Source organism: Phalangium opilio, unplaced genomic scaffold (assembly GCF_054372755.1).
Source record: "Phalangium opilio isolate 3A_F unplaced genomic scaffold, DU_Popi_V2 ptg000079l_1, whole genome shotgun sequence".
NCBI lineage: Eukaryota > Metazoa > Arthropoda > Arachnida > Opiliones > Phalangiidae > Phalangium > Phalangium opilio.
Window position 1 is genome coordinate 7966709 of NW_028324187.1, and position 54641 is coordinate 8021349.

A 54641-nucleotide genomic window follows, 5' to 3' on the forward strand; every position below is an offset into this window, starting at 1 on the left:
TTTCATCTGTTCGAGTTTGAACAAAAAATTTATGAACACAGATGGCACAGTAGTCTCTTCAATTTGGTCTCGCATTGGCAATACCGACCCTATAAGCCTCAACTACGGACCCTTACTTTTGCATTATAGCCTATAAGAGCAATTAACAGTTGCACAATTCAACGCATGATCAAGTCTCCACTTTGCTCTATACGTTAAATGATTGCATATTTTATGGTTGGTTATAACGAAGATAGATATTCAAAAGTGCAACATTAAAGATCAGAAATAATGATCAAAATCAGTCAATTCAACGCTGAGTAACTGAGTTAGCAACATTATCACACACAGCGAGCCCAAGAAGTTTATTTACGGATTTGAATCCCATGCAGTACATTTCCTCAGGCCGCCTTTGATAATGGTACCCATCAATATCAGAGTTACGAAATGCGGAACTATATATGTGTTACCCAACGTTTTCTACTGAGTATACTACACAAACATCACGGTTCCCTAAGTATATTTTAAAGTTAAAACGAAATAAAAACCCCGAAAAAGGTCTTGAAGCAATATGGGAAGAACTCAGCGCTACCGCTCCCTATAAATCGATCCAAATAGGTAATGGAAATAGCCAATTTTTCTCGAACCCCAAGACTAAAATTCTCTCGAGGTAAAACTCTGTAAAACTGAATGAGTTCATAACTTGAGGTAGGCCTTGGTTCTTACATAACGCCATTATATGCTCCATAAGTACGCTTCAACCGAAAGTCTGTCTTAATACAGAAGTAACAGAAACCATTGTTGGATAAGAAGGCAACCTGACCCTAAATTGTGTTTATGGTGTGATAGTTTAAACTAGGGTTAGTTTTAGGTTAGGCTTAGCTTAGGTTTAGACTAAGCTAAGCTCGGGTTTATGTTAGGCTTAGTTCGGGGTTTTTTAGGTTAGGCTTAGCTCTGTTTTCTTTACATTAGGCTTAGCTCGAGTTTAGATCTACAGTATATTTATATTATAAATGTAGTTTACTTTAAGTGATTGGTTTCCATGGTGTTAACCTTTGGTATTTTTTCGAATTTGGGATTTGGCATCTAGTGAATCAGTGAATCTTCTCCCTGGTTCTTTGGCAATGATTCGAAAGCTCAATAAACCAATTTGGGAAGGACGGAACGGTTCGGAATAGAACTTACAATATAGAATTCTAACCAATCCCCACTAAAAGGTATATAGTGTACGTTGTATCTTCCAAACAGTTACTATAAGACTAAGAGTTGCAGTTCATTTGTTACACACACTCACTATAGCCTTGAATAAAAGAGATTTCTGGTATAGTATAGAGATTTCACAATCGGAGATTCTGAACTTAAAGTAGAACTGCAACTATTAAACTACGTAAGAGAACAAAAGTAATTTATAGGAAAATCGCTTACGAAATTTTAGATTTACAATATTTTTGGTTGCATTTATACTTTACTCACTAGCTATGGATAAAAGTTTGGGATACGTTACCATGACAACAAGCAGCTACATCCTTGCACTCAAGTATTTTAAAACAGTGTGGATTAGCTATACGAGTTCTTTCACTTCTGTCCGCCATTTTCCAAGATGGAGGCGGACTCTAAATAACTTCCTAAGTAATTAGGCCTACCTTCTACATAGGATTAACGTTCCTGCAAAGTTTCATCTTGTTAGATAAAGCGGTTCAGCCTTGGCGTTGATTATAAGTCAGTCAATCAAAACTAAAAGCACCTCGAATAGCTAAGTCACAATGTATTTCAAAGGCAAGGATACATTACATCTTTTTCGATCTTAGGGTGAATTTAAAAGAAGGTAAAGATGTCAGCGGAGGTGAATGATATCTCATCGAGCCCCCCCCTCCTCGCCCTTCCCCCCATCCCATTTTCTTAACCAAAAAAGAATGTTTCTGTTAAGATCAATCGCGTCTTACCGCTCCCCGCCCGTTTTTCCAAGAAAAAGTATCATCGGATAAAAAAAGCAATTTTACACTGGGATTGAGATGGGGAGATTGGATCATGCATGTAAGGTACGGTCTGAACGACGTGCTATGATTAGATACCCACAAATATCCCCTCACCATGCACATGCATTCTCAATCCCTGGTTGGGTGGGTATAGCTGCGGCTAAATCTCGAATCGTATTTAATACGATTGGCAAAGGCCTATATATAATATAATATAATACGTTCTGCACTTTCGTGGGTGCAATAGAGGCTAATGGTGTGTTCACCAACTTGTTTTCTTGATGGGTATGTTTACAGACAAAGACGCGATACGAAGCTTCATCCCCAAATTTATTTGTTGTGCAGGACTGGTAACATTGAAATCTATCTAAGGCCATTTCTTTCATGCACATACCGTTGTTGTAACAATCAAGCAGACGATATTATGGCCCCTCCCCCCATTTGAAAAGAGTCCAGTTAGTTAAGTTTAAGCACTGATTTCGTGATTTCGACTATCATAAGCAAGGTTTTGAACTGACTAAACAGAAAGGAAAAGACAAACGCACTAAAGAAATTTTTTTTCTCTTAACAGCCAAGGCCTAGGGTATAAGACCACTCTACGCTTGCGCTATCCTTTCTCATTCACTTTAGACTCATCTAGCTCTCTCTTTCTCTTTAACGCTATCTGGGTGCATTCATCCATTTGCGAAGAAGGGGTTCTATCCCGGTTATCCTTCCGTTTACTCTCTCGTCTCTCTCTCTCTACTACCCATTCTCATTTCGCATGGCCTTCTTTAATGGTATTTCTCCCTTGATCAACGTTTAAAAAAGAAGAGCGTTTTATCGATCATTTTTATCCCTTAGGCAACACCCCTACCAGCATTTCCTTTCATTTCTTCCCTTTTTTGCATAAGTAACTCAAAGGGATAGTAGCGTTTAGTTTAGAAACTGTACAATAAATTTGAAAAATTCGTGTAAATTGAGCAGTTGTCTGTACAATAATAATGGTATGTGCTAGTAAGGTGATCGTTAGGATACTATGGGGCCGCGTTTGTTGTGGCCATGCATTTACGAGTGCATAATTTAACTTCTTTGGTATTTTTGTTGGTTTGTAGTGGGCATCTAGACTCTGTTTTTCCAAATTTTGGAAGCTAAACATCAAAGAACTAGGTGAATTTTAGCAAAAACCGTTGAAACTTAATCCTTTTGGGTAATTTTTTGGGGTTATTTTGACTCAAGAATATTTTTTTTTAACATTTAGAGACCTAAATATAAAAGAAACGTTTGTAATTTTACCAAAATACAGATTAAAATTTTAACACTTGGCTCATTTCTGTGGACAGTGCATGTCCCTTGATAGCATTACAGGCAGTACAATGGAATGCATATTCAAATAAATATTTGGAGCATGGGCCCACACAAATGCTATATGTTTGTGGGGCCCTTGGGTCAGTGCCCATCTAGGCTCAATGGATAACACGGCCATGGATTGCTAGTATCTACATTAATATTGTAGATAACACATTTCCAATATTTCTACGCGTTGATTTCTCCTAAAAAAACTTTGGCCTTTTTGGAAATACAGCTTTATAGGCCTAGTTCTTCTTAGAAATATAAATAAAATAACCCCTTACATAAAGAAAGATAAATATATATCTTGGAACCTATTTCTAATTCTATTTTCTGGGTAAGCTTTGAGCAGAAGCCATTGTCAGTTTCGGCGAAGAGTTAGCTAGCTATAAGGCCCTTACAAAAAAAGGAAAAAAGCAGGCCATCGTTATTGGCGAAGCGGTTAAGCAGTGGACAATCTCGAATAAGAAGAAAATGGAAAAGGAGAGAGGCCTGGACACCAGATTATCGAAAGAAAGCAGATTGCGGTAATAGCACCCCCCCTTGCCCCCCTCCCCCTCGCACACCCCCATGCACAAAAAAGAAAAGGAAATAGAACAAGTTGGTTAAGATAAGATATAAACCCCCGAACAAGCAAGATTAAACCTGAAGAAAAAAATTAACATATTTTTGATTCTAGTTCCCTCTGAGTTAACAAAGAAAATATTTACCGTATTAGTGGTATACTTCGCCTATGAATACTAGCATAAGTTTATAAGATATGTTCCATAAGTATGACTTCGTATTGCTAGGGACTTACAGTTCGAGATAACTAGTTCGAGAATTGAAGTTCTACACTCGGTGGTTAATTTTGCAGGACTCCATTCGGAGTCTGATTATGTTTACTATAGTAGGACCATAAGTTTATAAGTTATGTTCCTTTCATAAGTATGACACTACCTATACTTCGCAATGCTAGAGACTTACACCTCGAGCTAGTTGAATTAGAACGATAAGCGAGAATTACACTCGGTGGTTAATTTTGCAGGACTTCCATCTAGGTCCTATTTAGTCTGCATTACTAAGCCTTTGACAGCGCATGCACCAGGCGTATGTCGCTTTACCTCGAATCTCTGACCTACGTCACTTCATTCATGACAAGCTCCAGTTTGTAACCAGAATTTACAAACTCAAGGTGAACATATCTTATAAACTTATTATAGGAGAGTACTTGGGAAAACCCGAAAGTATTACATTTACAATCATAAGGTTGGTGTAGGTCGTTGCCTTTGATTAGACAAATAACCCTTAAAACCTTAGATAATTGAGGGATTTAAAAAAAAACTAAAGTAAGAAAAGAATATTCTGTTCAGCTGCAGGGAGCGGATCATGGTAGAAAGATCGCTTTCAGTGTGTTCTCCATATCTGGAGCTTATACTTCATCCCCTATCACCCCCAGCTCTTCCTTTTCTGGTCTCGTTTCAGGAAAAGGTCTTTTCTCTTTAGTAGGAACGGCTCAATTATGTTTCATCAATCTTATTTCGCTAGAATGACCTCCCACGACCCCCCCACAACCCTGATACATGTACATTGTATAATATGCCAGCCAGAAGCAAATTAATATTTAATATAAAAATGCTGAGAGTTTAATTCCCTTTTATAACTATAGACAATAACAAATAATAATTTAGAAAGTGAACTAGGTACATGGGGATAGTTTACCACCTAATGACCTACACCAACCCTTGATCTCTTTCTCATTACTACCTTTTTTGACTTTAGACCAATCCACTTAAACAATATCTTTTTTAATCTCTAAAAATAAAAGACGAAATTATTTTGCTAATTCTATTTGTTCATTGCTTTAGAAATTATATTTTAATTTGCTTCAGGGTGGAGATTAAGCGTTTGGTAACTTACAATTAATTCACTTTATATTATAGCGGGAGAAGTGATATAACTAAGTATAAGAGTTCAGCGAAATGGAATAACCTTAGGTATCATAAATTAAGTTGCCGATATTCAAAAGCTTTGTCATAAATCTAGAGAACGCATTTTCATTCATTCAGAATCGCGCTCGTATATACAGAAATGCTTTCAATGGAAAGTCCATCCAAGACTGTACGTACCCTTCCTTGCTTTGGATTTCAAATGGAATTGTACTGAGAGCGTACGTGGCTTAGCTCTTCGGGCTCATGATCCTCCTAAAAGCTAAGACTTGCTTATCTAACAACTGACGTAAGATTTCAATGGTATCTTTAAAAATAACTCCGCGTTTCTGTAATCAAATAGCTAAACCATCCTCCTTTAACCTTTGGCATCTTGAGAAATGGTCAAATATTTCTTAAAATTCTTAGAGTAGGGTAGCTATCATATTTATTAATAAAATTCATTAATTTTGAATATTCTGGTTGAAAAGGCAAGAATTATAATTCACTGCATTCCAATCCTGGATTCTTAATTTACCTATGCTACTCAAAACATTGCAGTAATGTTTTTTCTTGGTTCAGTCAGACTCAGCGTCAACCACAAGTTAAAACTCTACTTGCTGTTTTTTCTATATGTCTTTAGTCAAAATATGAAAAATTAGTGAAATAAATCAGTCCTAATTAATCCAATTAAAACCAACATTAGTCTAATAATTAAAATTATTAGGATGATCAAACCAGTGGCTTTCCCCGTGCACAGTCCCTTGCCCATAGAGCTGCTTCACCCGTTCTATTCAACCATTGGTGCTGGTCGTAGAGTATGTATGTACTTACAAAAGGCCAGGGAAAAGGGGCTTTTAATTAATGACGATACGAGCAAAGATAATTTGAATTGCTAATTGCAAAGAGAGAGAGAGAGAGACCTGAGGGAAGGGGGAGGTTTACCTTCATGTCCTATAACTTTTAATTGCTATTTTAGAAACACGTTAACGTTCTACAAAACTGTCTAGTTAGGCTTGTATAAAAAACGGTTTGTTGACACTAACCATAGATATATTATAAACTTCTAAATTTTAAAGACCTTATGTAAGTACAGAAAAGGTTTTATGCTTATAATATTATATTCTTTTAAAAGGATAGTAGCTTTTAATATCAAGTTTTGTTAGTTTAAAATGTTGAATACGGTGTTTCTCCTAACACTTTGGTGTTAGACTGGAAAGCCCCCCACCAGGCGCAATAACCCAATGCTATTCTCCATAGCCCCTGTAGAACTGTTTCACACGCTATACACCAATTTGAAAAATAAAGATGTCTAACATTTGCGTTGCGATTTTTAACAAAACAGAATTGAACTGAACTGATCCCTTATCAACTAGACATATGGCACTACTAATTTAATTTCATATACAACCGCCTGTAACTCCCTTACACATCAGAATGTATCTAAAATATATTAATTAGTTCAGGAAAATCACCCAACTAATACAAAAACATTTTTTTTTACAAACCCCGGATCATTTTGAAGACCAATGACCTTTCCACGGCTACCCTGGTATCGTTAAAAATGTACTAAGCATCAAGTTGATTAAAACTGGCTGCTATGGAAACGGGGCGGCCTTATAAACCGTTACAAAAGCTTTTAGTATTTCGACGTGTACGATAAGACTTGTGAAAAATGCAAAGTCTTAAAAAATGTCGCCAAAGAGTTGGAAGTATAGTATAGTACGAGGGTGGAATATATTAGCCCCGAGGAAGCTTTTGAGGAACTACTTTCTATCTCTCCTCCGCTGACTCGATCTCTTTACTTCTGGAAAGGGATCCGAGTTGACAACGACACTTGATTATAGCGGCCCGTTGCCCGCAGTGACCTTCTTAAAACTTTTTCGGGGTAGATGCGCCGAGTGCGCTTCTACCCCAATCGATACTTGGGAGATTCGACCTCTCGGGATTTGACCTCTCTCTCTCTCTCTCTCTCTCTCTCTCTCTCTCTCTCTCTCTCTCGCAACGAAGAGCATTGGACCGAGCGCGAGCTACCGAGAGGGTATACAGGATGGTTTAGCTATTGATAAGAATATAATACTTACCAAATCATTTTATAATTCATCAAAATTGAGGCCTATTAATTATAATATTCGAGATCCAGAAAAATTTAGCAAAAAACTTCATTTATTTCTTTGTACAATGCGCAATCAATCAACCAATTTAACATCCACGAGAGACAAGTTATTTCTTTTCCAAAATTAAAACATTACGTTGTGATAAATAAATTAATATTAAAAATATTCGACTGTCGCCATCTTGAGGGGTCGAATAAACGCGAGTGAGTTGTTTCAAAGGGTGGAGGAGGTAAGGGGGCATGTATTACAACAATGGCGCCTGCGCAGTTTATTTATTTATTTATTCAATTTAATTCCCTTGCGAATAAAACCCCTTTTAAAAGAAGGTATTTATTTTCATATTTTGTTTGGTTTGATAAAAAACGGTTAATGTTTAATTACATTTGTTTAAGTAGTATTTTGTTTTTTTTTTGTTTTTTAGTATAGCTTGTTTTAACACGTTCCCCTCTCTCTGTAACCATTTTCCTTAGTGTCTAAACATTAAAAATTTTCTTACAATCTTAATTTTTAACTGCAGCCACTCAACCGCTTAAATTTAATGATTCTAATTAAAATATAAGTTTAAATTTAATCTCTGTGACTCAACTTAATTTTTGAAAGAAGAGCTAGTCTTTGAAATAAGTTGAAAAAGATATATTTGTTTTTATTTTAAGGCGTGTTTGTTTAAATTGGGCTGTTTATTTATTTATTTGTGCGATATTTTATAAATTCGGCTGTAATTAATTTGATATTTAGTGTAATTAAATTAAATTAAATTAGAATAAATATAAAAGTTAAATTATAGTTAATACTGAATTAACTATAAAACTTTTATATTATAATAAAAGTAGGTACCTAAATTCAAACTACGTATTTTATACCTTTAAAAATTGAGGGTTTATTGTCCTATTGATCTGAAGCTACATGGCCGGCCGGTTTTAGTCTTTATGGTTTACTGCTAAATACGTGGTGTTATATTATATCATATAACTTTCAAATAGTCTATAATTAAACGTTTTAAATATAGGATTACATTAGGTTTACCTGCATATTGATTTAATGTAAATAAGCGGTAGAGTGGCTGAAAACGTGTGAAAAAATTAAATGTTTCACTTCTTCAATCTATACAATATCATCATAGGTACAATTCTCTAACTGGTTTTTATTTATTTTTTATTTTATTTCGATTCCATTTCTACAAGAGAGAGTGGACAACGACGATTCTAAACTTTTTAATTTTTTTTATTTACTTAATTTTTGTGACATTAAAAAACGTTTTTGGTATTTTTTTTCATTTCCAATATAAAAACACGTGTGCGAAAAATTCGATTCGGGGGAAATTTGGATTAAATATCAAAGGCTTATTTGGGATCGTTTATTATTTAACTAATTAAAATTGTTTCTTAGGGTGAAACGCGTGATTGGTTGGTTAAAACTTCAGCTCATACTAATATTTGGATTGGGATTGGAGGGAGGGAGGGGGGATTTAGGGGGCGGGGTTTACGAGAAAAGACGTTTTTCAATTTATCGAAATATCCGTGGGATTGTTTACCTCCGTTTATTTATTTATTTGTTTAATTAATACCGTTTTGTTTATCAGTATGTCAAAATCACAGCTATTTTTTTTTTATATCTCGGATTAAGGTCCTTTTAATTAATTTAAGTTCGTGACTTAATTTAATTATCTTTGATAATAATTTATTATAAAAAAAAACAGAAGAAAAGAAAAAAACAGTCTTTAATCGTCACTTAATTATAATAATTATATTAATCTAAGCGGAAGTTTCATAATTACCTCCGTCGAAGTACGTTTCTTTCACGCCCTGCCAATAGGAAACGTTGTCATCTCGTGTCACGTGGTATAGCGCAATACTCGGCAAATACTTCTAAGGAGGTTAATAATGTAACTTCCAAATGGGGCTTTTTAATTTAAAATTTAAATCATCATGTTCTGACATCACGTGACTCTCTCAGCCCAAGGCCAGAGAGCTTTTTCTGTGACTAGCGTTGCTAGAGCCGTTATTATTAACGTGAGGATTTTCGGAACCAGTTACCGAGTGATTATTCGCGACATTCGAGAAGGAAGAATCTGATTTCGAATGCAAGTATTGTCTAGTGGCTCTCCGATGGTTCCGATGTTGGTGATGAGGCCTTTGTTCAAAAATCGACTGTTGCTGAAGCTGAGGATTATTGGGGTTCCGATTGGAGCCACCGCCGCCAGAAGCCGCGGAGGACAAGTGCTGAACTGACGGTGACTTAGTCTGTTGATAGGAAATGGGTACCACGTCCGGTTGAATTTGGGACGATGGCACTTGTTGCTGAATAACGTTCAACGGGGCTTGAGGTTGCATTAAATGTTGTTGTTGCAGTTGCAACGCGTTTTTGGGCACGTAAAGAGAATTTTTCTCAACGGTAACGGACGGTTGTCCGTAAATACTACTGGGACGCGTTGGATCAGTCATGCCGCTCGAGTAATTACCTCCTCCGTTACGAGGGGTTCCGTGCGAAGGTGTACCCGTGTTTGATCCGAGAGAGTTTGACGACAAGGCCTGCGTAGAGCAAGAATGGGAACGATGGTATTCGCGCATGCTCCGTAAACTGGACGTGGCGTTACCGCTACCACCGCTGGTCGTATTGGTATTATTTCCACTTCCGGAGCTTCCTCCTCCTCCACTTCCGCCGCTGCCGTTCCCGCTGTCGTTCCTGCTTATCGGGGAATCGGGCCGGATGAAACTAAATTCGGAAGTGACATTTGTCGCGGCACTCTTGCTTTGACGCATTTCCGGGCTTGGAGCTATCTCGGGGGCAGATAAAACGTGTTGGGCGTACAGAGAGCGTTGCGTCAAGGCCGGTGAGACTTGTAATGACCGCGGAGAAGGCCGGTATAATTGTCCACCGTTACCGTGTCCTCCGCCTGTGCTAAACCCGCCGAAACTGAACCCGGTACCGTACCCGAAACCGCTAGCGGATATACCGGTTGCTGACGAGGCCGTACCGCAACCCATTCCGATCCCTTTACCGAGCGACGCTAATGACGTGTGGGAACCCGAGGCGCATTGAGGAGCCAAACGTGGCCCCATGGCGTTGCGAGGCCTAAGGCACAGTTCGGAATCGTAGCCCATATCCAATTCGGTATCATTCGATATCACGATGTCCGTTAGAACTGGGAACGCATTGAAAAAACCTATTAAACCTTCGTGTCAATTTTCAAGACGACAACCATTGCAATTTTAGGGGAACTGAGGGGGGGGGGGTGCGTAAAACAACTGGCCTACCAGATATTCTCTGAGATCTCTTTCCCAGATGAGGTGTAGGTTGGTGTTCCGTACTTGATCGAAGACTTCCGGAAAAGTCCTTCGCGCTGGTCGAATGCAAAATGGATCTCTCAACGTGACTATCTGATAACGTATGCTGTAACGTCATGGCTTGCCTGAATCAGTCGACAAAAAACAACGGGGGTAAAAACTGGATCAGTTTACCAGTCATGAAGATTATAAGGAATGAATGAATAATGAAACCAAGGCGCTACAAGAAACATATCGTGCAAATATGAAACTCAAAGGAAACAAATTGTGCCAAAAAGAGAAATGAGCCAAATATAACCAAACTTTGCAATAATGGAAGCATAACATGCCAGTAAAGAAAACCAAATGAAACCAAAGCCTCATGCCAAAACACGAAAACCAATAAAACCAAAGTTTTATGACCATAAAAAGTGCAAAAACATTCGTGAAATAATGAAAATCAATGGAAAACAGCAAATAAATGGAATTAGCCAGAAATAAATTAGAAGGCGTGCAAAACTGACTACACAAAGTGATAAAGAATTAGTTAAAAAGAGTTTTAAGGAAGGGAGATGTTTTAGCGATGTCCCAAAAAGCAGCTGGCGTTTATGTGTTAATCCCGCATGATGAAGACGTGGAACTTTGATAACTGTACCGATACCTTCTGAGAAGACCTGTCTCCGAAATCTGAGGAATTAAGGTGTGAGCTTTCCTGAGAGCTTCCCGTCGTCCTTTGCTACGACTTATGGCATCACGTAACGCAAACATCCAATCGTCCAAACCCTTGGGTGACCACAATAACAACTGACCATCTTGACCAACTTTGATGGCTATGACGCCGTCTCTCTTTTTGTCCACCCATTGGAGACCTTCCACGTCAACTAAATTCACCTAAACACAAGCATCGAAAGGTTCAAACAAGGTTCAAGAGCCATAAACGTTGCGTAGAATGTACCGCTAAATTTGATAGGAATTCTACAATTCCTCCACATTTTCAATTGTTTGCAAATAAAATTGTAATAAAAAACATTGTAAACCTTAGTTTAATATTTCCCCCAGGTATTGAAGCCATGGTCCTAAAATATGGGTCATAACTACTACTATTTGTAAAAGCAGCATCTATAAACAAACATTCAAAAGTTTCAAAGTACAATGGGCGTAGAGAAATGTCTGGGCAATACCAGTAAACAAACATATATTAAAATCCGCGACTGTTTGCAAAATTTCTTGAGGGGAACACAGAAAGAAATAGTCAACCCTTGCAATATAGAAAGAACTGCCAATCATAAGTGAGTTCTTTAGCCCTAAGGCCAAAATACACTTTATATATAGGCTTGTGGATTGGGAGAAGCTGCGTTGGGATTGGTTGCGAGATGAGAAAAGTCGAGAGAAAAAAAGTTTTCCACGTTTCCTGGTGAGGTAGAAAATTGCGTTGGTAATTTCATATATTTTCGCGGGTCTCCCCCCCCCCATCCTATATAGCCTCAACGAACCTAGCTAGAGAGGGGAAAAAACTGTTCTCTAAAATAGGACCTTCGGAGAAAAAATGCAGCCGCGTCGCTAAGCAACCCAAAAGATCCAAAAAAATACAATTTTAAACCTTAGGATATTGAAGGCTTTAGGGTGTATTGGTTTGAAGGAAATGGGTGATGGTTTAATAATGGTACTTCGAAATATTGTTATTGATAAAAATTAATTAAAAGTAGTGGAAATAGTTTAAAAATCGTCTGCTACGACACGCGTATGGAAATATAACCCTTTTTTTTCTTAATATAGGACAAAACATCCGATGTATGAACCCAATGACGTTAGATGGGGCTTTGAAGTTACCAGTCAACCAATAAATTTGGATGGCCCGTATTGTTTGAAGCCATATCTTAATTTACCTCTTTATTGTCCATCCACATACAAGAAGGTTGTCACACACCGGACACTATATTGATAACTTATAACGCTTTAACCGCACGGCGTTCATTTACTGACCCTGAAGGATTAAGTTACCAACCCAATTCTAATAGCTTTCACAACAATCACATTCGCAGGGGTTTTAAAACTACCGTGCTCACCTTGTTACATTTTTTTAAAGCAATCCTTACGCCTTAGCTAAACTCCTCATCCTCTTCCTCTTTCAGCAGGCGAATTCTAAACTTAAAGAGGACGACAGCCTCGGAACAGACAAGTTATTTTTTAAGAACGGAAGCCTCGAGGCCCTCTCCCAAAAATATTATGGAAGCATATATATATCTTAAAAGGAACCCTATAAAAGTTGACTGCCCAAATCAAGCGAATGTTTTCATAGATGGCTAGTGCTAAACTATACAGCATGGTTTAGCTATTAGAGGATGAAAATATACTTTCACTTTAATATTATGAAAGACGTAAGTTTAACAGACACTTTTGAAAGGGGCGGGGCGGTGTAGTATCGTCTGCTTGATTTAGGGTTAGGAAGGAACATTGATAGGACGGTATGCTCATTCCAAAGACTTTGGAAAGGGCTTCAAAGTTACCAGTCCTGCACCAAATTTATTTAGTATTGTTCGAAGCCATAGCCATTACTTAAAGCATAGCGCGGCTCCTGTGGATCCCCTACAAGGGGACTTTCCTCCTGAGCTCCGGGTTTGGCTTGGCAAAGGCTAGTGAGCGGGATTTATACATGCACGTATAAATCCCGCCCACAAATGCCTCTAGCTTCGCCAAGCCAAAACTGGATTTCGCAAGGAAAGTCAACTTGTAGGGGATCCACAGGAGCCGCGCTATGCTTTAATTTATGTCTTTGTGGTCACCACACCAGACTCGATTATATAAAAACGTCTTGGTTTGGACCAAGGCCGAAAAAACAAACGATATGTGTGAGGTTTATCAATTGACTGAAGTATCAGATATTGAAATTTTTTCTAGTTATTTTTATACACTCAATCCTTAATCAATATTTAATTCAATCAACTGATTTTACTGTTAATCGACCTAGTCCCTCTAAATTAATTGAAAAAATTACATATCTACGCTTTTTCAAGAACAATTACATTTTCCGAAAACATTTTATCGTGAAATTAATTTATCATGTTGAGGATACAGTATTGAATATTTGAAATGTTCTACTGGATGTCTAAAAAAAGCAAGCGAACTTTGGCATAACTCGAATGGAAAATGTAAATATTTGATCGTGGATGCCAAACAAGGGTGTTGCGCGAATTTATACATTTAATTTCGTATATCGAAATGCTACATTTCTATTGTCGCCTCTTTGATGGTAAAGTTGCACTGGAACTTCCTTTTCCGTACTTAAGAATTTCTTGGTCATAACTCAGTCTATGGTAATATTGGCTGAGTGTGTTGCGACGGCTCAGATGACCCATACACTGAAACCACTGGTGATTATAAAATGCCATATATTTTGAAAATAGAGGAAGGGAGGGGGTGTCGGAGTTAAATGTGACCTTCTTGGCATAACTAGTAATGAATGATTTGTTTAACCATATTATTTCCGCGGGAAATGAATATAACAAGTCTGAGAAGTATTTCTGTTTATGTGATCTTTACCCTTTACCACACAGGATAAACTTTGTTGCTTTGTCTTAAGTAGACGACATTCACTCTAAACGACATTCTTATCAACAACTTAAAACAGATTTAAACTTCTTTTGGTGCAAACTTGAAAATTTGTCAAGCCAGCAACAATTAAAACTATGTCGGTCAAGATGCTCACAAGTTAGTGAGCATCGACACGAAATCCCTTCAAAATAATTAACTTCATGATAAAATGTTTTCGGAAAATGTAATTGTTCTTGAAAAAGCGTAGATATGTAATTTTTTCAATTAATTTAGAGGGACTAGGTCGATTAACAGTAAAATCAGTTGATTGAATTAAATATTGATTAAGGATTGAGTGTATAAAAATAACTAGAAAAAATTTCAATATCTGATACTTCAGTCAATTGATAAACCTCACACATATCGTTTGTTTTTTCGGCCTTGGTCCAAACCAAGACGTTTTTATATAATATCTGTCGCTTCAGTCTTAATGTAATTAAATTTTGAGTAATTATGTTTTCTTTACCGCTTATTATTATGTCCAATTACGATGGTCAAAACATGCATCTAGCAGGGCCCGAACGTTGCACCTTCCGCGTGTTAGGCGGACGAGATAACCACTACACTACACATACCTGGTAATACTGAGATTCCTAAGAGATCTAGCTTATTATTATGTCCAATCACGATGGTCAAAACATGTATCTACCAGGGCTCGAACCCGGGACCTTCCGCATGTAAAGCGGACGTGATAACCACTACACCATAGTTACTTGGTTATTCTGAGTTTTCGAAGAGATCTAGCTTATTATCGTGTCCAATAACGATAGTCAAGTCATGTATCTACCAGGGCTCGAACCTGGGACCTTCCGAGTGTAAAGCGGACGTGATAACCACTACACCATAGTTACTTGGTTATTTTGAGTTTTCGAAGAGCTCTAGCATTATTATTATGTCCAATCACGATGGTCGAAACAAGTACTTCTGTAATTAACTAAAATTAACATACTTAGACTTAATTGTTTCTGATTAAACTAGCCGATCGCACACCCTGAATACTTAGTTGTTAAATTAAGAGTATTCCGAAAAGTATCTTCGCTCTAGTTTTTCAGTTAGAGGTGGTTAAATATCACGAAAAACCCCATGTTAATCTCCATAGGAAAATTGGTAAAAGCATGTGAATTTTGCTTTAACGTTACAAAAGAGTATCAAGTCATATCTACAAGGGCCTACCGGCCCTGTAGAATCTTCTATTTTACTCCTCGGTTTTTATAAAGGGTCTACTGGGGAGTTATTAGCGCTACTCAAATAGCTAAGCAACACACTGTCAACTCAAGACCGTCCGCGTCACGCTTCGACTGACGAAGGGAAAGTAGTCTGTACCATTTTATATCTCTTTTTTGCTCTCTCTAAAGCAGCGCGGTTAACATTTGACATCTTTCCCCGCAAAATGTCACGCCTTTTTGAACTCTGCTTGTGACATTTTACACACGGCACGCGGCACTGCCTTACAGAAGCCAAATATAAAAAAAAATTAAAGTGAAAATGCAACCGACAGTAATAAATACATCAAGAGCAATTCACGTGTCAAAGAACCACCGTCACGTGACACCTATAGCTTTGAAAAAGGCCGGGAGATTAAATATATAATGACCTTGATATGGTGGGATATTGAAAGATGAAGCTAAAGTCTAGGCCTTGGTCAAAAAACATATCACCATACTGAAACTACCCCTTTAAAGCGGGTATTTTAGAACGTGACTCGCTGATTGGTTGGTTAACTTAAATATTCAATAGTTCTCTGTAGAAAGAAAGAAAGGCTTTCTTTGCTTAAGAGCTAAGCCTAATTTTCTAAAGTAATAAAAAAAAATTCAAATATTCTTTATCGACATTTTTTTTTTAAACGGGGGTTGGCTTTTCCCAGCTTCCGAATTTTCTCGCTGTTTTTTTTTTTCCCCTTCTTTCATTTAAGACTTTAGTTTACGTTTCATCGCGCCTTTGGTGATGGTCCTGATTTTATATTAAAAATTTTCCCCTCAATTTGAATTTTAATCCAGCTAACCAACCACCCAGAAGGCACAAAGACAAAAAAGTAAAATATTGAAGATTTTCTTATTGTTATTTTTAGAACCACTCCCCTAAAATTAGCAGCTTGCAATTAAATTAAAACAACAAAATAATAACAAATAAAATTATTTTAAAATACAGTTTAAAAACTCAAAAAAGGCTCAATACCTTTAAAGATGTGTTATCACTCATTTACCAAAAAAAAAAAAACAGCAGTAAATTACTAATATTTAACGTAATCTAAAGCGAGTACGCGTAAGTAACCCGGTGTGTCTATCCCCTCGTGGTAGACACCTGACACAAATAACCCTTTTAACACAATAGAAAATAAAAGTACAACAAAAAAATTATTATAAAACACCTTGAAGGCAATACATTTTTCTGTCCTCAAAAAAATTTATAATCTCACTTAATATTGAAGTATATAGTTTAAAATTTAGAGCGTCGTAATAATAAAAAACCGGGAAACCGAAACCCGTTATACTCGAATTCTTAGCTTAGAGCCGGCAGTTTTATTTTCAACAGTTAACCACCATAAATGGGCATTCAATATTTCTAACCATTTATTAATGTCAGAGTGGTTAAATTCTGGCTTTTGATACCACAAGGTGTCAAATAATTTTTAGTATAAGTTGAAATGCAACCACAGATTTAAAGATCCATAATTATACATTAAGAACGCGTAAAATTCGGGTTGCATATCTACTTTAAATAAATTATTATGATGGTGCTTAAGGGATGAAAATAATAATAAAAAAATTAACCCCTTGGTAGTTTTAAAAATTAATTAAACTTAAACAATCCATCAAGTTATAATCTGGGTCATCACGGAAAAATTCTTTACCTTAATTGTAAGCTAATTACTAAATTATTAAAATGTACCCAAACTGCATTTTTATATAATTATTATTGTAGAATGAGAGGCAGGTTTGAAAGGTATAAGAAAGATTCCTTCCCTCATTCGTTAAATAATTGAGAGATTTCAGTTTTCTGCGTAGTACGTCACACCATCCTAAGTCCTACTACGGGTTTTGGTAGCCATATTGGTGGGTTTCAGCTTTCCTTGAGCCCACCAATATGGTGGTGTAAATTATCTCACGTATCTTAGCTCCTCCTCCAAACGAATAACGAAAGCTCTCTATTCTTTAAAAGATAAATGCCCCATTCTAATCAATGGTAAGCTTACAGAGATACTGACTTGGTTGAGAGTTAAGTTAAAGTAAAATTAGGTCAAAGCTATGGGCTTTCCTATCAGAAAATTGAATGTTCTCTTTTATACTTGAAAGAGTTCGACGCGATAAAACTCGGACAAATGTATAGCGGACGACAAATTCTCTCTCTTTTTCTGGAAAAGAGTGGGTTGGAGTGTCCATGGACTTCTCTACACTAAAAGGACTAGAGCTGCGTTATTGAAATTCTGAGTGTATTGAGCCGGTAGAAGTGAAGTTCACGACCATTTTTAGTCTATGGTTTCGATATAATGTCAATAACATTATCCGGGGCGCCACCTACACAATCTAGAAACTTACTCTATAGTAAAGTTGCCAACTGCCAAGCCTTATACCAGAGATAGTCGCTCTTATGAATGAAGATATAGCACAAAAAAGTGCTAGCTAGCTAGCTCCTAAGAAGTAGAATTTTATATATATATATGTATGTATATATATATATATCTCCAAGGTGTTTTCTATCTATCTTTGCCTACAGTGCAATTTTTTTTTTATTTTTGGATACGTCTAAGTATTGATTTATCAGGGTTCGGACCAAATTTTTATATTGAAACTCCCCAAAGTTTCAAGATTATCCCTGGCTAAATTCCGCCAATATCCCAAACCATTTTAAGAATACTTCATGAGCACACCTGCAGCCCAAATTTAGCATTGCACGACACGAAGCATGGTTTGAATTAATGTCCAACGAAATCTCCGACTTTTTACTAAAACACTTTAAACCCCTGGACTTATCCAGGTTGTGTACGAACCCTGTATATGAACCTCTTCTTTTACTGACCCTCTTTTTGACTTCAAATAACCCTTTCTCCTCTCTGTCTCTGCGGCATTTCCTAGCAATTTAACGGAGTAGAATTGCCGCAAAAGTAAAATAACCAATTTGCAGAATGTTATTGGTAAAAAAAATAGAAGTTATTTTCCAAAATACAGCTACAGATAAAATAGCATTAGTAGGTCAAATTTCAGGGCCTTTATAACGCTCCCTAGGGAATATGGAAATTTCCCTGAAAATATCATAGAATAAAAAAAAAAGAAACAAACTTTTAAATAACTACTTAAAAGAAAACAAATATTTTAACCCTGAAATATTCGTGGAATATTTGAAACCAAAAATAAGAATAATAACAAAAAAAAAACTTTCTGCGTGTGCAAATTCAGTTTCTTTTCTTTAGTTCTAAAATACACCCCTGATTTCCCAGTAAAACAATAAAGAAAGAAAAAAATGGAAAGTTTAAACTCGCGTTCTTATCCCAGGGACCCTATTTTAGTTAGCCTCGCTTTTCAAAAATAGGCAGTTTCTAGGAAAGGAGAATCGAGGTAAAAATACACTATTTATTAGTTCATCCCAAACAGAGCCTTCCGTAAGTGTTAGGCTAATCTTTTAAGAAAAAGGAGTACACTTTATTACAATACACGGTCTTGAAGTAGATCACAAGAAGTACAAATACGTAATATTAAAAACGTAAGTGTGGTAGCGTAAATCCAAACCCCCTCCCCCCAAAAGCAAACGTCATACCCTTCTATCTCTTAGCTCAGTGTAATCCCCCCTACTAGGCACGTGCAGAGTCCCCTCTTACTAGAGCGCGCGCCTAGAGGGGGATACACAGTCTACACCCCTTCTAGGCGCGTGCAGTATCCCCCCTTACTAGAGCGCTCGCCTAGAGGGGGAGGTATCCACAGTCTACACCCCCTTTCAAACGATACTAGTCTATAACAAACCTCGTGCTAAAAAAGGGAGTTGATTACTTCAGGTAATCCACTTTCATTTTCAGTATACTTTAAAACAGGAATGTATATTGCAAACTTGGCATGAAAAATAACTATAGTGAAGCAGTTTCTCACACCAGATGTTACAAACGATAAAGAAAAAACAACGGAAAAGGCGCCCCCTACCGAGAAAAAAATTTCCTTTAAAATATTCTCTCGCGAAATAATATAAAAACGTCAGAAAAAAAGGCATATATATACTTTTCTTTGAAAACATTATAATAGCCTTGGCAGGCGCCAAGGCACAAGGTGTAGTCGCAAAATTTGTATATTTTTTTGGAAAATACAGAATACAGAAAACAGAAAACGAAGGCGTATTAAAGTAAATAGTATAAGAGCAAAACAACAACTCAATTTGTTAATGCAAAGACGAAGTTACATAGGGCTTCCAATCCACCAAGATTATTTATTATCGAACGTTCTCAGTTCTTATATGGGTTCCTTTTAAAGCTATATAAGATTCCAATAAATATTTTTTACGCAGCAATTTCGGCAAGTAATTACAAGCCATTCCAATCATGATTTTCATTTCATAACGAGATCCTAAATATTAACGAATTTCGGCAAACAAAAAAACCCAAAACCGAAACGAGATTAAACAAGTATTACATACGTACATACGTTTCATTTTCATTTAGAACGAAGTGAGAAGAGGATAGGGCTAAGCTAAGCTAAGCCTTGGTCCCAAATTCTTAAGCCTTGGTAAGAGAAAACTAAAAGAAAGAAATAAGAAAATACCCCAGAGAAAAAGAAAAGAATAAAGAGGGTAATAAAAACTACGCGATTTACTAATAATACTTTTTTTGGCTCTCACCCAATATGAAGAAGCTAAAACTCGCAGTCTTGGTATGGGTATAAAATACCTTAGTAAACAGGTTTAAATGCGTTCATACTAAGATTGAACTCTAAGGAAGTATGAAAAAAATTCGCATTAAAACGAAAGAAAATGAACGGTCTTCGGGAAATGAAATGATCACTAAAGTGATAATGAAAAGAAAAACCACCAGTTCAACTCTCTGAAACTTATCATTCCCTACCAAGAAGCGATATCTAGTTTACTAGGGAGAAGGTATAAATTCGCGCCACATTTAGAACTAGCTTTATCTCCAGTCCAAACAAACGTAGGTCCGGAGTTAATCCCCGCCTCTAAATTACAACTAGCATCTCACTGGTTTTTGAAACCTCACGTCAGCGCGACGCGAATGACCAGAAAATTACTTGTATTTTCCGACTGAGGAGAGGCAGCGAAATAGCCCGGCCTCCTTTTACGTCCCCCCTTGTATTTTGAAAGGGGGACTGGGACTATGGCACGCGCGAATACTTAGGCATCTTATACCTTCTCCCTAATAAATTATAGATATCACTTCTTGTCCCTACCATATAACGCAAAAATTTCTATAATAAACAACCAGTTTCACCATCCCTTTATTTCAGTAAAAAAAGAAGAGGGAAAAATGTCGGAAAAGGAAGAAAGAGGCATCACATTCTTGGCATTTTCTTTTTCAATCAATTACTGAATTAGAAAAACTGAACAAAAAACAGCCCAAGAAAGAGAAGAGAAGAGGAGAGGAGAAGGATAGGAACTCGTATGACGATTAAGCTGAAATGAGAGTAAAGCAGCCTTGAAAATTAAATCTCCCTTCTTATTTTTCCTTGCAAAAAAGTACCCTTCGTACAAAGGCTTAGCTTCTTACTACTACAAGATCACCAAGGCTTAATAGAAACCTTTATAAATTAGAATAAGATAGAGGAGCCGAGCTAGTCCTCACGCGACGCGACGAACTAAATACGATTACGTCATTCTCTCTCTCGAATTGCGTTCGAGCTTGAAGGAGTGAGTGAGAGAGAGATACTCAACGACTCAATTAAGCAAGAAATTCTTTAGGAGTGAATTAACAATTAGGGATAGAGTTAGTAAGTTGGTATGGTTCGAAATTTATTTTCATTTTCAAATAAGAGTCAAAAGACTCGAGGGTTTGTTGGGTTTTTGGTTCAAAAGTCAATCAAGTAGGTTTGGGGATTTGATAATAAATTTGACTTTCAATCTCCCCTTCTGACCTGTGGTAGCTAGACATGGTGTTTCAAAAAGGGTAATATAGAGTGATACTGAGGAGCTACGGGAAGGTGACGTCAATATTGGTATAGTCTAAATTGTATGGCCTGAAAAGGGCGGAAAATTTCCCTACTAAGCGTCAGACCCTCAGTTGGCCAATTAGGAGCCTTCCACTCTGTGAAGTTTGCCGCCAATTTGGTGGAAAGGGGAGGAACCATTTTAAGCCACACCTCTATGGCAGCTCCACATGGTCACCAAAAACCGAGGTAAGCGATAGGAGGGTGTGACGCCACGAGAGGGTTTGTTGTAGCAGACTATTACAGGACAGCGAGACGGTTGGTTCTATGAGAAAGTCGAAAATACAACTTCTACAATATTTATCATTCTGCCACAAGGAGTACAGATAAACAAATAAAGATTGGAGTGCTTTACGCATAACCCCCTAATTAAGTTACCTTTGTCTTTCAATTTCTTACTACACTTGTTTAGGGGTGGTCCCTTCTGTCAGAATGTCACAGAAGTTGCTATAACTACTGAATGAAATTCCAAAATGAATAAAACCAGGGAAGGTTGATATCCCCATAGCACAACCTCTTCAAAAGAGTGGAAAGACATGGTTAAACTCAGGCAAGGGGTTTTTGCAGAAATCTACCGAGTGTAACGAACGTTACTTATGAGCGGTGGTTGGTAGCCTCGGAAAGTTAAGTACATAATTCTGGGACTTTTCTAGTTCAGGGTCGCGCGAGTAACGCCGGGAAGGGAACCAGACTAATATTCTTTTAGTAGCGACATAATTCCCTGAAAACGGGCGCGTCTCTTAAACCCCCCCCCCGGGTCTACACTTCAAAGCAGCAACGTGCTACTGGTGGTTTTCTACTGCTGGTCCATATCATTTTATAGGTCTAGTTAGTTGTCTGTTCCTACCGCGGAACTCATAATGTCTTATGAGTACGAGCAAAGAGTTATGTTAACGTTTTTCGAAGAAGTGAAAAATTAATGATATAATTTAATATTGGATTTTTTTTCTTATATTGCATGAATGTTCCTAATATTTTACGAATTTTTTACTAAATATTTTACGATTTTTTCCTAAATATTTTACAATTTTTCCTAAACATTTTACGATTTTTCCTAAATATTTTACGATTATTTTTTTATATAAAATTTTACGAATTCCCCATGAGTTTTGAAACCTTGAAAGAACATAACCCCGAAACTTTATAAAAAATTATAACCTAACACTTCCATCAAAATAACCTCTCTAAAATTGACCATCTACCCCAAACTTCCCTAGCAAAATATGAAAGCGCTCAACACGTGGCAATCCCAAATCCCAGACGCATATAAATAAATAAAAAAAATAAGAAATAAAAATAAAAATGAATTACATAATACAGGGGAGGGGGTAACCACTACCACCAACAACCACGTACTGGTATTTCTTCCAATAGTGACGATGGCGTAAAAAGGTGGCACAAAGATACTTCCGGAATTACCCCAAGGCGGGGGCGGCGTTGCGTCGTCCATCACAAAACGGTAGCGTTTGAAACCCAATCCATTTGCTAAATTGAATTTTTCCAAACCCAAAGAGTTACGGTTGCCTACAAAAGGTTTAAGATGCGATGTATACTCCCACTCAATCCAAATTATCGAACGCTATTCTAAGCTTCCCCCCTTTAACTAAAGTAAAATGATTTTTGTTGAAAAAACACTGTTTTCTTTCCAAGTTTTGGGGCTTTTCTCGAGGGAAATCTTATCAAAATTTTTGAATAAGGAAATTGGATACTTTGTATTTGGGCGTGCCTCGAATCAAATTACAAGTTCAATCTATTATTATTTTTCTGAGCTACGAGTAGCTAGGGGAAATTTCATAAATTACTTCATATAGTTTCGCCAGATTTTTGTAAGACCCCTTCTAAAGCTAGCTAAGTCTTTGGGTCCACATACCGTCCAATAAATGTTCCGTCTAAACCTTATACCAGCCCCTCCTCCATTTGATAAAGGGCCTATTCTTCACAGGTATGGAGTGAAAATTTCAAGTTTGAAACATAGATGGCGCCACAATCTCATTTATTTTGCCTCGCACGGAAGAAAGGCCCTTACGGAAGTCCCATACTTTTGCATTATCGACTTATACTCGTAATATCTATCCCTTTTAAACGAGTTTAAAATTAATTACAGTTTAACACGCTACAGATCACTTAATTTTAGGGAGAGGTACGCGTCTCTAAATCTCTGTTGAATCGTTAAGAAATCCAAGTTATTAAAAGACCTTTATTAAATTCAATGGGGATTCGGCGAATTGCTAATTTAAATTGAAAGAGATTCCCAGAATGAATAATTAAAATAAATCAACAAAGAAAAATATGAATTACAAATAGATAAAGGAAGGTTAAATTGCGCAGAGAATAATACTAATTGCTAATTGTATTTGAACACAAAACGTTCTAGGCAAGTTAAACGGATAAACACATCGTTCCCTGAAGGCCAAGACAGAATGAAGGGCTTCTACTGAAATATACAGGGTGTAAAACTTGGCACGTTTATGTAATTTTTGTCTTATATCAAGGTCTATTAGAGAAAACGGAAAATAACTAATTAAAAATTGATTTATTTATTTCTGCTCAAAGTACTTTAGACATTATCCTCTCGGTGTTACACCCTGTATCGACAATTTTCAAGGTATATTCCCCAAATAGTTGTTGCTAAAAGATCCTCCCCCTCCCCCGTGGCTCCCGAAATCAACAATGGAGGAGCAGTATGCAGTTGGCCCCTCCTTAATTGTTGAGCACAATTCTCATGGGCAAAAGAGACGAACAGCAGCCCTTGTTTTCCTCTAATTAACCCGGGGGAAACAAGTTTCAGGAGCAGTTTGCACTGAAGCGAAAGCTACACTCGGAGTAATATCAAACGTTAATTTTCCATAGGTAAAAGAAAAAAACCCAGGTGCAAGGTAAGATTGTCACATTAAAACACGTATTTTTAGGAAAGTAACAGCAAAACAAGCTATATAATAAATATGCCAAACAAATTGGACAATTTTCGATAACCTTTTGACCTTTATGGAAAATCCTAACGCAATAAACACGCTAGAGTACTGACTGATTCATCCAAATAAATATGCCAAACAAACTGGACAATTTTCAATAACCTTTTGACCTTTTAGGAAAAAAAATCAACACTGAATGGGCTATTTCGATACAAACCGCCAGCTGAATTGATACAACCTTGAATATACCCTAAAGATTTAAGTATAAAAAGGAGGTACGAAAGTTAATCAGAACCACGCACCAACTTTTCTATAAAAGACACAGATTATATTTGCTCTTCAAACGGATTAATTTTTAGAGAGAGGAAAACCTCAATTTCGCTGACGGTACCAGAAAATATATTGAAAGCCAAAGTTAAAGCTGAAGCAGTAAAGCTTTGTACCAAGGGGTATTAAAGAGTACTTCAACTTTTTCAGGAACACACTTTTTTCCCACGGTTAAGCACTCAACAGAGACTCTAGACTGACTTATATAACTCATCGAATAAAATCATAAGCCCCCCTACATATAGTTAGCTGCAACACCCCCCCCCCCAACCCATTGACTATAGTCAACATAATCTAAAGGCAAAGGCGGATGAAGACGCAATGTTAAAGAAAGTAGTGATGGGTTTTTAAGAACACTTTCAAATCCTCTTTCCCTTTCAACATCATTTTGTGAAAATAAGAAAAATAAAATGGATTTATAGACTTTTCCATTAATTCCAACAGAGAAGAAAAATCACAAAAGTAGGTTTTGGAAAATCCCTAACTTATTTAAGGTTAAGAATATCATCTTGTCTACGAATTATTAGGCCTAACTGATCTTTCCATCCTCCAGACGAGACTAATAAACTGAGAGAGGGGTAGAGATCTCCACACAATATATACACTGTTGAGCAGCTTGAAAACCAAACAGAGACATACAGGGTGGCTTAGCTATTAGAATACCTCCAATAGCTACGTACAATAACGCAGTTATTCATCTTTCCAATCCTGAAAATTGCTTCTACCGAAATATCTATTCTAACCCAACCCTGAATAAGCAAGCAAAGACCAGCGGGGAAACCTATAGTATACTGGTAAGCATTTGGAAAAACCTTGGGTATTATATTTTGGAAAAAAATGATGTGTGCTGGGATCGAAATGGGGAGTTTTGGAGTTAGAGACAGACAGACCTATACCTTTTTCTAAAACCGACATCACCCCCAACCCAAGACTCAAAAAATGAGGAAACCGAAATTTGAACGGAAGAATGAATGGATGGGGATGAAGGAAAAAGGAAGCGCAAGAGCAGTAACCACCTATCTCGCTAAAAGTAGAATTTTCAACCATTAAGTCCCTGCCATTTTACAAAAACAATTAAAACCCAACCTTCATGTTAACCCCCTTTCAATTTCCTGGACTTATCCAGCCACATACGAACAGTGTCATTGTATTTTCCACTGTCTAAAGTTCATTGTATGGTGCATGCACTTTCCCCCACTCAGTAAAAAAAAAAGAAGTCAGATTTAAAATCAGTCAAAGTCAGCCAATAACATCTTTTTGAAATGAAACCAAACCGATTCCTTGACAGTTTTCACGGAACACATACCATGATACCATACACCGGTTAAAGCGGGGATGATTTACCGTATTTTTCATCTACATCTATCCATCCATTCCCCCAATCGTTCTAGGCCCAAAAAGAAGAAAAAGATTACGCCCTTACTTGGTCTCGTATCGTATCGTTCACCATACCATACCCACTAAAGAATTCATTCGCTAGTACCCCATTAACAAAGTGGAGCGTAGGAAGGCGTCAAAAATAATATAACAAATGTACCTTTCACAACATTGAACATCAGACCACGAAATGTATTATAGAATAGCTGGGGCGAGTTTTTGTAACAGGGTGAATGAAAAATGAAATGTTCCCGCGCGTTTTACGTTTTGACGACGTCGACCAGCCAGGAAGAAAAGATGGAATTGTATCTAATGGACTTTATAATTCTAAAGTGGACCAGAAAATGAACTTGCACTTTCGTGACCAAGAAGTGATATCTAGTTTACTAGGGAGAAAGTATAAGATGCCTAAGTACTGGCGCGCCATAGTCCCAGTCCCCCCTTCAAAATACAAGGGGGGGCGTAAAAGGAGACTGGGGCTATTTCGCAGCCTCTCCTCAGTCGGAAAATACAAGTAATTTTCCCGTCATTCGCGTCGCGCAGACTCGCGCTGACGTGAGTTTTCAAGAACCAATCAGATGCTGGTTGTAATTTAGAGGCAACGGGGATTAACTCCGGACCTACTACGTTTGGACTGGAGATAAAGCTGCTAGAAATGTGGATGAATGAATTTATTCCTTCGCCCTAATAAACTATAGATATCGCTTCTTGTCGCGACCCTATAAACCGTGGAATATTCTTTCAGCTTTTCTATCCCCTATAAGGTTCATATAAAGTCCATGATTGTATCTTAAACCATGGGGTGGCTTGGGTACTATACTACCCCAGCGCAGTAAAATCAATAAAACATTATGGTGGTCCCGAGGTGTTAGAGAGAGCTAGGGGTGCGTGATTCTTGGTGGCGTCTTAAACGACCTGGACGTACCAACCGCCCATTCTGCAGCAGGTACGCAAGAAACCATTCCTCTAACTCTCTTCCCTCTCCTTTTGTTTCCAAAAATAATTTATTCCATAACTTGATAGGATTTTCTTAGCCTAGGGGAGGGGGTCACGCATTAATAAACCAAAACTAATACAGGTAAAGGTAAATTTTTATCGAAATCACGTGAAAATTCAAGTAGTTGGTGATGAATTAGTTATAAACGCGATACTTTGGTAAACAAATTTCGAAACTGACAGTTTTCCCAGACTTTCAAACACCTAATAACGAAAATTTTGTATAATTTTCCCTAATTTCTAGACACCTAATAACGAAATTTACATATTGGCCCCCGTCCCACCAGTGACTTTAGAGGACTTATTTTGAAGTAGGTCATATTAAAACTGTATTTAAGAGAATATTTGGTTTAAGAGATATATGGCGACATTTTGCTTCTAAAGTGCATGACTATAATAAAACATTTCATAAACGTAGGTATTTTCATTTCATTGGAGCCGGCATTGAAGACATTAATTTCACAGCTCGTGAAATTCTACACTCTGGTACAGAATGGATGACCCGGGCCTTGAATTAAGGGTGGGTGTACTGTCTGCAAGGGCGTAGCAAAGAGCGGGCGCGAATTAAAGGTAATGCATTTTTTGGCGCCATAACGGGGAAGGAGAGCCCCGACTCCAACCAGAAAAAAAGTACACGAGGATCACGCTCTTCTTTCATTTCCCATCTTCATCATGGCACGCGCAAAACCTCTTCGTGCAAAGAAGAAGTAGTTAAGCCTCGCCCTTGAAAGATGGCATGCACGTTATACGTTATGTTTCTCTATTCCACCCTCCTAGACCTTAGCCTAAACCCAGAGTCGCGATGCGTTACATTGTACTATCCCAAATAACGAAAAGGTACGCCATCCCCAAGACGAAGACGACGACCTCAATGATCCGGAACCAAGGGTCTTGTCTTGTTCTTGCCACTCTCGCAACCCTATAATACCCCTCAATAAGTATATAAGCATAGAAAGAGTATTTGCTACGAGAGAAACAGCTGCCTTTCCCTTCGAGACATTACATTTTGCAGCGCCATTTTAAAAGATGGCGGCGGATTAGAAAAATCTTTAACAATCCTTACCTACTACTTAAGTGTAACGTTCCTGCAAATTTTCAGCCTTCTACATAAATCGGTTTGGGCTAGGAGTTGAATATCAGTCAGGACGACTTCTATGGCAGACCCATATTTATGAAGAATATTATAAGGTTATGATGGTAGAAGCTACTGTGCTAATGGGATTATGATTTAGTACTGCGCTAAAACCATACGGGGGGGCATGATCCATAATGGGTAACTCATCAGGAAGGTATGTTACCCATAAATTCACACCCCAAAACCAAAAATAGGGCAGCAAATGACACCCAAGAATGTGGTGAGTGAATTTTGACTTAAAAATACCAATCAAGCTATTCATTCAGTACTTTCAAAGTTCTAACATTTACAATTCATCCTTAAAGTAAAAAAAACCCAAAAGAAAATGAAACGCAGAATGAATATTTCGGTATCCCAGTCACCCGTTACTATCTACGGAACAGCCTTAGCAGTGTTGCCAAGGTATTCTCAAAACAGTTCATCAATCCTGAGAATCCTTCTGTCTGGATTCCAAAGATTACAGACTATAATGTAACTTCAAATGCACGTATCTTTTGTGATGGGGATACATAAAAAGTTACGTGGTTTCGCTCCACGGTTCATAAGAGGAACGAAAGACAGACACAGACAGTGTACTGCTACTGAACACAACTTTCTCGCATCAGCGGGCTTTAGTTATTTTTAGGGGATATTTATTCTTTAACGGAAATAAATAAATAAAGCAAAACCAAATGATGAATTTCGAAATTTGAAGGGAGAATGAAACGAATTATTAATTTCAGGTGCTAAGCCTCACAACCCATTGCATATTCCCTATATTTTTGTGGCGAGGGGGCAAAAAGGAAATCTTAATTCATTTCCTGCTGATTAGACCGGGTGGTCTACACTTCCTTCAAAAAGGACCGAATCCACCCCCGCTGTCTACTTAACATTCATTTAAAACTACCCAATGATATACCACCCTGTATACCATTTCTCAAAAAGGTCAAAGTCCTGTAGAGGAAATTGAAATTACATCGGCGCATACATGGTTGGCTTCGTGGGGACATTTTAAATTATCATATCTCTGTCAGACTATAAAACGGTTACGTTTAAAACGCATCAAGAAATCTACAGATTAACTGGACCACTGCTTCTTTTGATTTTGAGGTTGCTTTCGTTTCCTTATAAGTATTTGAATGATTTATGTAGATTAGGTGGTTTCTAACATAGTAAATTGTTCTAGGGCATCGTAAATTCCGTATTTTGTGAATTAAAAGTTTTAAATATATGGAAATTTCGGTGTAATTTTTGTAAACATTAGTTTCTACTGCTGCACCTTAGCCTTATGCCCCCCAAACCCAAGGCCTACATTGGTTAACCGGTTCTTGAAGTAATAAACAAGAAAAGAAATGAAGAAAGTAAAGATTTCCAACAGACCTTGTAGAGAAAGCTGCCCATCTCCGTAATACCCAATGATGAGCCTTTCTTGAAGCAGGCCAAGTAATCCCTGGTCAGGACAAAGAACCGTTCTTTCCAACGACTGAAAAAACGATCCCACTGTTGCCACAGCAATCCTTTCTTCAAGGTGGCAGTCTCCAACTGAGGGGAGTCCTTCGTGGACTCGCTGACCGAACGCGACGTGGTCATACCGGTGCCGGACCACCCGACCCCAGCCTCATCGGGCCTTCTCTCCCGTCGTCACACACGCGCAAAGGCTTAACGCCGCCGCCGACAATAATAATAACGCCAATGACCAAGGCCCGTTCCTCTCGCCGCTATCCCGTCGCGTATAATCCTGATTATATTCCACACCAACAACACCGTTACAGAGTCTGCAGGCCGATCTGTCAATGTTGAACTCAACCATCGTCACTGTTCAAACCTAGAAAGAGCAGAAAGAGAATCAACATACCAATGACATTAGCTTTTGTTTTTATTAGTTCCAAGAAAATTAGGCCTAGTAAGTAGTGAATCACTTGGGCACGTGACCGTGGATAATTTTAATAACGGGTTAGGAGCTTAGTTGATTAGTCATTTGCATCGTAAGTAAAAATAACTTTCTCCTAAGTTAGTGATAATAAAGGTGCAAATTAAGTGTTTAATATGAAGAATTTTGCAAAAGGCGGGGCCGTAGTATCGTCTGCTCGATAAAGGGTTAAAAAATAGAATCCGATGTGTATTTCCAAAGACGTTATAGGGCTTCATAGTTACCAGAAAGACGTCAGATAGGGCTTTAAGTTACTAGTCCAGCACTATAAATTCCTTGATTGTTTGAAGTCATATCTTAATTTAAGTCTTTATTGACCATATACCCATCAATGTCCCGTCTTAAGACAACAATATGGTGCAACACGTGACTCTATCTTACCTCCAACTTTTGAAGGGTTAAAAATCAATGGACAAGAGTATAACTTAGTAACTTGGACTATTATTAACTTATGCCATTTGAGTCGTCTAGCGAGCGAAGAATATCTTTTAGCAACAAGATAAAACTTGATTATTTTAAAAGCGGTTCCTAACATTTTTGATTACTAACAGTAAGCGGTATTTCACTTCCGGTTATTTAAATTTGAGTCTATACTCGGAAACGGAATCCTAGACCTAAGACGGAACTAAGTATAATTGCAGCCATATTCCGTTTCATTCTTACAAGTGAACAAAATTCCCTATTGTCTAATATAAATTTGATTCCTATTTAGAGTGCAATAGGAAAATGTCCCATTTTCGATATTTACGACTCCTTACGTCAACCGGGGACGGTTTTAGCTATCCCAAGCGGAGAGTTCAGTAAACTCAATGAAATTCCTATAGAATAATTTAGGAAAGAGGGTTATGTAAACGCATTGCATATTCCCATTGGGACGGATCCCCCATAGAGACGGTTGAGAACGAAAGGGGTTAATTGTCCCCCCGGCCATAGCAAAGTTTGTGTCGTCGCATTTTCACGATTATTATATTTTTCCCAAGAGAAAATGTGATAAATATCATAGGGTTCTTCGGTATTAACCGCGAGCTGCATCATCTCCTGCCTTCCTCGTCATTAAAAGTATTTAAAATGAAACATAGTCTGGCTTTACGACTAAAATAGTGTAAGACGAAAATTTTATATTAATTTCTAGAGACTATGAAAATACAGATTTTTAAGAAAGCAATTTCAAAAGGAGCTCGGGAAATTTCTTTTTAAGGATCTTAACGATGGGCGGAAAAGAAAGTTAATAACGTTAAATGTAAGATTATTATCATAAGGTTATAAATTAATAAGTTAGAAACGGACCTCAAACCCTTTATCAAGTTAAAGTTAACTTTGTTAATATTAAAAGCTACCAAATTCCAAAATAACTAATCAAGATAAACTCTGAACACAGCGACTACATACAGACGGACAAAACCAGGTCTTCCTTGACTATTACATACATTTGAACAACCTTTGCCAAATTACGAATCATGGTATTTAATAATAAACCCTACTACACCGTTACATATAGACGGACAAAATCGCAGCTTAATAACACCAACCTCTATAACTTACGAGGCCATAAAGTCACTAATTACTTAAGTAGTACTCATATTCTCCAGGAAGAGCCCCATCACAGCGTTACATACAGACAGACAAAACCGTACCCATTTCTTACTAAAATAACACCAATCCCTGGCACGCTGTATCTCCATAATTTACAACACTTAAAAAGAGGCGCTTATACCCCATGGAAACCCATCTTTAAACCATAAGAATTTCACCATGCATTCTCGACACAGTTTCGAAACCCGAGAATTTAAGAGCTTGAATATTTCTGACATTACTGAAGGAATATTTATTCTTAAACAGAGTTGTAAAACCGTTGGAACATCGTTACGTCGCTGGTTCGGTTGCGCCTATAGATCTTTCTGGGGCGCTAAGGAATTTTTAGCATTCCATTTTATTTCGTTTTTCGCTGTAGCAAAGTTTTTTTACGTTTACGGTACACCCTTTACCAGATAGAAAAATTCTCGCTTGCAAAAACAGCTGAAAATGTTGGTCGTTTCTTAAAATAGAGCGATGTATTCAGCGCGTTCAGTGCGAGGAATGGAAGGAAACCGGGTTACTAAGGGCATGCATGGGTCATTAAATGAAATATTTTTCAAACGCTTTAGACGATTTCTAACTCAAACTAATAAATTCAGGGTTCGGACGAAATTTTTATATTTAAAATCCCTATCCCTGACTTTTCTAGCTTATCCCTGAGCAAATTTTGCCAGTATATGCCCTGACCATTTTAAGTACGTATTTACTAGACCCCACTTCATGAAAACACCTGCAGCTCAAAGCATGGTTTGATATACCAAAGAAAATCCCTGACATATCCCTGAATTTTTAGGAAGAAACTTGAAATCCCTGACTTATCCCTGAATTTTTAGGAGGAAACTTGAAATCCCTGACTTATCCCTGAATTTTTAGGAAGAAACTTGAAATCCCTGACTTATCCCTAAATTTTTAGGAAAAAACTTGAAATCCCTGACTTATCCCTAAATTTTTAGGAAAAAACTTTAAATCCCTGACGTTTTTCCCCCTTTTCCAAATCCCTGACTTATCCAGGTTATGTACGAACCCTGAAAATTCATTTCCTCTTCAGGGTTCATAAACGAAAAGCTTTTAAAAATATATCCCGCTTTCCATATTGTTACTAACCCTAGCTGTGTTCCTTATACAGAATATTATATTAAATATATTATATTCTACATGGCTTCCGGGAAGTTAGAATATCACTATATACTTCTATTTATTTATTATCACATTTCAATATTATTATTTTTTAAATTTCCTCTTCTGTTACGTCGTAATTTTCAAAACGTAACAACTATCAAGGACTTTAAAGGGAATTGTATTAAATATTTATGGAATATGGGGCAGCATAATGTACTAGCGTGAACGTTTACTTTGGTACCGTACTGTTTTTTGTACCTTGAAAGAGCTACAAACGCGACTGGAATTTAGAATACACCTTTATGAAGATGGTTGGTTATCTTCCCTTTATTTTATCATGACATTATAATGACGGGAAAACCCCAACGAAATTATTAAATTTTGTTGAAAAATCGACGTATGTTTAACAAAAAAACTATAATTTCTGCGTATCTCTACTTGCCTTGGACTAATCCGTAATTAGTCTTCAGATAATCTGAGTGCTTAGCCCCTCTAATTTTAAACCAGGGTACACCTGATGACCGTTTGACCTCTCAAGAGTAATTTACGGGGACTTTTAAACGATCTCAAACGTTTTTACAAGGGATTTGTCTTCTCGGAGTTAAGCCTTGCCCATGACAGTGAAATCCTTGGGGACTGTTTATAAATCACGTCATGCTACAGTAACAAGCTTGGCGTAAGCGAGGGGTCAGTCACTCAAAAGTAATCGGTATAAAAGAGATCACACGCTGTAACCTTCAGAATGACTACACGTAACCCTTAATTAGTGTACAGGCATCGGTGATTAGACCCTCGATGTCCAAAATTTTGGGACAACTTGTTATCTACAAAATCAATTCGTCACGTCTACGAAAAACGTGACGTAATTGATGTACGGCCCCTTAGTAACTCATTAGCCTTGAGTTCCGTTTTTATTTTTGTACACTGTGTATTTCCCTCTTGCTTAAAATAATAAGGATGTTTAAAGGTTGCTAAGCCTAACATTGCTGTATTTAAGTACCCCTTTCATGACATTTCCCACTCTAGTTACTAACAAGAAAAATAAATAAAAATCAACTCTGTATAACGGCAGATAAGACTCGTCGTCGCGTTTTCAATATTTTTTCCTTCTAAAGAAAATACGTTGCTAAATTAAAACGGGTTGGGTTTATTTGGCTCAACAGAGAATCCAGGTCGCGTTGCTAACTTTACAAAAATGATAAAAATATTAAAATATAGTTTTAATATTCCTTTAGAGTCCAGATAATGTCATTAGCGACAGTGGCCAGGCGTCGTTAATCAAAATTAATCGCTTAAATAACACCTTTAGCATGAACTAACAACGTTACACGCGGTGAATTTAATTAGACAAAGGCTTAACGAAGTTTTGAACTATTTTTCAGGTTCAAGGTCATCCCTATAGCAACAGGCCTACAAAAACGTACAGGTCGTATATCGTAGCTAAGCCTAACTTTCAAACACATGATTGCGCTAATGACCCAAAATAAGGGATGAACTTACATTGATGGGTATTATCTCGGATGATTTTGTGTTGTAAAGCCATGACAAAGGGTCGCGTATTCCGCATAAAGATAGAAGGAAACCGACCAATGACCCCGTAGATAATTTGGCGCGTTTTTCCGGGCGCAACAAAACAAAATTGACCAACGGACGTCGACGTCAAAAAACAAGTTAGAATAGAACAACAGACCGGTACGGCGATAGGGCTAACGACAACGCGGAAACTAAAACCACCTGAGCCTTTTACGGCCAAAAAACAAAGAAAATAGTACGTGCAAAGGGGGGAAAACTTCGATTTTTGCGTTGGCTCTAGGATTAGGGGCGCCCGCGCTGAACGCTTCCCCTTCGAGCAGAATACGAAAAGCTCTCGCGACGGAAGATGGACGAATCCATTTTACGAAGACAACGGCAACATTTTCTGGCGCGAAACAACACGATAACGCGGGAAATAAACAACCCGCCAAAATGAACAAAATTACATCCAAAAAGTTAAAATTTCCGTGCGCGTGAACTTTACGAAAAAACCGCGGGAAAAAAGGCTTCCACGGATGACTCACTCGCGAAACGAGAGCGAAAAGGCGCGCTACCAACCTCCCGCATACACTGTGCGATAATAACGGAACAGAGAACGGGCCATAGCGCGCGCTCAGCAGCAGCCTCAGCTTTGCCGTGGTCGACTACCGGTGACGTCACCAGATTAGAGGGGATGAAAAGCGCGCGCCACTCTCTCTCTCTCTCTCTCCCGCCTTTTCAAAGATTGCGGGATTTTTTCTTTCAATCTTTATTTTCAGGGGTAATTTCTTGCGTAATAAAATTTAAATAAAAAAAATTTACCAATTCTATCTGAAAGATTAAATTTGTGATCAAATTTCCTGACACTATTATTATTAAATTATAGTTTATGAGTCAGAATTTATAAATGGTTTTATGGGTGTTTTGAAAACCGGTATTTTTTGGTAAAATGACTTATAGAAGGGGGTGTTTTACGACGGGAAAGTAATTATTACAGTTGGCGGCAGATTTCCACGTGATTTGTATGATGTCATTCATAATAAATAAATAAAGGGGAGATCTAAGAAAGCTTACAATCGGTTAAGAAACCCTGAATTTTTTAAAAAAAATTTGCAAAGATAACATCATTTTCCAAAACAAGATTTAAGGGGTGCCTAAAAAAGGTAGGGTGGAACTAAAATTTAAGTATGATTACAGCACGGAAAGAGAAGCAGAGGAAGACACGTAATTTAACCTTAATTTGCGGCTAAACATTCTTTTGAAGTCAGGTGGTTATCTCTCAAGAAAATTGTAAATGAAATTAATGCAATATTTCTAGGAAAGTTCAATTAAATTGATTAGTTATATAATTATGGGTTTAATTAGATTATACTATAATTAGTATAGTAAAAGTTCCAGCTAGGTATAGCCAGAATAAAGGTACTATAGGTCAAAATGTACCAACTTTATCACGTGAGGACGTCATTTTAAACATTTTTTTAAAATAAAAGGAACTAAAACTATCTTTGCTATCAATGTTAAATTTAGTCAAGGACCAAAAACAGAACGAGTTGAATCACTCTTTTCAGAAATACAAACGTAAGAAACCAGTCGCAAAAAACTGCCTAGTAAGCAAAAGCTGGCAAAAATAACAAGAAAACAAATAAAATAAAAATTGAAACAAAAAAATAAAGGTCAATCCCCACGCGCCAAGACTCCCTAAACGCTTCGCGGACCAACGGATAGCGAATGGAATGCATCTCCCAAAATAAAAAGGAAAAAAAAACAACTAAATTCTAAAAAAGAAAAAAGTACTTTTTTCGTTAAAACAAGTCGTACCGATTGAAAAGAAGCTCAAGTGCAAACTGGATGGGATCTTTAGAGGCTGAGGGATGATAAAGGGGAGAAATCTGCAGCCTAGAACGTTCGTACGTACGTACGAAGAATTTGAAACAAGTTGTCGTAGCCGCCGCATCGAAAGAGAATTTACGTAAGGGAAGCTCGGGAGCCTGCAACCAAGATTGGGATCCTTGGAGGCTGAGCGGGAGAAATCTCCATCCTCCGGCGGCGGCATCCTAGGACGGTTGGAGGAGTGTTACTGCAGCTACTATTCATCGACCGCTCCGCTGGTAGCCCCCTTTTCGAATCCCTGAACTTGGGCAAGCAGGGTCGACGTACCCAAAAAGATAGCAGAGTGAACCCCCATCCCCCTCTTCCACTTTTCTCCGATGGATGCTCTTCCTCATGGTAACTTCAAACCCGTTTGTCAATGCGGAGGAAACTAAGGCATACTCTGTGCCTAGCGCCTAGCATAACCTAACCTTGCCTGCAGGCTTGGGTTGAGTGGGTTTCAAGTAGAAATGCAAGTTCAAACCTTTAGAGAAACTTGTCAGAAGACCTAAAACCCCATTACATTTACCAGCACCAGGTGTTGCCCAATACGAAATCTAGTCTATTAGTATATTGGACCAGTTTTATATAGAAATAATAACAGATAACTGGTAATATTAAAGTTATCTCTGATTGGTCATATAGCCAAGAACTTATTTTCGGCTAGTTCTATTTGTCATTGACTCATTGCTAATACGTCATGTGTTTTCACTCACTTGATAAACATACCACATCACATCATTCTACGACCGTTCAAGTTGCATTTCTACTTGAAGAAGTTCATGGACAACTAGGCCCGACCAAAGGTTACCCTGGCCATTCTTTGCTGTCAGTTTATGGCAAGGTTCGACTTCCTTGGAAGGCCCCTACTTATCAAGAGATTGCAAACTAAGAGTGACCCCAGATAAAGGAACGATTAAAAAGGAAATATTCGTTATATGGACCTCGGAAGTGGCCATTTTTGGGAGGGATTATTAGATCAGAGCAGAGAAAGTTTTTGGTTCCTTTTCCGCGAAATGAGAAAGAGAGATCTGGGAATTTCATTCAAGCGAAATTAAGAAGAGTGACCTCTGTACATTAATTATCATTTCCTTGAAAATTATATCTCGCCCCCCCCTCCTAACTTAGTTGGAAAATTTTACAGTCTCTAGTGTAGAATTACCCAAGTTTAAAGAGATTATGAAATGTAGGCTACGATTGTCAAACGTGAAATGAGTTGGATACAATTGTCGCACGTGAAATGAGTTGGATAAAATTGTCGCACGTGAAATGAGTTGGATATAATTGTCGCACGTGAAATGAGTTGGATATAATTGTCGCACGTGAAATGAGTTGGATATAATTGTCGCACGTGAAATGAGTTGGATATAATTGTCGCACGTGAAATGAGTTGGATATAAGTGTCGCACGTGAAATGAGTTGGATATAAATGTCGCACGTGAAATGAGTTGGATATAATTGTCGCACGTGAAATGAGTTGGATATAATTGTCGCACGTGAAATGAGTTGGATATAATTGTCGCACGTGAAATGAGTTGGATATAATTGTCGCACGTGAAATGAGTTGGATATAATTGTCGCACGTGAAATGAGTTGGATATAATTGTCGCACGTGAAATGAGTTGGATATTATTGTCGCACGTGAAATATGTAAGCTATAATTGTCGCACTGCATTACTACTTACTAATTCATGATCTTCTAAAAATAGACTAATCTAAGCCTGATTTCAATTTATTTTCTAGGCTTAGCTATAGAACGTGAGATAGCGGATATATAGTAGTAAAAAAATATTTTTAGTGCTTTGAGAAAATATTCATTTCTTTTATAAAGGGTAAAATTGCTATTAAGGTTCTATTAAAAATCGCGCCGCTAAAAAATGAGCCCACTCAAAAAAGGCCGGGGAACGAAACTGGTTCTGAATAAAACGAAACGAAATTATCTTCGGAAATTTTCCTCGGAATATGTGGGAAGGTTTTTTTTTTCAAAGTTTTTGAAGGTAACTTGCCAAATTTTATTTTTTAAATAATTTCTTTTAAAAATAAAAGAGAAATGGTTATTATCTATTCTATTCAGTCAAAAAAGGGGTCGATTGCGGTATAAACCAAACTGCACCGAGGGGTTCGACATCGAAGAGGTAATCCAGGAATATGTGTTGAAATAAAATATGAATTTTGCAGAATGTCGAACCCCTTAGGACTAGGTTTGAATAACAGTAAAGAAAAAAGGGTTCCATTTTGTTTTGCCCTCAAAATAACGACCTCAAAGTCAAGGATAGTGTTACGTAATGACGGAAGAAAACGGTCATTAGGCTTAAATAGCATCCCCTTCGGTCATTTCTCAAAAAACCAAACAAATTCTTAAAACTGACTAAATAAATTAAGATAATAATAATCTCAACAGAGTTTAGCTATAAAAGGACGAGTTCAATTTGAAATATGATTTCAAATTTAGCGCGTGAGTGGTTCGCCGGTTCGGTCTCGACTATAGGAGACGTAATTAAATTCAAAATTCCACCATGAGTGGGTGAATAGTAATGACCGATAAATTTGAAGTAGAAAAGCCCATGAAACGGTCAAGATAGTAACAAGATACGGGGGCGATTGGTGTTAAAATTCTATAATACACCTTGAGGACGTTTTTCGACTCGTGTCTCGCAGCTTATAGTGGGTAGATCATACCAAGAAAGATAACCAATTCAGTTTAAAATTATTTCCGAAAGCTGAGAAACACATATCAGAAATTACCGCAGGATAGGGTTAAATCAAAACCCTATATTTTTCATCATAAGTATGGGTCTGTTGTAAGGGGTAATGAATTCCAACAAAAATACTACAGCGCCATCTTCATATGAAAGGTTTCTAACCTAAACAGGAATAAAATAGAGGTATGGCCTACTGCTATTTAAATTCCTTACGTGGGTCGCGTTACCAGAAGAGATGGAGATCACAGTAGGTGATAAATCGACACCAGGAGGCGCTTCTCTACCATTTAATAGACTACATCAGACGACAGAGCCCAAGTTCACTACACGCGGGAGGCAAGCTAACTCGCACTCCGTGGCCCCGCCCCTGTGGGGTTTGGTTATCTTCAGGAATTAATTATACTGCAATACTTATAAAGAGAATTACAGGGTTATGATTAAAATTATACCAACCTACACAACACAAGATAGCAAGTTAGCAACTAACCTTCGTACAAAGCGAAGGATGCGACTGATAATTGATAAGAGATGAGTTCATAATGAAATAGACTGAATTCAAAATCTTGGAAATAAATCTTACTTAAGTTAAATGTTTCTAGAGCATAATCTCTCGTCATCTAGGCGACTTACTTTATTGTCGTCAAATAGCTAAACCACTCTGTATGTAAGACAAGCTGCCGGATGTTGGCATAATTACGTTATTGCGAAGAGAGGGAAATTGAGTGACGCAGGAAATGTCAAATTTCGACTAACTAGATATCAATCGAACTATGAATAGAAGGCGAGAAAAACAACATCACGGAATCCATGGTGTAGTATTACTCTACGTGGGTGAACAGCGTGATCATTCTACTTTTCTTACTAATTAAAATTAAATTCAAAATAAATTAATTTATAGAAAATAATTTCGAAATAAGTGTATATTAATGTCGAAAGGACGCACCTGCGATCATGAGGAAGGAAATACGCATTAATTTATAATAAATAATGTGAATTTTCATGGAAATTAATGAGAAAATCTAAGAGTATCATAAACCAAAGTCGACCTTCCTTTTCCAGGGAGTAATATGGTACAAATTTCAGGATATTATTGTCCCTATGTAATTTATCATTATATTTATATTAGTGCATATCATGATCATACTTGATTTGTTTAATGAGAAAAGCTAAGAGTATTACTAAACTCACCTCGATATTCCTTTTCCAAGGAGTAACATGGTAAAAATTACATTATATAATTGTCCCTAAGTAACTTATCATTATATTTATATTAGTACATAGCATGATCACACTTGATTTGTTTAACGAGTAAAGCTAAGAGTATGACTAAATCATCCCTTTCCAAGGAGTAAAAAAAAAATAAATAATAAAAACCCCAGAAATTTCAGGATATTATCGTTGCTAAGTTATTTGTCATATTACTAAGTATGGAGGCACGATTTTGCTTTGTTGTGGGATAAAAATTTTACTTTTAGAAGATCAAAATCACCCTAAATGGTTTTCAAATTTCTTTGCTTAACAATTTATATAAAACATCCGATTTAAATCGCGCCGTCTGGTGTCATTTACAGCTCACGAATTTTCCCGCCCGATTTTTATCTCAAAGAGAAGTCAAAATGTAATATATTCCTCAAAAAATATGACATATCATTGAGATAATATCTAGCGCAAAATAAAGTAGATTCCAGAGATTCGGAAAGTCCTCGTGAATTCCCAAATTTATAAACCCAATGATAATATACTACAGGCATCGAAAACAAAATATCTTTTGGTTTATCCCTGATTTTAGAACCAATAGGCTGCAGTTTTTCAAAAGGGGGAGGGGCGTAGTATCGACATATACGCCAAGACAAGAAAGACGTTAGAATGGGATGGGCTTCGACGTTACCAGTCCACCACCAAATTTGGATGGTCCTTACTATTCACATTTCTATGGTTAGATCCTACTACACTATAAAAGCTCGCCAATTCCTAAGGTATATTTTCTATGCCACTGCAATATCTCGTCACAGTAAAGGGAGAAAAATTTATATTTATTTAAAGTATAGTGAAAAACTCTACTTGAGAGTCTCTTTAAATTTTAAATTCCGATAGCAAAGGCGCGCTATGTAGCGTTATCATGGGAGTTTCCCGCCAAAAATATTATAAATATATGATGCCCCATTAGGATTAATAAATTTCACTATGCTTCAAGACCGTCGTCGTCGAAAGAAAACGCTAGGAAATTCTAAAAATTTTCCCGCGTTTTCAGTATATATATTAACGTCTCATCTTCAATATACTGTATAGTTTCAGCCATGGGTAACGTTATTTGGAAATTTTCTCGCGTTTTCAGAATATATTGTCTCATCTTCAATATACTGTATAGTTTAAGCCATGGGTAATGTTATTTGAATACACGGGTCCTCCCTTTGACTATGGTGTGATCTAACCGTGAGAGTCTCTCTAAAAAATGTTTCTTAAAGGGAGAAAATAACTTATGGCGGTTGTTTCAGAGCAAAATAGACGTATGATTTAATGTTATATTATTTCAAAATACGTGGTATTTGCTGTAAAATCGTATCAAGGTTTTAATAAAGACCAATAAGGGAATGCGAAAGTAATTATGGGATTAAAATATTTCACCCTTCCTTTAACCAACAAGTCGGGAACAACAGCGACAGCAACTACTACTACTACAACTTCACCAACAGGAGTTAAAGTAATACCCTAAAAAAATACGCGATGTAGCTAAAAATTATTTTTTCTTCTTTTTTTTTGTTGAAATATTGTAATATAATAAAAGAGATGCCTTATTTTTAACATCATACCAAAAAATCCCGGGTTTTTTTTTAAGCTCGAGAAAATAAAATATCTCTTGATTTCTGTTTACAAAACAACACAATCATTAATAAGCTTAAATCCACGAGAAAACTAATTTGTTTTTAAAACAAACAAACAGAAATAAACACGCACCCCGAGATAATTAATTTCCCAGAAATAAAAACAACAAACGAGAACTCACCAAAATTAAAAAAAAAAATAAAGAAAAAAAACGAAATAATAATATTATAATTAGAAAAAAAATATATAGGAAAAGCAATTAATTTTCCATCATAACCGTAAACCAAACACACAAGTCTAGACCATTTTCCGACATTTTATTTTTTCGCAGTTCCCATAGGAAAAAATGCGACAAAATAAAATAAAAAAAAATAAGAAGAAACATTTCTAGGAAATTATAATTTTGAAAAAGGGGATGAAATTTTTTTAATATTATTAATTTTTTTATATAAGGATACGTTGGGCTAGAATTTCAATTTTTGATTTCTTTTTTAATCAAAAGAGTGTATCAAATAATGTGAATATATCAAAATTGGAACCAATATTAAAGGAGATACGAGTACAATTATGTTTCCGTAATGGCTGGCACTACGCGTTAGGTTTTCCCGCCCACAAGAACTGGGGAGCGCCCCTATTGGACGAAATAGTCAGGTGGTACTAGGCGCCCAATAGGGAAGGTAAAAGAGTGTATCAAATAACGTATATATATGAAAATTGGAACCTTGTTTCTGTGTACAATATTAAAGGAGATACGAGTACAAGTTTCCATAATGGCTGGCACTACGCGTTAGGCTTTCCCGCCAAGCACTCACTGGGGAGCGCCCCTATTGGACGAACCAGTCAGGTAGTACTAGGCATCCAATAGGGAGGGGTACTTCCCAGTAAGTTCTTGGACGGAAGCCTAACGTGTAGTGCCATCCATTACGCCGGAAACTTAAGCTCTAGCTCTCTCAGTAAACATGTAAAAGGAACAGCTCGAATTCAGAGGAATTCACCACCACAAAACAAACTAGGCCTAGATGGAAGTATCGATTACTTCCGAGGAAGCTTCCTTACAGAACAGATTCCCCTTATCGTTTCTTGCGTTCCAAGAAAACAGAAAGGGTATAAAATCTTATTTCTTATCTCGAAATAAAGGGAATTTGTACGGAATGTTTTAACATATAAATGCGAATGCCTTTTTTGGTCTACCAGTAATAACAATCCATGATTCAAACCAAACCATTTGGTTTGGTTTCATATATTTTTGTTTTGGAATAACTAAATTTTGCATCGAAGTAGAGATGCCGAAATTAATCGAAGTATATGGTGATGTAAATAAAATTAAATATGCCTAAGATATGTTTGAGATTCTGAAATGAATTTTGAGATTTCGATTATTATTTTTTAATTTAATCTGGAAGGAATTTTGAAATTTAAGATTTTTAAATGAAACTATAAGGGATTTATGATTTCAGAAATAATTAATTTTGAATAAAATTTCCAAGATTTTGAATAGAATTTTAAGATTTTGAGTAAAATTTCCAAGATTTTGAGTAAAATTTCCAAGATTTTAAACCAAATTTCCCAAGAATTTGAGTAAAATTTTCATGATTTTGAACCAAATTTTCAAGAATTTGAAAGGATTTTCATTCGAAGAGTTCGAATGACTTTAAAGAAATCTTTAAGGAATATCAGGCATAGGTTTAAATTTTCTAACGCCACGTACTTTAAAGAAGTCCGGAGTACTTCACTCAAAAAGAAATGCTGCGCCCGTAATTTATAAAAACATCTTATATGAAACAAATCTCAATATTTCTCTTCAAAAAAAGATCAAATACGTCATATTTTCCTACTCCGTAAAAAATTTCACAGGTGAATGAATCAGATCTGAACCGATATCCATCAGAAAAAAAACCAACCTCTCTCTGAATATTTCCCAAAAAATATATATCTCTCTCTTCCATTCCAGCTCTACGAAGAAACAAACAGCTCAATGAGAAAATAGTCTTTGAGAGGCTTGCTTTGCCTGCAAACCTATCATAGAAAAACCTAAAAAATACGGTAAACCAAGCGACTCAAAAACTATAGTACTACAACATCCCCGACCTCTAAGGCATAAACCTTGAGAATAAAACTTTAAAAAAATGCCAATATTGGAAAAAATCTGGAGATTTTTAAGAGAAAAGTATAGTCGAGCGTGGAACCACTTGATTTTCCCAAAAGACTCTATATATATTCAACCAATACAATCCCTATACGCGAACCCGAGTCTTAGTGAAGCTTATACCAAGAGTAAATCAACAAGGAGTAAGAAACTAATATCTACTATTATATTTATACATAAAGGGCATGCCCAATGCAAAACCCTCAGCTTTAGCTGTAAAGGAAGCATTTTAGTACGCCTTGACTCCAACAAATATGGTATAAAGTAAAGGTTTCAAAGGTTGGATGGAGGGGTTACTGCTCGGTGTGTGTCAGTGTCAATCTAAGAGAGTTCAAATTCAATAGAAACCAATGATATCTCCCAGCAATGGAAATACAAATACATACATGGATCATGAATGCATACAGCTACTAGGAATGAACCATATGTTGGTTTATTCCTATGCGGGTTTTGTGGGCGGGGCTTGAGAACTTACTACGCGTCACGCCTTGCATAATTCTGACGTATTTATTAAATATGGTTCCATTGGTTGGTATAGCAATTACGCTTAAGGTACAACAGGCAATGAGATAGATTATAAATTCGCCAGGTAAAATTCATCATACATAATCATAAGTCTATAGCTCCTCCCATAGAATCCGCCTAAGATAAATTGAGAAGATCATGGCACGTACACAATGATTCCAATTAACTGTATGCATCCCGATACACATATATAGACAATGGAAATCATCTTTTCCAACAAAGAAACTTGTTCCCTGAGGGTAAGGAGCTGGGAGGAAGATGGTTGGGTCGCCTACAACAAGAGAGAGATAGAGAGAGAGAAAGAGAGACAAGATCTGGAAGAAAAATTGGGGGAACATATTAAGCCGATCATATTCTATTTGACGCACTTGCGTTGTGTATGTATGTATGTACCACCACATATATATCACCACTAAAAATAAGTCCCAAAAAATATGGAATCGATCGTTGGTTTTAGAAGAGATGGAGAGGGAACAATACATAATCGGATATATATGGAAAGATGGCGAACAACTATACCAAAGAAAACTGTAGTGACGAGACCATAAAAGCTTAAAGTCCACAGGATATAGAAACAAGGTGGCTTAAATGGTTTTAATAGCACTTTAACATTTCATTACGTGCATGTGAAGTGTCCAACCATTTTAATTAAAAATTACCTATTATTATGGAGGTTAATTGTTCCGAAGCACAGTGGGACTGGACTGCGTTGGAGTGTTTTACGTATGACCCCTTTATTAAATTAGAATTGTCTTTAGGTTGGTTTCTTAGTTAATTAAATTTAAGGGATCATTAGTAAATTACTCCAATTTTTATAACTTAATTCTTTAGCGGGTGTCCTTTGAGTGGCAAAAAAGTCAACGAAGTTCGACTCATTGTATACTTCGGTTCTACCATTGTCCCTTTTGGAACACATTGTATACTATTGTTACTTATATGCTAATTGGAAAACTATAGCTACATAACGATTAAATTCCAATAAATAGTTTAGCAGAATCCCAACTGAATTATCGAATTCAAATTAGGATTTTAGTATATGTCAGTTAATCCGTATATGACTCAAGGCAACTATGAAATCTACCTACTATCAGTAATTCTATACCTTAAAGTAGCAAAACTATAATTTCTAACGTATTACCTTAACAAATGCCTCAACTCATTAAAATAAACAGAATCAGTACAGCTCTCTATCCAAAGAAGCTATTAGTAGAGAAAGAGACCAAGATTTGGGAGCAGAGTTGGCCGGGTGTAAGTCGTAAAAACCATACACTGGACACAACGAAAAAAAACCTTTTATCAACCTCCAGAGTGCCTAGCTCACTTTCCGTTAAATCTATTTACTCCTGATACAATTCCTACTACCGTCAATAATATACAATCCCCAAAATAATCTCTTGTATAGTAAACGAACCTAAAAAACAACTCTAGAATCCTTTGGCAGAAAAAAACCTAAGTCGGAAAAAGAACAATCCCTTACGCTAAACTAAATCGAAATGGATCGTCGACCCGGCGGCCCAGAGCTCTGCTCTTGTCCAACCAAGACTGCCTTCAAGCCACGACGGACACCAGGGAAAACAAAGACAAGATACAACACACACACACACACATTCGAAGAAAGACAAAAAAGTACAGAAACTAGAATCGTAATCGCGTCTCCTAAGCCTTGGTCCTATAGAGGGAAAAGGTGCTTGTTTTATCGACCTAGGTCTGCATCCCAACCAAAGACGAAGAAAACTCTAAAAAAATATTTTAAGAAATTTTTTGATGAATTGTTACAGCCAAAGACAAACAAAAATAACAGACTGTTATTTACCACCGTTGATATAAGCCTTAAGTATATCAAGAAGCGATATCTAGTTGATTAGGAAGAAGGTATAAATTCGCCACATTTATAATCTACCTTTCTCTCCAGGAGTCCAAACGTAGGTCCGGAGTTGATCCCTGCCTCTAAATTACATCAACCAGCGAGATATCTCATCGGTTCTTGAAAACTCACGTCAGCGCGACGCGAATGATAACGAAAATTACTTGTATTTTCCGACTGAGGAGAGTGTAGCGAAATAGCCCGGGCCTCCTTTTACGTCCCCCCTTTGTATTTTGAAAGGGGGACTGGGACTATGACGCGCGAATACTTAGGCATCTAACCCTTCTCCCTAGTAAACTAGATATCGCTTCTTGGTATATAGTGGTCAGATCTCTAGTTTCTTTGACTGTAGACCAATCAGCGCTCTACTACAATGGAATCATGAAGAATGCATAAATCTTATTGAAATCATTGCCCCCAATATCTGAGAAGTTCATTTCAATGCGGGTCAGCTGTCTTGAGTATATACATCCGTAACGCCTCATAATTCTGACGTCGTTCTCAACTGTGATTTCATTGGTTTATAGCAACGCGAGGTCAGAGGTCTTTTAATATTCATAGGTCTTATAAGTGTTTTGGTATCCCAATATTGGCATACGGCTTCCAGAAATACCCCTAAGATTCAGGAGGGTTCTATTTCAACTTGCATATGGAAGAACCGTCACCTTTCGGGGCTCATATCGGGGTTATGTAAATCACAAATGGCTTCGCCCTTGAGAGAAAAGGATTGCTGGCACATTAAAGGCCTTATTTATTAATTTTCGTGAGGGAGGTTATACTGCACGAGAAATGTTGGTATAAAAGGTGGTTAAGGTATATAATTTAAAGTGCGTCATAGAATTTACATATTAGACTCAAAATTGACGATTTCCCCATAGAACATGCACTAAAACTACCCTTTTTTGACAAAGTCCCTCAACCATTTCATCTACTAATTTTTGAGGCTATATATAGTCAAGTACAAATTTGTCGCCTTTGAGCTGGGGCGGGATCGCTGTTGCAACATTATTCCCGCGCGTGCAGGCGATAAATAGTAAATAATTAACAGTATTGAAAGGTGAGAGGCCCCGATGAAAGAGATACTAAAACGAACGACATAACCAACAAATAAACAAAATTTATATTGCGAGATACACGCTTCAGTTTAGGAAATGCATGTTGACAACCACAGTATCCCTTTAATTAAGCTAGGGTATACCCAAAATCTTCATTTATTAAAAGGGTCCTTCTTTGGAGAGTCATATGCACTTCTGGCTAACAGCGGCGGCGGCGAGGGCTGCACTCACTCACACACTCCAGGGTGAAACCTTTGAAATTAAAAGCTTTTCGTCTAATTTTAGGTCGATATAATGAATGGGAAGGGAGGGGGGAGGGGTAAGCTGTGTTTCGTATAAACTAAATGGAATTTCCAGGAACCCAAGGACGTTAGCGAGGATCGAATTTAAGTCAATATTTTGTCCTTAAGAAAGCTTTTAAATTGAAAAGGAGCAACTAGAAATCCTAAACCTTAATCTAAAGAAGATAAAAATCAATTAAAGACATCTTATTGTCATCCTTTTTAGTGCTCAAAACAGTATTAATTCTATAACATTTTGTCACAAGGGACTCGGTCTAAATAAGTTATGAACAAGAAGCGATATCTAGTTTACTATAGGGAGAAGGTATAATATGCCTAAGTATTCGCGCGTGCCATTGTCCCAGTCCTCCTTTCAAAATACAGGGGGGGGGGACGTAAAAGGAGGCCGGGCTATTTCGCTGCCTCTCCTCAGTCGGAAAATACAAGTAATTTTCCCGTCATTCGCGTCGCGCTGACGTGGTTTTCAAGAACCAATGAGATGCATGCTGGTTGTAATTTAGAGGCGGAGGGGATTAACTCCCGACCTACGTTTGTTTGGACTGGAGATAAAGCTAGAAATGTGGATGAATGAATTTATTCCTTCTCCCTAGTAAACTAGATATCACTTCTTGTTATGATTCAAGTGTTTTACGCATGACCCCTTAAATTTGAAGTGGATAAAAATGACCTTACCTAATCAACTTGCAAGTGAATTTAAATAGACATGATAATCTCGGACCAGATTTAAAAAGGGTCAAAACGTGACCCATGGCTTTCAAAAGAGAAGTCTTTTGTCGCATTATTTTTAATTACAAAGACTATATAATCGCATAGATACCGCAGGCCTCAAAAATTTAAATATACCGGTAGGAAGCGGCTCTATATAAAGTTTGCAATAAATTAAACTCAGCGACTTTTAAAATTGTGATGACTTTCGGTTCGGTGCATGTCAAATCAAGCCAAAAGGAAACTTTGACTAACGAGGGTCTCTGATAATATCTAATGAAATTGAACTAGTATAGAAAATGCAAATATCCATCCATAAGACGATGGCAGGTTTCTAAGCCTGGCTTTACTATCTCTAATATAATAAACACGAGGTGTTTGAGAGAGAGAAGAGGATTATAAAGCGCATATATATATATCGAAACGAATTTTCGGATCTCCCTGGTTTCGTTTAACGCCTCTTGATTGGTTACTTTGTTCTTAACTTTTCACTGTAGTATACTCAAGGCTCTATTCAGAAGTCAATTACAAAAAGTATATATATTTATAGCAAAAGCAAATGAGGAAAAAGTAATTTAGAAAGTGAGACCTATAGGCACGGGGAAGTTAATGAAGGCATTAAATTATATTGTAATACCAGTATTGTGTTTATCCCACTAACACCTAACCCTGATCCAAGTCTTGAACTTATAGCTTTTTAGCTAGAGACCAATCAGAGATCACTCTACTTCGATATTTTAACCAGTTATCTGTTTTTAATTTCTCTAAAATTGGGTTATTGCATTTTAATTTGATTCAAAGAGATGATTATCGAGTAAATTTCGTAGTGCTTAACTTTCTGTAATTTCAAATTCGTCTTTGACATTACAATACTTATACTCCTGGTTATTTCCTCCTGTAAAAGGGAAGTGGAAGTAGAGAGTACCCTCTCACTTCCTTTCAGATTCTCTTAATTCTACCCTATCCTATCTCTATATACAGCAAAGTTTGCCCAAGTACTGTTTGTGATGGGCAGGCATTTTAGGGACTCCAGCTAATATAGCTTTCCCAAATTTCCTCTCTCTCTCTCTCTCAGTGTGTTTAAATCTGTTTCAGAAAATTAAAAAGGAAAATTACCTCGGCCTTAAATTAAACCCTAATAATTTTTAAGGTTTTGACGAGACCCCTTTTGTTTAAGTAAGATTGTTTAATTTCTAAAGGGGCTTCACCCTTTATCAACTTAATTGTTTACTTAAAAGCCAGTTTAGAACATTGTTTGTTGGGATTTTACGATCAATTTTAATCACAGCCATAACTGATAATATGAGAGTGAAATCTCAAGGGCAAAATGTTCATAGACGTGTTCTCCATAGGATTAACATGGGATTATTTACAAGATGCCATTTAACTCTGGTTCTATAAAAGATACAGGAAGTCCTTTGAGTAGGACATAACCCTATTTCTCCCCTTTCAAATGATACTAAATACCTGGGGTTACAACAATGTTCATAGACGTGTTCTCCATAGGATTAACATGGGATTATTTACATGGCACCTTTTAACTCTGGTTCTACAAGAGATACAGGTATGTCCTTTCAGTATCCAACTCATCACCTTTGAAATGATACCAAACACCTGGGGTTACAACAATAAAGTAGAGAGCTAATTGTTCGGCCAAAGAAGCTACATGTTTCATTATTTATACTTGTTTTTCATAAAAACTGAAGTTCCATCAACTTAAGCTCGAAAAAATTAGATAACTAAATTATTAAGTCGACCCAATTCAACCAACACAAATACAATAAATCATCCACTCCCTAAAAACTTCTCAACTCAAGGAGTAAGTAATAGTTAACATTCCTCTAGCATCATTATCCCAAAAGACATTCCCGGATTGCCTATTTCCAATTTCTACGTTAAGTATGTACTTAGTCTTATCATCGAGAAAAGAGACCGATAACATATATTGAACGGCAATGAAGCCTAAAATAGTATAGTCCCTTTCCCTATCACAATTCCCTTAAAGCTCACGGCGCTTGCTCAGTAAACACATCCTAATACTTGTCCCTTCACGTAATACCTCCTTATAGGAAAAGAAATAGGTGAAAAAAGAAGAAAACCTATTCTCTCCATTTCGTAAGGGGGGTCCATACCATTTTCCATTGTTTAAATTTGAGAAGGAAACGGTCCATAGAGATAGTTGGTCTGCTACCATGCACCCACGACAAAGACCCATTACCCACCTACCTTTTCCCAAAATAATACACCATGCACTTCGATAGAATAGCTTCAATAAGGTCCATATAACGTAACCCTCAGTGCAGGCTTAGAACCATTTCCTCAATCCTCCCACGCGCTAACAAAAAGGGAACTTCTTCCTTCAATGTAACTAGTCTATACAGTACAATAATATCGCCATGAGACACTATGGAATCCTAAGGAGCAAGGTCCAGACAGCTTTCTTTTGTGCGTTGAAGACATCCCAAGGAAAAATAAGAGGGCCTTACCTAACCATTTCCGAAGAAAGAGGAACACGTGACGAGTGACGAGACCATTCAATGAATGGACTTCCGTTTTAAAGAATCTTATAAAACGCGCGTGAACAATTCAATATTTTTCACGTGCGGTGAGATTCTAAAGAGTTTTTTCAAGACATATCCCTTTAAATATTGTGGAATGTATCTTTTCCTCTTAAAAAGAAGAACAATTTGTGTCTCGTATTTCTACATAGTTTTAAGAACTAAAAAGTAATCAAAGTGTCTCCGTTTAATTAATTTGAAACCCCCTTTTTTTCTTTTAACTCCAATCTTAAATCTTTGAATAAAAAAGGGATAAAACTGGGAAAACAGTAGATGCATATTGATTTTAAAATAGTGAGTAAAGGCTGGTCGTGCCTCGGGTTACATTGATTGGGTGTGCGAGTTTTTAATGAGAAACTAACGACTTCCCCCATTGAAGGCAGCAAAGCGGTATGCAGCACCCAACGTGGACTAACTCTTTAAAAAGCATGCAAAAGTCCATCAGTGAAGAGTAGTGCTTTGTCACGCCCGGAGAAATTATAATTAATAAAACTCCAACACTTCAACCCCCCCCCCCCCTTCTTTTTTAAAGTTATCGCTAGAAGTCTGTAAGTTGAAGTGTAGACTTTAGTACATTTACCAACCCATGAAGACACAGAAAGACGTCAAAATTAAGAAAACAAAGTGTTCAATACACGAGACTCAAACCCCAACTTGGTAAAAGGGTCTATTTACTTCATTTTACACGCTTTTCGCGCTAAAAATCATCCCAGCGTTCTTAGCAATTCATCTAATTTTAAGAGAGCGTTGAAAAAATAAGTGTTAGTGCCAGTAACAGGCGGTATTGTAAAAAAATATACCTCAAGCTTGAAAAAAAAAACGTTGAAAGTAGATTTATTATTAGATCTTTCAAACGCTTTTTTTTGTTCTTCTCCTTAAGGTTGGGGGTTATTTTTTATTCCTTACGTCACGGAAGGGTTATGAAAGATGGCACGTCTCTAGTAGACCAATAATAGACCTCTGAGAGGGTGCTGATATCAGAAGTAAATTACACGAAGTGTAAGTTCCAATAAAGGGCATATAAATAATTGTTTTCGACTTAAGGCTATACCAGTTTAGTATGAACTTTAAAGTTCGTGTTAGCGGTGGCTAGTTTAAATACATGCCACTAGATGCCGCCATAGTCAAGGGGCGTGGCTGATTGGTTCCTGACTTTCTCAAGTTAAAAATTGAAATGTTAAAGATTAACTATATCATGTTAGGGGCATCACAGGAGCCAACATTTGCTTTAACGGTATGCTTGGCAAAAACCTTGAATTTTAGAAGAACACGAAATGTTATGAAATAATAATCATTTGACACCCTTCAACTTCTTACATACGCAACCAAAGTAAAAGAGAAAAAAAGGAAATAAGAAAAAACGGCAAGTCTTTGAGACCCCCAACTGAGAAAAGAGCTCCCTGGCAAATACCTTTCGACCGAAAGTCATCAACCGCCTTTGAGACCCCCGCGATCACGACGACGACGTAGCACGTCTGGCACAGAGACAAACCTTTCTTCCCCAGTCCCATCCCATCCCATGTCTACCCACATAATGACCCCGCTGTCTTTTACCCTACCGTTTATAATTAGAACGACAGTCGACACGCAACGATATTGGCTACGGACCTTAATTAAAAACGATCTACCCCCACCCAACCCAACCCAACCCAACCCAACCAGAGACGTTCCTCTCAATCAAAACGCTTTGAAAACACAAGTTTTAAAGAAGTTGGGTTATTCAATTATTGCTAAATTCTACTTAGAAAAAAAAAGTTGTGTAAAATCATGAAAGAACATTATTAATGAGAGCATAACCCGGTAATACTTTTGATAAGTATTTGTTTGCTTAAAGTGTTAGTGACATAATTTTCGTCACCCACAAACTTAAAATGCGAAAAAAATCCTTGAAAAATCTAGTTTATTATGATATGTTTACTTTTTTATTTGGTTTCGTAGCAATTTATTAAATTGCAATCAAAGTTTTGTGTTTGGAAAAGGCCTAGTTGAGATTTTCTTTCGTTTGATGACGTAGTAAGGAGAAATTTTCACTCTAGATGTCGCTCACGTGACGCGCCTGTTAGTGTCGCCACGCAGCGTTAAGCCTAATTTATTCAGATTCGCGCGCAGACGATAGTTCTATATTTTCTTTGCTCGCGCGCGCGCGCGCGCGCAGCATTAGTAGACTCGGGAGTCTCGGGCGCGCGCGCTTGGCACGTGACGCCTATAAGTGTCTCAGCCTAAGTGTCTGTCAAAGATTCAGCACTTAGCATCGCAATGACTAAAACCCACCACCAATATACAAGTCTCACTTAAATTGGTGGTTTGAGTACGTTACACAAGCAAGTAACAAAAATGTATTACGATGTACTAATAATAATAATAAATAAAAAAAAAGTGTTAAGCCTAATTTATTCAGATTCGCGCGCGCGCCGCATTAGTAAACTCGGGAGTCTCGCGCTTGGCTTTTCCGCGAGATGCCGTGAATGACGTAGCAAGGTGAAAAACCCGCCAAAAATCTTCTCCGCAAATTTGCCTTTGTCCCCCAAATTTCAAGTTTTCAAAGTGTTTTTTCTGTGTTTTCCCTCATAATTAAATATTATTCAAGCATATTTTTGGAATCAGAAGAGTTTAAACTCTCAAAAAAGTAAGGTTTTCTTTAGATTTGAGATAATTTTTAAATCACGTCGCTATTCCTTTAAGGGCCTATATACACAAGTAGCTACAGCGTTTTGTTATTGGTGACTCTTCATGGCCATTTCCTGAACCTCAAAACGCCCAGTGCTTTCTCCTTTATGTCAAAGTATAGTTTTTGGACTTACAAGTACCAACCTAAAAATAGGTTATTTGCGCAACAACCTATGCTTAGTCGCCCCCTTTTCAACGTAGTTCAAAATACAAAAATAAATTCCAAACGCAGACCGGTTCCTCTTTGATTGGCGGACAAATGGGACCTGGTTTGTCAAAGACGGATGTGACCAGCAAGCAGCAAACCAGAGACACGTCACGCGACTGTTCACTCCTATTAGAAGACAGATCGACCTAAGAGATTCCCCTAAACCCCAATGGGTATATGAATCGGTACCGAAATACACCACGCAGTGAAAGATTGAAGAGGTCATAGGTCAAATAGGGGTTGTTTCGAGATGGAATTGAAAGGGTTACCCTATAGTAAGCCCAATGGTGTATTACCTTCGTACAAGGCTTAACAACATCAAGTTTCCCCAAGTAGCATTCCTTCAACACATCGGGAAAAATTGGTAAAGTACTTCTTGACTTCATCGACGAAATTCAGATAATTCGATGAGACCAAGAACCCAAGTAAGAATTGAGAAAGTCCAAAGGTGTGTTGATCACCTTATTGTCTAAAGAAGGAAGAAACATTGATGGGTATGTGATCAGACAACAAAGATGCAAATTAAGATAAGGCTTCAAACAATACGGACCAAATTTGGTGCAGGACTGGTAATTCTCATGACGTATATGAGTTCTTGATTACGCTTAACAATACAGTCAAGGAAAGAAAGGCTTCTCCTCTCACCGCACCCAATTTCTTACAGGCGAACACTACAGTAAACCCAACTTCCAACAGGATCTCTACTAATTGGCGATAACACGGAAAACCGAGTGTAAGACAGAAAGTACTTTCTTAAGAGTTATACATGTAGCCAAGCAAACCCAAGAAGGAATTCCTAGGGGACTCAACGGTTCAACTAGACACTTGGTGACAAGAATATATCGATAATAAGGTGCTTTACTGATGGGGCTTTTGAAGACTGCAACTAAGCGTTATAAGCCTACCCGATTGAAGGAGCCGTATAAGATTGTCCTAACTTGTCAAACATGTGCCCTTCGAAGATCTGGACAGATAACCTTTCTTCTTTTTCTAACAAGCTCTACACTAAGCCTTGAATTTTTGTTACTGGTCAAGTTACTAACAAAGGTAAATAGAAATG

At 37.2% G+C, this 54641-nt stretch overlaps 1 protein-coding gene and 1 long non-coding RNA gene across 5 annotated transcripts; both read right to left on the bottom strand.

Moving 5' to 3' along the window:
- Positions 1–746: 746 nt before the first annotated feature.
- LOC149654668 (uncharacterized) lies at positions 747–1773 on the bottom strand. Its single transcript, XR_016370698.1, has 4 exons — positions 1724–1773; positions 1484–1644; positions 1165–1279; positions 747–1095 (listed from the first exon to the last, which is right to left on the bottom strand). It is a non-coding gene; the product is annotated as an uncharacterized LOC149654668 (long non-coding RNA).
- A 5566-nt stretch (positions 1774–7339) lies between these two features.
- On the bottom strand, positions 7340–54425 carry LOC149654669 (uncharacterized). Of its 4 annotated transcripts, none has more exons than XM_089846210.1 (5): positions 53878–54425; positions 29402–29846; positions 11227–11462; positions 10563–10717; positions 7340–10471 (listed from the first exon to the last, which is right to left on the bottom strand). In XM_089846210.1, exons 2-5 carry the CDS (start codon positions 29609–29611, stop codon positions 9258–9260), a joined length of 1815 nt encoding a protein of 604 aa, XP_089702336.1. In that variant the 5' UTR covers positions 29612–29846; positions 53878–54425; the 3' UTR covers positions 7340–9257. The 4 variants fall into 4 exon arrangements, with proteins under 4 accessions (XP_089702336.1, XP_089702335.1, XP_089702338.1 ...); XM_089846209.1 differs by lacking the exon at positions 53878–54425 and adding an exon at positions 34146–34797; XM_089846212.1 differs by lacking the exon at positions 53878–54425 and adding an exon at positions 34146–34796 and having other exon boundaries at positions 7340–10450.
- Positions 54426–54641: the final 216 nt, after the last annotated feature.

What these genes read in the sequence shown, in the direction of transcription:
- LOC149654669 (XM_089846210.1), bottom strand. Translation starts at nt 29,611, where the DNA reads ATGACCACGTCGCGTTCGGTCAGCGAGTCCACGAAGGACTCCCCTCAG. An exon ending in GGTCTTCTCAGAAGGTATCG is followed by an intron (nt 10,718 to 11,226) that starts GTACAGTTATCA and finishes CGACTGATTCAG; the next exon opens with GCAAGCCATGACGTTACAGC. An exon ending in GAGATCTCAGAGAATATCTG is followed by an intron (nt 10,472 to 10,562) that starts GTAGGCCAGTTG and finishes AAGGTTTAATAG; the next exon opens with GTTTTTTCAATGCGTTCCCA.